Below are 72,089 nucleotides of genomic sequence, written 5' to 3'. Positions count from 1 at the left end.
AATAAAATGCATCTGCTGTCAGACCTACAGATTGGGAAGCTGCTGCAGCAAGGCATTGGAGAAAGCTGAGAGACAGAGTGTACTGAGGGCCTGGAAACTGCAGAACCCTATGAGTTATGTGTTTTATAATGAATGTACATTGTCAAGCAATTTTATTGGAAATGTTTTGAGGCACATCAGAGTGGAGTATGGCGTATAGAGGAAATAGAAGAAGCATCTGTGAAGGAAAAGCCACCAGCATTCTCAAAGATGCATCCCACCCTGACAATGCTTTCCTACAACCTCTCCCATCAGGGAGAAGCCTGAACACACGCATCAACCAGTTTCAAAACAGTTTCTACCCTACTGTTGTTAGAATACTGAATGGACTCACAAACTCTTAGCGTTCGCCTTTACCTGTGTTTTTGTTTTTGCCGCTGTTTACCTATTAGTTACTTATCTATGCTACTTATTGCCTGTATCGCTCGCAAGACAAAGCTTTCCACTGTGCCTTGGTACACATGACAATAAATTCAATTCAATTCAACCTTTTGATCACTGACGCTGCAATGCCACTAGCGATACAACACCAAGGACTGCAGACATAGTCCCCACCTTAAAATCAAATATTTTGTCTTTAGCTTGTGGTTTTGATCTTACATCTATTCTCTATACTGGAACAGCAATTTGCGAATCAAACACTTTGAGGTGAATCTTACCAAAAGTTGGTCAAGTGTCAATTTCGAGCAATTTCTAGCCAATGAATGCTATACCCAGCTGCCATGGTTAGGTCCTGCCTGTTTTATTCTGCCCAATGCAGCTGCACTCTTCCATGCTGATGGTGATGTCCTTCCTACTCAGTGGCCTCATTGTTCTCATCGGAAGACTGCTTCAGCCGTCACTCTCCCAGCTCTTCAGTGTCTATCACGTGCCTTCTTCCCAGTAGAGAGCTGTACAGAGCATAGGATGCTAGGATTCATTGGCACACTTTGTCTGGAAGATACTGCAGGAGCCTTTCAGACCAATCAAAGCATCAGAATCTCATCTCCCGGAGGCATATTATCTGTGAGGGAAGAATGGGCTACACCGTAGCCATGTCTGACTTTAGTCAGGGGATGATGCAACAGGATCATCAGCCTTTGTTGCAGTATGTAGCCCCTGTTCACCAGTAACCAACATCATAAGGCATGAAGTCTTCACCCTTTAAATGTAGCAGGAACGTGAGAGACCTCAAGGTTATAAGCAGTCTCCAGAGAACCTGATGCAGACTTCTCAGGTGTGGTACCAAGAAGAGTTAAATATTGATGGAACAGAATCATTTTCTGTTGACGCAAACTGCTCCATTGTGCTATGATGCTCTCAACACAACGTAGGTACAGTCTGTAGTGCCCTGCACCTGGGAGGGTCCAGCTACTCTAGCAATGTCTACTGACCTCACCCTGGAGAAACCAGATAAAGCAGTGTGATCTAACACAATCTGCATTGGCAGCAGCCTTTATAGATGAGTGGGCTGAAGGTTGTGAGATCCCACACAGCTTGCCAGTTGGTCTTTGGAAGCAGCCAGTCGACTGAAAGATTGATGCTGCTGTCACCTTCACAGCCTCTGGAATACGATGCTGAAAATGTGTTGCTGGAAAAGCGCAGCAGGTCAGGCAGCATCCAAAGAGCAGGCGAATCGACGTTTCGGGCATGAGCCCTTCTTCATTCCTGAAGAAAGGCTCATGCCCGAAACATCGATTCTCCTGCTCTTTGGATGCTGCCTGACCTGCTGCGCTTTTCCAGCAACACATTTTCAGCTCTGATCTCCAGCATCTGCAGTCCTCACTTTCTCCTCTGGAATACGATGGCCATACACTCCTGCAGTTCCCAAGTACCATTCCAGCAGATGGCTTAGTTCTGTGACAGTGTCTGGGGATGTCTCAGTCTACAGTGAAGCAATGCCTTGGGCCTCCTGGACCTCCTCTGCATCCTGAGGGGACCTTCAGTTGCTATCTCTCCATATGAAGGCTGTTCAGCAACTACTGAAGGTTGCTGCTGGTGCTGGGTCTGCTGGCCTCAATCTGGTCCTCATCAATTTCTCTGCACCTGCAGAGCACCAATGTTTCGCCAAGGACCTTTTTGAAATAAGGGGCCTTATTCTGATGTATGTGCCACAAACCAGTACAGTAGGAGATTGTGAGCGTTGCATGATCATTGATACCTTCTCCCCCAAGCCTCCAAATCTTACTTCACTCAAGAAAGACAGTATTGCACATAAGAACACATTGGTGAATAGTTACAGCTTGACTTCCAGCATTAAAAAAGGCAGGGAAAGAACTGTGAATGGCATTGCTCTGGTACATCAGATGGGTACCTGCCCCAGCACCAGCACTACAACACAAATGGGGCAATATTGTTCCAAAGCGTAGCATTAAAGTGGATAAGTGACTGAGTCATGATGGTGTGAGGTCAGGCATGTCTGATGCCAATGTCTGTGAATGGAGGGTGCAGGTAGTCACTTGCCCATGCAGCAGCTTGCCCGAGGCAGTGCGGACTGCTCTCTGAGCTGGAAGCCAGGAGGAGCAAGTGGCAAGTTGGAGTCACCAGGAATTACACTCCAGAAATTGTCACTGTCTATTTTCTCTCCGACGTGTGGGGATTAGGAAATTGAATGTGAATGAGACAAGATTGGCAATGAGATGGTAATACGCGTAAATAGACCTCTCGTTACTCATGGCAGGATTCTCATCTTCAAGGTTCAAACCTTGGTGGAATATGGATTGGTTTTTCTTAATGTTGAGAATCTCATTTTCCAACCTCACCATATTTTCTCAACTGGTTTGCTATAACATATGCCATTCAGGGACTGGGAACATGCAGACCTTTGAGTTGTTTGCAGCTGATGAGCTTCTCTGTTGTTACTGTTGAGAGGACCGAGTGATGCAAAGTTGAGTGTTATGGTGCCTCCTTTACGCGTTAGGAGAAAGTGAGCACTGCAGATGCTGGAGATCAGAGTCAAAACGTGTAGTGCTGGAAAAGCACAGCAAGTCAGGCAGCATCCGGGGAGCAGGAGACATTTCGGGCATAGGCCCTTCATCAGGAACGTTGGGGGGTGGGGTAGGACAGCTGAGAGATAAATAGGAGGGTGGGGATGGGGGAGTGAGGTAGCTGGGAAAGCGATAAGTAGCTGATGGTGGGGGTTGATGGTGATAGGTCAGAGCGAAGGGTGGAGGGGCTAGGTATGAAGGAAGATGGACAGGTAGGACAGGTCAAGAGGGCGATGCCGAGTAGGAGAGCTGGATCTGGGATGAGATGGAGGGAGGGGAGATGAGGAAACTGGTGAAGTCGACATTGATGCCGTGTGGTTAGAGGGTCCTAAGGCAGAAGATGAAGTGTGCTTTGGTGGTAGAGGAAGCTTAGGATTTGCATGTCCTTGGTGGAGTGGGAGGGGGAGTTGAAGTGGTCAGCCACAGGGCGGTGGGGTTCTTTGGCGCGTGTGTCTCAGAGATATTCTCTGAAACTTTCCATGAGTTGGCATCCTGTCTGCCCATTGTAGAGAAGACCACAATGACAACAACGGACACAGTCGATGAGGTGTTTTGGATGCGCAGGAAAATCTCTGTCGGATGTGGAAGAATTCTTTGAGACCTTGGACAGAGTTTGTGGGTTAGCCAAATTATAGTTTGACAAGGTTTTATTTAACCTATTCTTCTTGTCAACCAATTCAGAGATGTTTTACATGCCTCTGGAGCAGCTGGGACTTGAACCCAAGCCCTCTCTATCATGAGGTAGGGACACTACCCCTGCACCACAAGAGGGCAGTTTTAATTATAGAGAGGGACATCAACAAATCTAATGGGTAAAGATGAAGGGATATGAATAGAGCCCATCCATTATCACCATGTTTCTATGACTTGGCCTCTTTATCGTCTTTCCTGCCTTTCTATTCTAAACTCTTGTTTGACTTCTCCTCCTCTGTTTTCCTGCTTTACCCAGCTCTCCTTTAAGCTGGAGGGAGCAGAGAAGTGTTGCTCTGGTGTGCACATCACTGACAGCTCATTGCTGTCGATTGCAGAGAATATATGAATCTCAGTCGCTCTCCAATCGCTTTTGGACCCCAGTGCCCTCATTTCCATCGTGTTCCATATTCCTTTACCTTCTCACCAACCCTTCCAAACACTCACCAGACTCTTTGATTAACAGCTGCACCCCCACCCCCTCACCCCCACCCCCAATCCCACACCCCCTCCCGCACCCCAGCCCTCAACTACTCACTCTGACAAAGGAAGATGGGAAGTGGCCAGGCATCCCTTCATCTCCAGTCATTTCTCTCAGCCCTCACTTCCTCGAAAAGAGGCATTGTTAGTTCTGAAAATTGAACTTTATCAACAAATCAAACTAAAGAAAGTAAAATAACTGCTGCTTTCTCAGTATAGGTGTCTTCTCTCTGTCATTTGCTATCTTCCCAACGTTGTCACTCACAATCTGTCTGCATGCAGGTTATGTCTCTCTCATTGATGCTAGAACTTAATATCTCTGTTTTCTCGGCTTCAGCTACAGAGAATTAGCAGTGGCTTTTTTGCTGATTGTCAACTCAGGTGAGATGATTGGCAAGCATTGATATTCAGCACATTTTAGTGAAAATTAAAGGGATGCCCTTTCTTATCTGTGATCTTAATCTCTCAATCTATCAAGGAAATATGATTTCTAAAGTTCATAGAATACCAAATAAAAACCACAACATTTATACTGCAGTACTTTCTTTGATGTTTAGAAAGGCCTGGTGATGGAACTGACGGTCTGGGACATCCTGCCCCACAACCAAAAACACACTGGAGTGCATTGCATGGGTGTGTGTGACCTTTGCCCCTCAACTTCTGCAGCTGCCAGCCAAACAGTGCCAGCAGCTGCAGCACCATGGCTCAGAGATGGGCACGAGCAGGACCACAGGCTGACCCAGGAATAAGGCCCCCTTACACCTGGCAGGTTTGGAGGCATTTGGCAGGTTTTGTCCACCTTGGAGAATTAGGTAAGGAGGGAGGGACCTAGGTTTTTAAGTCCTTGACGTGTCAAAGAGAGAGGGTGTGCTATCTTCTGGGATGGCAAAGGGCACCCTTTGAAAAAAGTACTCCCTGCCTTCCTTCCATCAGGAAATGAAGGGCTTATGTCCGTAATGTCGATTCTCCTGCTCCTCGGATGCTGCCTGAAGTGCTGCCTGACCTGCCACACTTTTTGACAATGAAGAGACTCAGACTGCACAATGTCTGGCACAAAAGAGAGTGGTTGATGGTTTGGAGAGCAATTGTCTCAGTCTCTGGATATCTCTGCAGGAGTTCCCCAGGGTAGTGTCCTAGACCCAACAGTTTTCAGCAGCTTCATCAATGATCTTCCCTCCAGCATAAGGTCCAACAAAGGGATGTTTTCTGACAATTAGTACCATTGACAACTTCTCACATACTGAAACACAGTGCCCACCTGCAGCCAGATCTGGACGACTTTCAGGCTTGAGCTAATAAGTAGTAATTAATATCCATTTCATATGGTTAAGTGTTAGACAGTAACCATACCCAACTCAAGATAGTCGAACTACCTTCCAATGACATCCAATAGTGTAACCTTCATTGAATTGCCCACCATCATTGTACCAAAGATCACTAAAGATCAGCAGAAATACTGTGACTACAAGAGCAGGTTACAGACTGGGAATTCTACAGCAAGGAACTCACATCCTGATTCCAAAGCCTTTCCCTTATCTACAAAGATCAAGTCAGGAGTGTAATGGAATCCTGTCCGCTTGTCCGAATGAATGCAGCAACAATAATACTCAAGAGGCTCAACAAAATCCAGGATTAAGCAGCCAACTTGATTGGCCCCCCCATCAACCACCATAACCATTGATTTCTTCCACCACTACAGTGGCAGCAGTGTCTACCATCTACAAGATGCACTGCAGCAACTCACCAAGGCCCCTCTGAAAGAACCTTACAACTCAGGACCATTACCTTCTGGAAGGAAAATGGCAGCAGAGGCATCAGAACAAGTTCCCTCCAAGTCACAGACCATCCTGACTTGGAACTATATTGCCTTCATTGTCAGTGAGTCACATTTCCTGATATCTGTTTCCATATGGATATCCCTACAATACCACAGGAACTGCAGCTGCTCAAGAAAATCACTTACCACCACCCTCTCAAGTCCAATCAATGATGGATAATAATTGCTGGCATTGCTCATTATGCCTACACCTGAAGAGTGAATGAAAACACACAAAATAAGTTGAGCTGAGAGAGTAATGGATTTAGTCAATAACATCAAGTTCAAAGTCAGGCCTTTGACAGAGGCTTGGACCTTTGAGTAAATATTTTAATGTAAGCATTAAAGGCAATTCAATGGATCAAATCATATGGTATATCAAACTATTCTCATATTTTAATTTTTGTTGCAAGTAATATTTTGAGCATTGGGAAGTTTATTTTTAGAACCTGTTTTGGGTGATTGATGAGAATCTGCTCACCAGATGGTGCAATCAATGTGACAAGTTTATTTAGACACAACGTTTTATAAATGTAGACATAGGCATTCATCATACGGGATAAAAATACAAAACGCAACAACAGGAAGTTCATGTAGATTTAAGATTAGTGCGATATTTATCAAAAACTATAAAGTATATACATTTTCCAGTACAAAGTTTATAGTAGGGTTCAGCTTAGAGGTGGGTCAGTGATGCACTGATTTGTAAGGATTATAGAGTCACGTTCCTCAAGTAGGTCATTGTAAGAATCATTCCCTGTCCATATCTCTCCCAGTTCTGGGAAAAATCTAGTTGACACTGGCATATGATTTGTAGAAGCTGGCAATTTTCCAGGTTGCTTGATCTCGTGCTTTATCTGAGGAAGCTTGGATGTGGGATCCATTCCCCCCTGATAAAAGCTGTTCCTGCCATCCTGTGCTGTCAGTACACTCTGCTACAACCCTGGTAGCAAGGCTGGGAATTCACATTGTTTTTTCATAGTCATCAGGGGCTTTGAGACCCTCTTTCATGTCCGCCACCTGTGCCCATAAGTTGAGATCTGTCCATTCACGTCTGGAGATTATGGGCCAGGTTTTTCCTGAAGCCATTTTAACTTGGCCAAGAAAGCAGAGATCTGGCTCTAAAACCCTTTGAGTGGAGCAGGGAGATTTTTCCCAGACTGGCTAATAGAGGGTATGTGCCCAGTTCAAATCAAAATGACAAATGGACTCACCAAATGTAGAGCTAATCAGAGATCCCCCTGCTTGTGCAGCACCGGGCAGCAATGGAAAGTAAGTAAGGCGAAGAGTTCTTCAGAGGAGCTCTCTTTTCATTTCAAACAATTTTTTAAAATGGCCTTTGCAGCCAGGCCATCAGAGAGAGAGAGAGAGAGAGTATGTGTGTGTGAGTGTGTGGTTATATGCGTGTATGTGTGCACGTGTGTTTCTGTGTACAAATTGGTTCTGATATAACACAATAGATCCATTCTTGTGCAATCTCACTTTATAATAAAATCGTGCAATAGCCGTGCCATTAAATCTAATGGGCCTGGAGCTGCGTTATGGCTAATACACGTACGGAAAGTTCACGTTCTGCATATGATGGTTTAAATTCTTCAATCGCATTAAAGCCAATTCGCGTCGAAGAAGCACGCGTTATGTCAGAGCTGACTATGTGTACGTTTATGAGTGTGTATGTGTACGTGTGTGTGCATCTATATATATGTGTATATCGCTCTGTTCAGTGTATGTAGTTAAGTATGTTTTGCTCTGTTCTGTGTATGTGGCTCTGTGTATGTGGCTCGGTGTGTGTGATTCTGTGTATGCGGTTCTGTGTTTGTGGCACTGTGTGTGACTTCAATCTGTGTACGATTTCATTCTGTGTACATGGCTGTATATATGTAGCTCTGTGTGTGCAGCTCTGTGTGTGCTTAGCTGTGTGCATGTTACTCTGTGTGTGTGGCTTTGTATGTGGCTTTGTGTATGTGGTTCTATGTATGTGGCTCTGTATATTTGGCTCTGTATATCTGGTTATATGTATATGGCTCCGGGTATGTGACTCTGTACAAAGAACAAAGAACATTTACAGCCCAGGAACAGGCCCTTCAGCCCTCCAAGCCTGAGAATGTGTATGTGGTTCTATGTATGTGGCTCTGTGTAGGTGGCTCTGCATATCTGGTTCTAGGTATATGGCTCTGTGTAGGTGGCTCTGCATATCTGGTCCTATGTATGTGGCTCTGTGTAGGTGGCTCTGCATATCTGGTTCTAGATATGTGGCTCTGTATATGTGGCTCCGTGTAGATGGCTCTGCGTATCTGGTTCCATTTATGTGGATCTGTGTGTCTGGTTCTATCTTTGTGGCTCTGTGTGTGTGTGACTCTGTGTATATGACTCTGTGTGCTTCAGATGGCCTGTGGCTTTGTAAGTAGAGCCTATGGGACTGGCTGGAGCATGGGCTCCCTATTCCACCAGAGGAATTCCATTCATCTTGTGCTCACTACTTCCCCCCAGAGGCCAACAGGAAAATACCAGTCTTCTGAGGCCACTCATGATTTTAAATGAAGGAAATGCAAAGTTGAAGCTTTTAAACCTGCACTCGTCAACACGAGGGCACAAGAATCCAGACTTGAAAAAGGAATAGCAATTTATACAGTGTGAGAAGAGGGTGCTTTTCTAGGGCGGGGATGCAGTGCTGTTGGCATTAAGATATAGCAGGAATTGTTAAATATCAATCTTAATTCTCAGATCCAGCAGTTGGACTCTGACTGGTCAGGGCGTTGCCATGGGAATGCAGCAAAATTTGGCATTCTCCATGATTCCTGCTTTCCTGATGATAAAGATGTGCTTCATGTAGGAATTCCCATTACCGAAATAAAATAGGGTGCTGAGTATTCACAAATGTAGGTTCTGTCACTTGCAAACCCATCACATTGTGAATCTGACTGATAGTGTTGAATTAGTTTCCAGTGTAATTCTTATCAAATTCAAATTATTAAGCAAAGTTGTCCAATAGCAGAATCACACTGAGTGCACAGTATGGTATTTGTTGCTAGGCAAACAGTCCTAGAGTACAACAAGGACACCCAGGCCTGAAAGTATAAGCAGATCTGGAATATGCATGTCCTGGAACACCTAAGAGATTTTCATATGCAGAACAAAACGTCTGGTAACATTGTGCAATTTCAAGGTAAATCTTGATGTATATTTGTATAAACCCCACGAAGATACTAGATTGTCAGACTCAACAAACTTGACTAATCAACAGAAGGCACGCTGGGCATGATGTTGGTTCTATGTTTATGTCTCTAAATGTTGCCACTGCACATGACCCAAAGCCCACTAGAAGGCAAAGGCTCTTGTTGGACTTGGATGAGGGTGGTGACCTGAGATTTTAGATACAAATAGTCCTCATGGCTCACTGCATCAATGAGGCTAAACAAGACACACAAAACTGCTGTCCATTTATGTGCTTTTTTTATTGAGGCCTCAAGTCTGCATGGCATGAATTGGCCAAGTAGTTCTGTTGCAACCATTTCAAAAGGGTTTTCAGCCTGCACTTTAGAGATTCCCTGATTGTTGTGAATATCATACCATATCCACATATTGAGAACAATCAGGTGTCTATATGCTCTTTCGGCATTGCTCTGACTTACCAATGTACCACTGAAGGAGGCCATTTGCACTACATTGTGACAATCTAGATGCGCCACCAGTGCCGGGATCTGTCATTGAGTCACAGAGTCATAGAGTTCTACAGCACGGCAATAGACCCTTCCATCCAACTCATCCATGCCAACCAGAAATCCTATATAAACCTAGTCCCATTTGCCAGCATGTGGCCCATATCCCTCCAAACCTTTCCTATTCATATACCCATTCAGATGCCTTTTAAACGCTGCAATTGTACCAGCCACCAAACTTCCACTTGCAACTCATTCCATACATGCACCACCATCTGCGTGAAAAAGTTGCCTCTTAGGTCCCTTTTAAATCTTTCCCCTCTGAACTTAAACTTATGCCCTCTAGTTTGGACTCACACACCCCTGGGGAAAAGACCTTGAATTTTTACCCTATCCATGCCCCTCATGATTTTTATAAACCTTTATAAGGTTATCCTTCAGCCTCCAACACTCCAGGGAAAATTCCCCAGTCTCTTCAGCCTCTCCATATAGCTCAAACCCTCTAGTGCTGGCAACATCCTTGTAAATCTTTTCTGAACCCATTCAAGTTTAACAACATCCTTCCGATAGCAGGGAGGCTAGAATTGAATGCAGTATTCCAATAGTGACCTAACCAATGTCCTTTACAGCTGCAACATGACCTTCCAATGCTTATACCCAATCTGATTTGAGCAAACCTATTAACTTGGCAACTTGTGCAGTTGAGAGTTCAGATTCATTGACACCATGTGCACCTCTCTAGAACACCTCTTATTAACATTGTCATTGCTTATCATGAGAAATGTATCTTTGATAGAAAAACCACTAGCCTCCTGTACATTGCACACTTCCAATATGTCGATGACATGGTAATAATTGAATTCATGGTTGCATCAACAATGTTTTTTACACTGTTTAATAAACACTATAAATGTATCATTGAAGTGGAGCTATCACTAAAGCTCCCTTTACTGAAAGTATTTGACTGAGAAGTTTTCCAAAGGAACTGGAATGCAAACAACTCCCACCTGCCTCTGTTCTCAGGTCCAGCACAACCTAACATTCAGTCTTGAACCATTTGTGTCAAACCAGAAGATCACCAAGCTGCTCCCTACCCCTTCATTTCAATCATCCAACATTGACCCTGATGGGTTTTCAAACACGCCCCCTCTGTTGCCCATTCATCAGTGGAAAAGTACATAAGATAAAAAAGACACAACAATGATGTTACAATAATATTCTATTAATTTAGACTGACCATTCAATTCCTGTTATTATTATTTGTCTCTTTTTGAAACATTAATTTCACTTTCTCTGGCATAATTTCCTTCGCCAGATTGGGAGATGCAAAGAAATGGTTATTTTGTCTATTGGTGGGCGGCACGGTGGCACAGTGGTTAGCACTGCTGCCTCACAGCGCCTGTAGACCCGGGTTCAATTCCCGACTCAGGCGACTGACTGTGTGGAGTTTGCACGTTCTCCCCGTGTCTGCGTGGGTTTCCTCCGGGTGCTCCGGTTTCCTCCCACAGTCACAAAGATGTGCGGATCAGGTGAATTGGCCATGCTAAATTGCCCATAGTGTTAGGTAAGGGGTATATGTAGGGGTATGGGTGGGTTGCGCTTCGGCGGGTCGGTGTGGACTTGTTGGGCCGAAGGGCCTGTTTCCACACTGTAAGTAATCTAATCTAATCTGTAGTTTTACAGCAAATGCATGGATGTAACTGACTAACTGCATCTTTGACAGATTGATGCCTTCTTGGTGTGGTAGGTTAGCAGCTCTTGTGATGCTGTTCCAGTCACGGTCTCATTGTAAACTGGCAGCTCTACCATGTCTGGTTGAGCACAGGAAGCCAATCAAAATAATAATAAAACATGATTTCTTTTTCAGAAGGAATTTCCTAGGTTTTAACAAATTCAGTTTTATTAAAAACAATCTTTAAAGCAGTTGTTTTTAATCATGAAAAGACCACAACTTATTGCCTTGCAACAAGAAACAACTTGTTCTCTGCCTTATTACTATGTGAAGTGTACCAGATAAATGTAATTTGTCGTGTATAACAAATGCCAATTTGTCACACTAAAGCTTTGTCATATGGGAGTTTGTAAAATGTAGTGCTGACTATATCTTGTTTCCTGAATTTAACTGAAGTCACTGCTTGTATTTTGAATAGGGTGCAGATTGCAAACATGCAATGCAAACATGTGCCCAATGAAAAAGTAAGATTTTATTGCGATCACTAACTGTTAGGATGGTGAAGTAATCCAGAGTCTCTTACACTGGTGTTTTTCATATTTTATTGTTTCTTTGGTGTTTTTGTGGGATAAATTCTGCCTTTTGGAAATACAAAACCTACCTTGTAACTACACTATCACATTCCATTACAATCAGAATAAAGGAATCCCTGTCCGTGCAGTTTGCTCATATAACTGGCTTTAATAACAACAAATAAAACAAATGCATAGGTATTTTTAAGGCAATGCTAGAGTGAACATGAAGCTAGCCTCTGAAATGTGACAAAGAGTCGCCTGCATCTTAAAACATGCCTTTCCCTGGTTTTCATGTTCTGACGCATTCCTGTATTTTCTGTTTCCAAGTTTCAAGTGCTTGTGGCTTTTATGTTTGATCCCAGTCGTCAATCTTACACCTCGTACAGGGCATGGATCCAACTGGATTTATTTGTTTGGTGCTTGAGTAAACAGTTTCTCTGATTTCCTGTCACGGGTATCGCGGGACTGCAGGCTGACCAGTTTTGAGAAAATACTTGAGGTCTTAGTTCAAAATGAAGATTAATTGTGGGGGACTTTTTATCCCCTGCTCCACTGTCAGACTAAGTTACAGTGTGAATGAGGGCTTGGGGAATGAGCCTGCTGATGGAAGCTTCCACAGCACTGTTCATCCCAAATTTGGACTCAACTGGCGAATGTTTATGTAATAGGACTGGGCAGTCACAAGGGAGACTCTTGAACCTATTGTAGATAAAATTAGTTTCTTGCTGTGCTGCCTGTAGCCACTTCCTGTTCCTGTTGTATCACTTGAACAGTTTCTGTCGCGCTCCTGGATGATGTTACAGCAACAGACAAGACATTCCTGTCCAAGGATATTTCTGTGAAGTTTCTAGGAAACCTTCCACTAGGTTCAGCAAAATCTTTTAGCAACACCTTTTGTTGGGGTGCATCATACAGATTAGAGTTTCAATTACTAGGAAGGGGGTAGGAATGGGTGTGGGCAGATTGGAAAAGGGAGTATTCAGAGGCTGGCTAAGGATCCAAACACCTCTGGGACAATCTTCAACCTTTAAAAGGCCAGCAGACGAGAGAGAGTGGAAAATCGATGCTTTGCCAATTAATGTGCTGGTTACAGAGCCTGCATGGAATCAACAGGATTTTAAATCTCTTTTCTCTGGGCAAAGCTAAACAGCTTGGTGTACATGCGGGCGGCACGGTGGCTCAGTGGTTAGCACTGCTGCCTCACAGCTCCAGGGACCCTGCGGTCGATTCCAACCTCGGGTAACCGGTCCGTGCAGAGTTTGCACATTCTCCTCCATGTCTGTGTGGGTTTCCTCTGATTTCCTCCCACAGTCCAAAGGTGTGCAGATTGTGTGGATTGGCCATGGGAAATGCAGGGTTACGAGGTTAGAGTGAGGATGTCAGTCAGTGCAGACTCAATGGGCTGAATGGCTTCAATCTACATAGTTTCTAAGTTTGAAGCTCACTCTGAGGCAAAATAAACTTTGCTTCCAGTTGTGAAATGTGAGAGGTTGATCAACACCAGTTTGAGAACTACTCCTTGACCCTTTAGTGCCCATTGCAGATTTCTGCCAGACTGATACTGTTTTCAGCATCTGCCAGCTGTACTCAGCAAGACTGTCAACATGACTGTCACCTATACCAGTCAGGCAACTCCTCCCTCCCAGAGAAACTCAGCACCTCTCATTGGATGTTGCGCTCGCCTCATTGAAACCACCGTGTTTACATTTCAAAATAGTATTGTGTGCGTGGCACCTGAAGACCTGACCTGACCTCAAAACTTCAGCCTGAGGAGCTCCCCATGTTTGATCTGGGGTTCCTGGTATGTTAGGGGTCCTTATTTATACAGTCATAGAGTAATGAGATGCTGCCTAACCTGCTGTGCTTTGACCAGCAACACATTTGCAGCTGTGATCTCCAGCATCTGCAGACCTCATTTTTTACTTAATACAGCACGGAAACAACTTCAGTCCAACTCATCCATGCCATCTACAATCATAGAGTTATAGAGATGTACAGCATGGAAACAGACCCTTCGGTCCAGCCCGACCAGATATCCCAACCCAATCTAGTCCCACCTGCTAGCACCCGACCCATATCCCTCCAAACTCTTCCTATGCATATACCCATCCAGGTGCCTTTTCAATGTTGTAATTGTACCAGCCTCCACCAATTCCTCTGGCAGTTCATTCCATAAACATACCACCCTCTGCGTGAAAATGTTACCCTCAGGTCCCTTTTAAATCTTTCCTCTCTTACCCCATACCTATGGCCTCTAGTTCTGGACTCCCCCAGCCTGGGAGAAAGACCTTGTCTATTTATCCTATCTATGCCCCTCATGATTTTATAAACCTCTATAAGGTCACCCCTCAGCCTCTGATACTCCAGGGGAAAGAACCCAGCCCATTCAACCTCTCCCTGTAGCTCAAACCCTCCAACTCCAACGACATCCTTGTAAATCTTCTCTGAACCCTTTCAGGTTTAACAGTGTTATTTGTTGAACCAGGGTTTCCCACTACCCCTTTTTGGAACTAAGATGGGATCCGTTACGACATATCGTGCTGTGAAGGCTGAGAAAACATGACATTCCAGTTACACTCAGTTTCGAGGCTGCTATATTTGTTTGAAAATATTATTTATGTGAAATTTCTACCAGATATATATATGGGCAAGGCAATTTACCGGATGAATGCTTAGCAAGGTTGGAGCTTGGGGTAAACCCCAGGGTCAGATCTGGGTCAGTGAAGATTAGATTAGATTACTTACAGTGTGGAAACAGGCCCTTCGGCCCAACAAGTCCACACCGACCCGCCGAAGCGCAACCCACCCATACCCCTACATTTACCCCTTACCTAACACTACGGGCAATTTAGCATGGCCAATTCACCTGACCCGCACATCCTTGGACTGCGGGAGGAAACCGGAGCACCCGGAGGAAACCCACGCAGACACGGGGAGAACGTGCAAACTCCATACAGTCAGTCGCCTGAGTCGGGAACTGAACCCGGATCTCAGGCGCTGTGAGGCAGCAGTGCTAACCACTGTGCCACCGTGCCGCCCGTGAAGCTGGAGTGAAGCTTACTGAATGAGGTTGGGAATGCATTTTCAGAATCTGAGATAGCACAGATCCAAGAAAGAAGAATGTTCAACCTGAGTGGGATCAATCATTGAGGCCATCTGCGATGGAATGGCACCTGAGAGGCTAGATTAACAAAAGTGAAGAATTGTGACCCCATGTGAATTTTGAGCAGATTTGAAGACCTGCTGTGTCATTAACATTTGGAGGGAACTGCTGTGTCATTAACATTTGGAGAAATCGACAGGGTCTGTGTTGATTTCATTTGTTGTATAATGTTCACCATGGGGTGTTTAATCAAAATCTATCACCCATATTTATCACATGATAATTCTGAAATCAGAGGCCTATGCATTTTGGGTTCATTACTGGTCTAACATTGTATATTAAAGTTTATTGTTGTTTGTTCAAAACCGTGGAACCTAGTGGTGTTATTCTCTGAGTGAAGCCTTTGGATGTCCCACTTTGTTTTCTAAACAAGTTTATTGGTCTTTGGTCAGATTGCGACATGTACTTGGTGTCTGGTCCAGGATTGTAACACCACAAAATGTCTCGGCTTTTTAAAAAAATGTATTCTTTCTCGGGATGTGGCTGTCACGATCAAGGTCAGCATTTGTTACCCCTCCGTATTTGCTCTTGAGCTGAGCGTCTTGCTAGGCCATTTTAGAGGCTTTAGTCTGGAGTCACGTGTAGGCCAGTGCAATCAACTTCTATCCCTAAAGCACATAAGTCAAGCAGATGGCCTTTTACAACAATTGCCATTACTAAGAATAGCTTTTAATTCAGATTTATTAATTAAATTTAAATTGTTCCCGTACTCGGTGGGAGATCTTTCCTTGCCCTGCCTGATTTCTGTACCTTCTATAGCTCCACAACTCTACAGATATCTTTGCTGCTCCAACTCTGGCCTCTTGAACACCCCCAAATTTAATCAATTCAGACTTAGTCATCATACAGCAGCTGCTTAGGCCCTGAGCGCTGGAGTTGTATTACCAAGTCTGTCTGCCTTTTTCCCTCTCCTCCACAAAACCTACCTCTTGACCAACTTTTCGGCCAATACCTCACATGTCTCAATGTCCAATGTTGTCCAGGAACATTCCTGTGGATGCTTTTGATGCATTAATGGCATTAAATCCTAAGAGGCTGCCAGGGCACTTGCAAAGTATCCTGTTAGAAAAGCCTGCCAACTAGCAGAGTTCTAATTTATTGAAAGAGTTTATTTTTGAAAAAGTTATAGGCAAGTCAAAAGGTAAGGAGTTGGCTTTCCTCCAACTTGATATCTTGTCTTATTAATTCTGGTGTTGCAGTTCCAGATTAAAGTGCAGTAATCAAGAGTATTCGTTTCTGAATGTATTGTGCTTCATTAGCACAATAGGAGACATTTGCTGAGTCCTGACTATTTAAATGTAAGGTACCTTGCCAGAGGTCTGGGCTAAGAAGGTAGAACTCACATCTATATTGTGCTTTTCATATCTTGACGACATCCCACAACGCTTAACAACCAATGAATTCTTTTTGAGGTGTTCCCATTGTTGGGATGTCGGCCAATGTGATAGCTCTGGGCACTCAGCAAGTTCCAACAAACAGCAATAAGATGAATGACCGTCAGTGCGCTTTAATGGTGACGGGCACAGAATAAACGTTTGGAAGAACGCTGAAAGAACAGTAATTTCCAACGGCTGAGTGAGCTGTTAGGATTACCACCACCCATTTTAACTATTCCCCATGTTTCCTCCTCTGTCACCTAAATTTATGAGGCCTCGGATTGACCCTGTTCTGGTCAACCTAAGATGCCTGTGAAGATAATTTGACAGTGTGACCTTTTGTGAGGGAGCCAATTGATGTAAAATCCACCAGAAAGAAGAGTTTGGTGGACTGAATGGTGCTTCAGCTAATGGGTGATTGGGGGCAGGCGGTGGGGGGGGTGGGGAGGATAGATTTGGAATTCCTCAATGTGTGAAGCAGATGTTGAGGTAGAGAGTTCTGAATATTTATTCCTATTATATAACCCACCTGTCTCAGCAACAGAATTATAGAAAAGAAAGAGAAAAAGCAGAAATATCCATGTTTCTAATTTAGCTGTTAAGAAATATAAACAATATCTGTGCTAGTAATAGTTTAACAATTGCATGTAAATATATATATATACTTTTACTGTGCTTTTGGTATTAATTTTATAGTAGCTTTATTTTTCCACTTGCTTTTCTCAGCTGTTGGATTTTTTTACATTACCGTTTGTCTATTTGAATATTAATTCCTTGTGATACTCAATATCCTTCCTGGCACTATCTTCTAACAGTGTTGAGCTACACTCCCAAGTTAGGTTACACAAACAGAGCTGGAAGAAGAACATTTGATTAGCACAGAGAATGAACCACATTGAACTCCCAAGGGGTTGGAACCCAGTTTACTCTCTCCATATCGCTGTCAAATGGGCTGTATATAACCTGCTCTCAAATCCTCTGTTTAATCTATTTGATTTTTGTAAGGGAGCGGAATAGCCAGCAAGTACAACTGCACATCTGAAAACATCACCCATGTATAAATGGAGAATGAACAGTTCACCACATCAGTGCAGCTTTCGCTTAGCAAGTCTAACTGCTTACATTTGACACGCAATATGTGGTTGAATCTTATAATGGGCATCGTCAGTTAACTATGATTTCTGATGAAGGGCTTATGCCCGAAATGTCGATTTTCATGCTCCTCGGATGCTGCCTGACCTACAGCAGGTCAGCGCCACACTTTTCGACTCTGATCTCCAGCCCTCATTTCCTCTTTATGCAGCATGGATACCCAGTTTTTTAAAAAATATATAGAGTCCCTACAGTGTGGAAACAGGCCCTTCAGCCCAACAAGTCCACACCAACCCTCCAAAGGATATCCCACACAGACTCATTCTCCTCCCCATTACTCTATGTTTAATTGTGACTAATGCACCTAACCAACACATCCCTGAACACTACAGGCAATTTAGCTTGGCCAGTTCACCTGACCTGCACATCTTTGGATTGTGGGAGGAAACCCACACAGTCACCCAATGCTGGAATCGAACCTGGGTCCTTGGTGCTGTGAGGCAGCACTGCTAACCACTGAGCTACTGTGCTACAGTTGTTGGCCAGCTTCTCAGCTAAGTGTTTGAAACTAGTCAGCAATTATTAGGATGCTGGGTGGTGTAAGTGCTTGGATACCCAATTAGGTTGGAGGCCTATCCAGCAAAGAAAACCCTCATAGGTAGGAACCTTAGCCAAGGTTTCTCCTCTCCCTGGATTCCACTCCAACCGCAGAGATTTAACTGAGGTCAGCTCAGTTGGACCAGGGCAGAATTGAACTGGCCACCTCTGTCAGTAGAATGGTCTCCATCTCCTACTCTCAGCTGAAGACAGTTGACATAGATGTGCTGCTAGCTGGGAAACAACTGGCTGGAGATGGGTGGGAGGGGAGGAGAGAGGGTAGGATGATGGTAAGAAAGTAAGGAGAGAAGAGGGGAGGAGAAGAGAGGAGAGGGCAGTAGGGCATAAGGAGGGGAGAAGGAAAGGGCAGGAGAATATGGGACGGGAGGTGAAGTCAGGGTAGAAGGAGGAAGAGGAAGATGGGGTTGGAGAAAGATTCAAGTGGAAGGGATTTGGGAAGAGGAGTTGAGTGAGAAAGGAAGAGTAGTACCAGGCAGTTAGACAAAAGAGAGGAAGATGGGACAGCAACAGAAGACAGAATTGGGAGGAAGAAGGAAGTAAGGGGAAAAGGAGAGTGGGTAATGGAGAGGGAGAGTAGATGAGGAGGGTCTAGAGCCCAGAGCAGTGAGGGGAGTACACAGGATTTGGGAAAGAAGAGGCAAGGAAGTAAAGTGAGGGAGTGGGCAAGAGGAAAGTGGGAAGAGACAAGTTAGGAGAGAAAAGCAAGGAGAGTTGAAGAGAGACGATAGAAGAAGGTACAAGAGGGAAAGGGGAAATAGAGGGAGTAGAGAAGCAGCAAGGAGTGGGGAGAGGAAACAAGGGAAGATGAAGGGGGAGGAGAGAAAAATAAGAAGGGAACTGAAGGGCAGGCTTTCATTTTGTTATTCTGATTACCACTCACAAACTCACTTCAAGTTTGTTGCGTTTATTTTTCCTTCTGCAGCCTAGCAATATGGTGACTGTGTCTCTCCACAATACTTATCACCTCGATCTCGACTGCCAAGTTTACGGTTTGTTCTCGTACAACAGATGCTAATTATAGGGCAACATTCAACTAACCCACCAGTATCATCCCGTTGACAAGTACCTGAACAATTTTCTCTCTAGTCATGGGAACAGCAGACGATCTGGCCTGGGTGGGGAGTCAGGGTGTTGACAGAGGAGTTCCTTTTAAAGTGAACAATACGGCTCCAACCAGACAATCGTCAGCTACGACAGATTGTGATTATAGAACATCAACATTTATTCTCCCCCTGAGAAAAATCATTCATCCACTGCATGCACTTCCACCACAACCCACGACTGAGTTTGTCTCCTGCAATTTGTTCTATTCATCACCTTCCTCCATTTCGAGCTGTATTCTGATTCTTCAGTGTCTCAAATTGAAAATGCTCGTGTGTCAGGTTAAATCCCTTATTACCTTGCCTCTCTCTATTACTCGAATATCCTTGAATCCTATAATAACAGCCCCTGCACCCCAGATTCTCTGCTCCTCTGCTTTAAGTCTCTTGAACATTTGTGAGTTCCTGTTAATTTCACTGAATATAGCCAGCCAGATCTAACTGTTTGGAACTTCCTTCTTAAACCTCTCCAAACCACCCCATCCACCATGCACCCTCTCCCACCCACCCCCCTACCCCACCCCCTTTTATTGATTAAGTATCCTCTAATCTCTGTCTCAGGTCTGTTGTCCTATGCACCTCCATGATGTGCTTTAAGACATTCTCCATGTAAGGCTATATGAAAGCTAACTAGAAGTCCTGTGATGAATCGGTAGCCTCGTTGCCTCTGAGCCAGAATCTCTTGCAAGAAATCCCACTCCAGGTCTTGATGGCCAAGGGGATGCCTTCATGAGATGGCCAAACAGGTTTAGTACAAATGCTTCCAACACATTGCCAATGACAAGTGGGAAGAGTGGGCAAGGTTCCTGATCAGCCATGTGATGGAAAGAAGTTGCAAACTATACCATCACCATCCATGACTCCAGACTGCATGCAAGTAAAACTGTCATACTCCTTGGGGGAGTGGAGTTGGGGGGAGTGGGGGAGGGAACGGGTTCAGTTTGTTGGACAGTTGTTGTACTTCAGTTTGGTGCCAACCCCATGAAGTTTGGTCTCTGTTCTGGCTGAAATGGATTCAAGATCTCTACATTTCCCCACACAAGGGAAAGTGAGGACTGCAGATGTTGAAGTTCAAAGTTGAAGAGTGTGGTACTAGAAAAGCACAGCCGGTCAGGCAGCATCCGAGGAGCAGGAGAGTCGACATTTCAGCCATAAGTCCTTCATCAGGAGTAAGGCAGACAATGCCCCACATATTTGGGTAAGGAGTCAGCGCACTATTGGTGTCATGTAATACATACCTAGCTAGTCAACAGTTCTGGTAATGAGTACGGAAATAGGAACCCAGTATTCATGACATCTATACCGAAGCTGTTTCTGTGCTGGGACAAGCACATAGTGTACTGAAAGCAAGAAAAATTATTATTTTTGGATCAAACAGAATTATAATTACAGTCAAGACAGCATACATCCTCTGTAGTCTGCACATGTTCTTGGTAAGGAACAGCTGCTTTCAGTGTCCAACACTCAATCCAAACAGAAACTTAACTCTGTGGAAAAATAATTTCAGAATAATGGATACCTGGGAATGATTAGAAGACTGTAATCTAATTGAGGGGTTAAATTGATGTCATTAAGCACAAGTGCAAAGCTCATACAGTTCATGAACATCACATCAAACCCTCAATTAGATTACTGCCTTGTAATTACTCCCAGACCTCCATATATATTATATGCACACTGTAAAATTTATAGGGTGGTTTGAGTCAAATCTGACCCATTTTGAGTTTACAGTAACTATCACCGTGATTCCAATTGTCTGGATGCTTTCATATCATTGCGCTCCCATTACTAAAGGACCAACAGTTGCATCACTTCAGTTGAAAAATTAAAGTACTAATCAATTGTTTCTGCTTCTCTTCAATGAAAGCAAGTTGGAATTTTTGTTCAACAACGCTATCCAATCACAAACTTATGCTGTGCTTTACTCAGTGACTTGGAGTCCAAACTATGAGCTAACGATACAATCTCCGAGTTATTATAAGGGTGCAATCTATACTGTTCATGTAATGCTGACTAAGCTTCAGAATTGGCAGATTTAAGAATTCTGTACGAGAGACGGATGCAGTTCTAAATCTTGTCAGCGTGCATTCTGCTCAAGCCTTTCAGAATCAAGAATATTTTTCGTGTATATATAGAGCTCAATCGCCATTTTTGTCAGCCCCTCAAAACAGGAATGACATCTGCCAGATTTCATGAACTGTATGACTTCAGATGATTCAGTTGGGCCTATCCTGGAGCAACAGGTCTTTCAGTAGAGCTGACAAGAATTGCCCTGAGGAAGAGGGTTGGGTAGGATGGGGTAGTTCTTGGGCTAAGCTTCTGCTCGTTCCTTCCACTTTTGATAATTCCATGCATCAGAGTTTAAGGTTTCAGTTTCCAACTGTACTACAGCTTATTGGATAAGGCTCTACCACATGGCATGTTGCTGGAAAATCCCTCCCATTCCCTAGATACATATCTAGCCACCAAATAGTTTTGCTCATTTCTTCCCAAGTAAAATATGACCAAGTTGATGTTGACTATATAAGTCAAATGTTTGCCTGAATGAAAAGAAAGATGGAAGCAACAAATAATAAAAAAAAGACAATGTGATTTAAATCTTTTATTTCGAATAAACCTATACATAACAAAAAAATAACATCAATGTGGAGTTACAACACTAATGACGCAAACATTAATCTTATTGTGGTGACTGAGCTGTCAAAACAGTGCTTTGGAAAATATGAGTTCTTTTATCCAAAACATAAAACATCACAAATATCTTTACAATGCTTACTGCATGATAAGGACCTAACCTGATGGTAAAATGGAAATAGGCAAATCAGTAGAAGCTAGAAAGTTTTGATTACGTACCTACTTTAAGAACATACATCTCCAGGCCGAGTTTTTATGAAAACACCCCATTAAAAATCTTTAGATTTTCGAAGTTGAATACTGTAGGCTTGAGCAGATCAAAAAGAAAGAGAATTCCAGTTTTTGAAAATTTCAATGACTTCATATTTTGGAATTAAAGCCTTTATCTCATTTCAGTGAGTATTGAACTGCATAACATCTGTTGCATCTAAGTGATTGGCTGGAACTCACTCAGAATTTGCTTCTATCCTGCCCACTATTGACAAGGTGCGAGTGAGGAATGTATTGGCATCTCCTTGACTTGTCTGGATGAGTGCAGCTGTAATCACCCCTGGGAAGCTCCTTGTCACCCAGGACAAAGTAGTCCATTTGATGAGCACCCCATCCACCATGTTCAACATTCACTCCCTCCACAGCAGTGTGTACCAGTGAGGCTCCTTCAACAGCACCATCCAGACCATGACCTCCACCTGTCAGAAGGCCAAAGAGAGCTATATACCATCCTGACTTGGAACTAAATCACCACTCCTTCACTTCCCCTCAGTCAAAATCTTGGAATTCCCTCCTTAACATCACTCCAGTTGCACCTACACCAGATGGTTCAAGAAAGCTCTTTACCAGCACCTCCCAAAGGCTGCTCACAATGGTCACATTCCCATGAAAGAATGAAAAAGAAAGTCACATTAAGGTAAGATATTAAGGTCAAGTCTGTTACCACAATGAGTGAAACTTTATCTTACTTAAATCCTTTTATGTCAAATGGATAGGGTAAACAGACAAAGTCTTTTCCCATGGATGGTGGGGGGGGGTCCTAAACTAGAGGGCACAGGTTTAAGGTGAGAGGGGAAAGATTTAAAAGGGACCTAAGGAACATTTTCACATAGGGTGGTGTGTGTGGAATGAGCTGTCAGACGAAGTAGTGGAGGCTGCTACAACTACGACATTTAAAAGGCATCTGGGACAAGAATAATTTAGGATGGCTGATTGGCATGGACAAGTTGGGCCGAAGGGTCTGTTTCCATGCTGTATGCCCCAATGACTCTATGACTAAGACAGCTGAGCACCAACTATAGAATGTACGAGTGTTGACAAAATGAGAAAAGAAACAGAATAATGCTACAAAAATCCTTCAGGGGAACAAATAACCTTATTGCAAATACTTTAACATCAAATATTCTACCTTCTCCCAAGCTGAAGTTTTGCCAATTCATAATACTTTATGTTGCAACCAAGTGAGAAAGGGATCACACAGAGCATTGGAATTGGATCCTGACTGAAACAAACAATTTTTCAATGTTCAGCTTAAGAGTAGTGGCCTATGAAATTGCTCCCTAACAGTTACTTAGCATCGGAGTTGCTGTGGACAGGACAGGAAGACAGGGAAATGGCTTTGCTTGTTTTCTTCTTTGCTGAAATTCCAACAACACACAGCTGCTAGCTCCAAAGTATCGGCAAAAATACAAATTCCCACTCTTTGAAAGAGCTATCCAATTTTAGTCCCCCTCCTCTGCTATTTCCCCACTGTTTTTTTTTAAATACTTTCTAGCATCTATCCAATTACTTTTTGAAAATTGCTATTGAATCTGTTTCCACCATAATTTCAGGCAGTGTATTCCAGGTCATAACAATTCACTGTAAGGGGAAAAAAATTCTCATCTCTCCCTCTCGCCCGGTTATTTTGGCAATAATTTTAAACCTGTGCCCTCTGGTCACTGACCCTTCTGCCTGTGGAAACATCTTGCCTACATTTATTTAATCAAAAGCCCTCATAATTTTGAGTAAATGAACTTGCTTTTCATTTCAAGGAAACACATAGGGCTTTAGATTTAAGTGAGAATGTTTTACTTGATCCAGAAGATATATATTTAGTCTGAAGTTACAGGATCAGGACTGGCATCAATTATGAAACAAAATCTCTCACTAATGTCTGTGATTTGCAAAAGAAAAGTGAGCAAGGAATTTTATCCTGGCAGGAGTTTATTGCCAGAGTTCAAGAAAACACTACCCAAAGAGAGGTCAGGGTTGACATCATATGAATATGAAACACAGCAGGCTTGAACAGTCAGATTAAGAGAAACTTAAGAACATGTGGAGCATTACAGATCCTTCACAGGAATGTGCACAAACTTTCTGCTAACATACCTAATCAAACTGCTCTAGATTGACGATCTCTTGGCACACAATGATTAAATAGTCGCTTCACATTCAAATTGATACATCTGGAAATACAGGCTAAGGGACCTCTCAGGCTACGTGCAGGATTTTGGACGTGGGTCATCCTGGAGATTGATGATATTCCGGGGACATATGTTTAAAATTTCCTACAGCCACTAATAGCTAGAAGGATGATGAGTTCTGGATCGCTTCAAAGGACGGTGTCTTGATTCCACGTAACAACTGAATGATGTGAGCGACTTTAGGGAAAGGACAAGAACATAGGAAAGCTACCAAAGGGGAAGCAGTCAATGGTCTTGATTGATATTATGGCCAATAACAGAAGCAGCAATAGGAAAGGAATCCTGCAATTGGATTTTCACGAGGCTCGGTGTAATACTAAGGAAGAGGACCTTGAGGTCAGTCATCGCTGGGTTACTTCCAATGGCAGCATAGATCAGAACAAGAAACATGTTAAAACAGGGAACCATTTAGAATTTTTGTTAAATGGGATACTGAAATGCACTCAGGGATTATGATAGATTGCACAAAGGGGATGGTTTTCAGCTGAAACCTACAGGCACCAACATACTAGCTAAGAGACTAAAATGTCTAAGGATGCTGATATCCCAAACTCATATGGTCAGACGGAACATTCAATTAATGAAGTAACAATGACATTGCTTTGAATCATCCACTAAGCACATTAAAATAATGAAAGTTGGCAATCAGCTGGGGTGGGATTGCACAGGAATGGAGGTAAGGATCTTAAAAATAATATGCACAAAAGTGTTAGTAAAAAGTGCACAAACAGCATGATGTTATATATTGTGTTGTGGATAATGCAAGGATTGCAATATTAAATCACAATACATCATTTTTTAAATAAGATTGTAAGTAGGAGCCCATCATGAAGGATGTGCAGAGGTCAGGACAGCCAGTTACATTTACTGTAAAACACGTTAAACTTCAGGAAATAAAATAGGAATTAAGATAAGGGATAATAAGAAAGCTTTTGAGGTATTGGTGAGGAGGTAAAGATTATAAAAATGTACAAGCACATTGAAAGGTTATTTAGCCCAGCATGGTCTGTGCGAATGTTAATGCTCCAAATAAACATTCCAAATTCCATCCTACATCTTCTAATTGTATGTGATAATGATCAAGAGGATGTTGATGGACTGATCCTTAAGAACCAGACTATCCAGCAGCAACAGATGAAGGAAATAGTATCTTGAGTTTTATGACATGAATAGAGTAAGCATAGGATGTGATCCAGGGCAGCTCGCCCCAAAGAGAACTGCATGTGGAGTACGGTTTCTTGTAAAAGGAAGCACATCAGAAAGTCAAAGTAAAATCATAAAATTATGCAACATGGAAGGAAACACATCTATGCTACCTCCTTTATCAAGGTTTCCAATTGGTCCCATTTCCTTCCACTTTTCCTAATACCCTGTTTTTTTTTTGCATTTCAAGTATTTATTCAGTTCTCTATAAAGGTTACTATTGAGTCTGCTTGTACTGCCCTTTCAGACAGCGAATTCTAACTGATGATAACCCAGTGCTGAAAAAAAATTCCTCATCACACTCTGTTTCCTGTGCCAAGCAGCTCAAGTCTAGGTCTCCTATTATTGACACTGGTGCCAATGGAAATGGATTCCCCACACTTCATTAAAAACCTTCATGGTTTTTACACCAAAAAAATAGAAAAATAAAACATCTGAGGTGAAAGGAGAGACTGGAGAAGCTGAGTTGATAAATAATAGGGAAGTCTGAGAAGGAATTTTATTGAAGCATCTTAAGTTGAACCTTAAGAAACTGGTCCCATGGCCCTGGGAACAGCACTGTGGGGGACATGAAATGCAGTTCAGCAGAGGGAGGATCACAGAGAGGGTGGTGAATGTTTGAAGTGATGGGAGGCTGACAGCATCGACAATTTTAATGGGGGAGAAACTTAAATGATGGTAATGTACAATGAATCTCAGTCTTTTTTCCAACAGTGGGCCCTGTCAGATGGACCAAACTGTCTTTTTCTGGCACTGTACATTCTCAAGTAGCTTCACTCTATAATTTGGGTTATGATTTCTTTAGAAGAAAAACAAAGTAATGGCTTTCAAGCCTGCCACAGCAAGGCAGAGATGTGCTAAGTGTAGCAAGATGTGCACTCAGGCTTGCCCATGTATGGTACTAATGCACAAGCAGTTAATCTACTCCAGCTGAAACACCTTTACAGTTTTGATGCTGCCATAGATCATCTATTGGTAAACAGTTAAAGATGGCCACCTGGGATTGAACTTACTGAAACAGAGGCTTCGAACTTGGCTTCCAAATATAGTAGCCAAATTAGAAACAACAGCCTAGCATGGTCATCAAGAGGATTTAACTAAGCAATTAACCTCCACGTGGAATCTCTGCTCAGAGTGATCAATAGATCACTGCATTTCACTTGATTCAGCAAATCTATGTTGCTAATAAACTCAATATTACTATTTATTTCCAGCAGGGTTAAAATACCTTGAGTTAGACTAGAATAATTGCAATACTTTAGGAAAATAGTACATGTAGCAATAATGAAGTTTTTTTCCCAGTCATGCTAGTGGTCAGAGTAACATTAAATACCACACAGAGATCAATCAGGGCAAGTGGGAACTTAATAGATACTTAATCTTGGCTTTCACTTTTGAAGGTGATCACTAGACCTGATGCAGCTACAATTGGTTTAGTAGGCGTAATTGCAGACGGTCTTACCTAGGATTAAGACACTTAAAGCTGATTGTGCTGTTCAACCCGATTCCACTAATTCCAGAATGGAACAGGGGAGGTCATATGTGAATCACTGGCTCATATAGTTAATAGCTTATTGAGGTCTCGGTTGGTTCCAGTGGATTACAGCTTCATGTGGTTTCATTATTTAAAAGTAAGAAATCAGACCCATCAGCATATTCTTTGTTATTCTTTGGATGTGGGCAAAGGCAGCAATTATTGTGGCAATAAAACAGAAAATGCTTGAAAAACACTCAGCAGATTGGATACAGACAGAAAAACAGAGTTAAAGTTTCATCTTCTAATGAAACCTCATTGACTTAATGGGTTACCTTTTGCAGAAACTGATGGCCAGACTGTGTTGGGATAGAAGGGCAAGTTAGCCATTTGAGATTTTACCATAAACTCTAAAAAGACTACAAATGCTTATTAAATTCAATTTTACAAATGATTATGATGGGATTTAAATTTAAATCCTTCTATTCACATAGCATAAAGTACCATTCTACCATACCCTATAAGACATGAATAACTTAGAATGTCCTAGAACCATTATGTAGGATGTGACTTAATGTTTGTTTAAACTATGTCCCATCATTATTAAAAAGGTTTTGGAATTTGAGGTGCTGCTTCATCTACTTACCCAAATCTTTGGAGACCCAAGACTAGGCCCTACCCAAGTGAATGTTATGTGTGAAAACTCCAGGTCTGTTTAAATGATGAAAGGGTATAAACAAATACTAATTGTTCAAGCTAGCCATGAGATTATTGACAATTCCTTAATAGCGCACAAGCACTGTGGAGTAGTGATAGAGAGGTCACATAGTCACATCTGCTCCAGATATTGGTACCCATGGTCATCCCAGGCATTAGAGTCACCCAGAAGACTGGCCTTCTCTTCTTTTGGGATGGCAATGAGGTCTTCTTCAAGTTCAAGGTAGGCATTTTCCTTAATATCTTCATTAGAGTTAAAGGTTGGGACATGGGTACAGTGGTATTCTGGTTATAAAGGGATTGAGTCAAGTCCTTGCTTTACACAACTGGGGAGTTCTGGCAGTGCATCCAAGACTCAAATCCCAATGGCAAAACTAACTCTATGAATAGGAGGGTCAATGTCAGTCTTTCCTTTTCAGTAGGAGGTTTCTCTGCCTTCCCCAGGAAGTCAAACACTAAAGGTGATGATGTCAATTTGGAGTCATGATAATCACAGGATATGATTGCAATTCTTCTTTCTTGCAATTGCTCAAGTGTTCTACCTTTTCAAATCAGCATGATCTGATGTTTTCTTTCTTTGACCATAAAGGTAGTGACTTCACAGGCTGTAAGCAAGGAGGGAGGAGAAGGCTTGGCATCTTATTTTTAGGCATCTTTTCTAACCTCTCTCTAAACAGGACAATTAAGTCATAGATGCTGCTCCCAAAAGCAATTCCATCCAAACAGAAGCATCTAATAAATCTGACACGTCACATGTATGCAGAGTCTTGACCAAGGATTGCTTATAGATCTAATCCCTCCCTCATCACAGGACTTGGCAAACATAAGCTCATAGAACCCTAAACATGATTTTATTTATTGTATGCACCTCAAAGTCATCATCACCATGTTCTGCCACTTTGATGTGGTGGAGCAGCTTTTGCATTGTGAGATCCCAGAGATAACGTTGGGAAGCTCTTTACTTCTCAGCAGAGCTGCATGTAGGAACAAGGGCAGTGGGAGATGCCAGAGAAAACATGATGTAAAAGTCTGCAGCAAGGCAGTTCTATTGTGTTTTGACATCACCAAAATCTGATCACCAACTCATCAAGATTGTGGCACAGGAAGAAAAGGACAGGCAGGACAGACTTTTGATTGGAGCAAATCACTTGAACTGCTAGCACTGATACAGACTTGTCATTCCCAAACTGAGGATCCTGGTTGTAAAACATTTTATCCAATACATCACAAAAGTGATGGATTTAATCAAAGAAATAGGAAATAGAACACAAATGTTTTCAAATCCCTATCCAGTTCAGTACTTATACTCAAGGTGGTGGTACGACTGTCACAAATCTATCTTTGCTAGTTCAGCAGTGCTACCAACAGGAACTTGGCAGTACTGCAACAGATCAAAATCATTTTCTACTTCGAATCTTGGAAGAAATTTGACTTTTTTTTTCATAACAATAGAGGACCACAGCCAGATTTAGGATCCCCCCCCCCCCCGTCAGTCTACTCCAATGTATGGAAAGGAAGCCAGGTGCAGTGGAATGGGCAAAGTCCTGGCTGAGAGCAACAAACGGAGCATGGAGAAGAGATGGAGCCTGAGAACAAGTTAGGTGATAAAAAGGTCTTCAAATTCAGACACCACAGGAGTCATGAAAGCAATTTATCATTTGTCGGCATGTTACACTTCTGCTCAGCTCAAACTTAGAACACACTGATAGGCAATCTCACTTTATCTGAGTAAAGGCAGAGTTCCAGCTATGACTGGACGCTTGAGGCAGAAGACACAAAGAAGGAATGCATATGACGTCTGCTTTCACATGATGGGATTGATAGAGGCCAAGGAATGCCTATCGGCAATATTAACCAACAGTAAAATCTTACAATAGATTTAAATCACCCCTGCCTCTGGCTATTCAAACAGTAAATACATTTAACATAGATAATAGGACTGTCCATATACAAGGAGGATAGGTAACAGTCATAGCTGCATTTATGTAGAAGTTAGACATATAATGGTGAAAGGAAGTGATGGGAATGCTCTTAGGGTTAGTTAATCAGGTTGGGAGGAGGCAGCTCATACTAAGCATGCATCCTGGCGCACAGTGGCTGGGCCAAATGCCTGTTTCTGTTCTGTAAATTTTATGTTCAGTAATATGCATATATACACAATGAATTAGATTCAGAGATCTAGAAATGGAATTGAGAATGGTGGCAATATACCACAAAGTAATTTTAATGGTAAGACAAAATAGACTAGTGAAATAGTTGGCCAGAAGATACAGAACAAGAGCCAAGAGATTACACAAAAAAAAATCGGTCAGCTCACACTTGAAGAAATGCATTTAATGCCAGTCACTACATCACAAAGAACATATACAAACACCAACGACAGTCCAGAGAAGAATGAGACTGCTCACAACTGTAACTTGAAAGAATTCAAGGAAGGCTAAGGATGATCAAGAATCGTGAAGAAAAGCAACAGTTAATCTTGCAACAGGGTAACAAACAAAAAGAAAACCTAGTCTAAACTTGGTTACTCTCAGTTTGTAAAACGGAAGCAAGAAAAAAAATCAAACCAGAGGATTTAATCTCATTAAAATGGAAGCAAGCAGCAAGTAGAGGCAAACATTAGGAATGCTTGCAACACAATGAATGCTATTCTGGGAGAGTTATGGTATTAGTGGGATGAGAGTTGATAGGTTGTTACTTGTCCTTTGCTTCTCATGTTCTTATTTCCAATTATTGTGAAGACTACAGCAGGCACAACATAAAAGTTGCCACATGTAAAATCCACCATTATTGGTGTTAACCCAGATTCAAAGGAATTTTGTTGGAAAACAAGGCAACAAAAAACCTCTAATTTTCAAGTTTCAACCTTTTTTCTGGTTTCCACGAGACAGTAAACAAGTGTATTTTATTTTAAACAACAATGTCACCAACAAGCAGGGGAATTTGAAGGAAATAGTCACGCATGGGGATCATCACACTATTAGCTCTCTCTCTCTCTCTTCTTGGTAAGAATATCACCACCAGAGATGCAGAGGGTCTTCTGCAACACGACTTTTAAACAGAGTTATTTCATCCAAGTGCATCATTGGAACATCCCGGATGATGTCAGCGAGTCCTTCATGAAGAAGTGGGAATATAGCCACATTCAGTGCAGGGCGGTCAGTCTGGAAACTGGAGAACAACACAAGACAACAAGTTAGAAAGATGGCTTGTGGACGGAAAAAAAATTAACTACTTCAATGATGTCTTCAAGTTAAAGATTAATTCACAATGTTTCAAGGACAAGTCATTGTTATTTCTTTCGCATTTCATTCTGAAATATAAAGCAGCACCTTCAAAAGCCGAGAAAAGTTGTTACTCCTTGATAAAATGGAAACCTGACGTAGAGGTGGGAAAGATAGCTTTATGAAATTCCAAAACTATTGCTATTCTCCTTGTTCCTTCCAACTCATGTCAGTGGAGCTTGTCATGTGTACCAGTAAAGTGCTGAATGAACTCAGTCATCAGCGTGTATTGAATACTGTATATGTGACTGTAGTAAAGATCTTAGTATTTCCTTTCGGACTGCAGCAAGGTAGAAACTGGACATAGTAGGTGGGGTGGAGAAGGGAATGTCTGCTGCATATCTTGATGTGAAACTGGCTCTTACTTTATAGCACAGTTAGTTGTGAAGGCGACATTGATTCAATAGATTGCAAAAATGCAAATGAGGGTGAAAAGGTACTGCAGCAATGTTGGAACTGTATAATCATTACAAGTGAGAACCTTCAAGGAGAGACACAAAAGCAGAGTGAAGGGGAACAAAGACACATATTGCTTTTGGATAAAGAGATAGAAATTCTAGCAAGTAGAATCCAGGGCAGTTTTTCTCTAGTTTACCAATAATCAATTTGCAATAATCTGAAAGGGACCTGGAGAGGTGAGGTCAAACAAAGGTCGATTATGTTATGTAGCTGCAAAATTGAGAGATTGCATCAAAAACAGGAGCAAGGAATAGAAATGAGCCAGCAATAAGATAATAGAAATCTACTGGGGAGAGGGAGAGGAATTTGTTGGATAAATTGTTAAAATCTCTGAGTGACTTATAAAACCAAGAAGGTGCTGCTTAAGTTGGAAAATTGCCTCACAGAAAGCTCGCATCCAGAGTCAAATCTGTAATCTCTCCCAGCCCTACAACTCTCTGAGTCCTATACACTCCTCCAACTCTGGCCACTCAATTCTAATCATTCCACTGTAGTTGGGCTCTAAGACCTGGATAGCTTTTCTCAATCTCTAACTTTCTCTCTCGCCTTCTCTCATCCTCAAAATCCTCTGAGAGTGTAACCTCTAAGTTTTTGGTCATAAGCCCCAACATTCTCTTCCTTACAGCAATATGGATGTAGAACTGCAGTGGTTCAAGAAGGTAGCTCACCACCATTCTCTCAAGGGCAATTAGGACCAGGCAGTAAAGGTTGGTGTAGTCAGAGACAATCAAAGTCCATGAACAAATAACATGTCTCCACACACAGTAGGTATTTTAGTCTGAAATTTTCAACTGATAAATTCGCCTGGTGATTTCATATGTTATATTACACCTTCAGATGTTAGTTTTCTATTCCAGAAAGCATGCTTGGGTTCACGTGAACTGGACTTAAACTTGCACTTTGTACGTTACCTTGTCAAAACGTATGAGTTGACACAGGCATTAATTATGGAAAAAAGGAGATTTTTAAAATTTAGATCAATTACAATTTCTTTATTGTTTTGGTTTAAGTCAGAACAGCAGAGGCAAAATCAATTTGCATACTTTGCTTGGCACCAGTTCTACAATTTTTAATAAAAGGAATAATTTATTGAATTAATGCAATTGACAAAGATAATAAAAGCCTAAAACATCAAGCAGTAATGGAAATAAATTGCCTGGGGTACCAACATTCCCTGTACACCTGCTGAGGTTTCTTTTTTAAAAAACTCTACAGTCATGTTCATCAACTTATTACGTGCATGGAGGGTGTTCCTCACCTGCAAGCTATTTAGAAATACAAGTTCACATTTTTGGAAGACCTTCAAAAAATGATTTGCCAAACGAATGTTTTTTTTGTCCCAAGTTTAGGCTGCCATTTCCCTTTGGGCTCTGAGGTTAAGGTTCTTGGTGCTTAGTGGAACCATTGAACAATTATATATTGTTCGCATTTCCATGTTGAGGCAACACACTGCCTAACTTGAAATATGGTTGGGCTTAGAAACAATGCAATCTTGCCTACCATCCCATCCCCAATATATCTTCATCCCTCACCTTCCTCAAGTAAACCCTGTCCACTGTCCCCTATAGTATTTTGATTTTAAAAAAGGGTAATACAAGGAACACTGGTGACGTAGGTTGGGATAAAGAATATCACTGCTTCATAGTTGCAGCTGACTCTTGAGATTCACCTGATTTAATCCAGGCAGCAAACATTTACAACCCACTGGACTCTGTGGTAGCACATGCCAGCCCTGTTCATGTGCACTTTCCAGGTAGCGGTAATCACTAACTAGCAAATAGTGGCTCTTTCCCCACTCTGCTTCCCCCCTCCCCCCCCCCCCCCCCCCAATCCTCAAACACAGACTCAAAAGGATTTACAGATCAATTATAGGATCAGTATGCCAGCTGAGATCAGCAAATTAAATCCCTGGCCTTTCCCTGGTCTGTTATCACTGGAAGTGCATTTACCTACTAAGCTAATCAGGACATTTATTTAATGGAACTGAATGTAAATACTGCAAGATTTACACAGTTTTTCTATTCCCTTTAATGAAAGTCATGCTGTCTTCCAAATCAGCTTGACTTTCAACTACAGCTGCAGACATGTTCATCCAGGGCCATATGTCCACATCAAGTAGGGTAGGTGTCGAGCCAACAGGCATTAACATTGGCAAACTCAACAGTAAGCAACTTTCCTGTTTTACACAGCTCAATGCAAACCTTCATAAAGCTCAATGTCTTATATCTGCAGAGGTTAAGAAGTCTAACCTCAGTATGATATCTAAGAATCACAATTGTCTCCCTCCTCTATTTGGATAACACACACCTTGTAGAAATCAAAACAGTCAGAAAGTGACCCAGCCCAAGCAAACCTCTCACACGCGTACACCAAAGTATCACTCCATAAATAAACACATCCTGCTAAGTTCTCCAAATTGTCTGGAGTTTGCTGTTTTGTAATTGGTAACATAAATTCTGCTATCAATACGTATTGCTAATGTGGCACATTACAAAATCACCAAAACAAGCATACAGCAAGAAGTTACTGCAGAGTAAGAGTTCAAAATCATCAAGTTTATGACATAAAAAGCAAAATATTACACATGCTGAAAAATCTAAAATAACAGCAAAATGCTGGAAAAACCCAGTAGGTCATCTATGGAGAGAAACAAAGTTAATATTTCAGGCTGGTGACTTTTCATCAGAACAGAAGACAGAAATGTAAGCATTCTTAAGCTGCCGGAGGTGGGGGAAGATGGCTGGGAGAATAAAAGGATATGGTGGAGGCCAGCTGAGGTTAAATAACGGAAAGTTTCAGGATATAACAGTTCGTGGTCATAGAAGTGGTGAAATGGCTGTGTCTAAACGAGGTAACATGAAGGATAAGGAAAGAAAGACCAACACAGCCAAACAATAAAAGAATGTGTTTTATTCTCCTGCCAATGCACTTGAATAGGAAGTCAAATATTGTTAATGCCATCATTGAGTCCATTCCACAGTGGAACACAAACTGGAATTGGCAATGTGTCTGTTGTAGCTGTCTCGCCCTCACCTACCCCTTGTTAACTGCCCAGCTCGCCACTTCACTCAGTAGTGGGGCACTGAGTACGGTTCTTTCTGAGCACTCTACTGGGTTTTCTCACTTATTCCAGAGGCACATGAAATAAAATCCAAGTATGAAGCCATTCCCCATGTCCTGCAGCACCGCCGGCAGTAATGGCACAGGCACTAGAACTGCCTGGGAGAGCAACCACTACAGTTGAAATGTCAACATTTGCAACCAAAATAAAAAAGGGAAATAGAAACAAAAGCACAGATCAAACTGGGGACAGAGGTTATGATCTAAAAGTTGTTAAACTTGATGTTGAGTCTAGAAGACCATAGGGTGCTGTTCTTGGAATTTGTGTTGAACTGCACTGGGCCTGGGCAGTAGGCCAAAGACAGGAAAAGTCAGCATAGAGCAAAGTGAACATCACAGTGACTGGGGCAACATAAATTCAGTTACTAAATCTTGAATAAAAAGCTAGGCTCAGCGGTGGTGACCTTGAAACCTGTGTTAGCAGTTGTAAAAGCCAGTCTTGTTCACTAATGTCCTTTGGGGAAGGAAGTCTGCTATCCTTACCTAGTATGGCCTATGTATGACTCTAGACCTACAGCAATGAGGATGGACTCTTAAATGCCCTCTGAAAAAAAACCTAGCAATATCCTCAAACTGTTTCAGAAAAGTCAATCAGGAATGAACCCAGGCAGACCACCCTCCAGTGAGCTAAGCACTAGAAGTAACAACCGGTCAGCCAGCCTTGTCAATGCTATAAATCCTGCCTTACTAAGGGCTAGGGTCAAGTACTAATGTTGGCTGCAAGAGTTCCTCAGAATAGATCCAACTACCTTTAGCTGCGTAAACAAAGACCTTTCCTACAGTACACGGTCAAAAAGTTGGAAATATTTGTGGATGATCATAAATGTTCAGCCTCATTTGCAACTCCTCAGATACTGAATCAGCCAGTCTCCAAATGCAGCAAGATTTGGACAACATTCAGGTTTGGACTGCTAAGTGGCAAGTAACATTTGCATCACTCAGTCTAAGTGGTGGCAGAGTGATGTAAAGTTGAAAGGGAGTTGCCCTGGGAGCCTTTCACGTTGATTCCAGAAATCTCATGGCACCAGGTGACTTACTCCAGATTACCTTGTACCATTCCATTCCCTTGCTGGTGAATCGATACCTGCTGATGCAGTCGTAATCAGGTTTACTAAACAAGCTGGCGCAGGCAGTGAGCTGAATGGCCTCCTTCTGCACCATAACATCTGTGATATTGAGATTCAACATCTATCGTCAAGTAGATTCATTTCATGTGATATCAAAGAAATGGATAAAAGCACTGGATTCTGCAAAGGTTATGGGCCCATGCAACATTCTGACAATGTGCTTTGTCCAATACAGGAAAACAGGACAAATCCAACCTGGCCAATGACCACTGCCTGTAAGTTTGCTTCCAATCCGCACACCATGCTGACTTGGTATTTTATTATGTTCCTTCTCTGCTGCTGAATCACAACTCTTCCTTTCCTCTTAGCCTTTCATATTCCCACAAGTGTCCTTGCCACTGGGGGTGTACCCTACTACATAAACTGCAGAGACTCACCAAAGCCTTCTCAAGGAAATAAGTACTGGCATATGGTCACATCCATAAAAGAAAACTAACAGCAATGAACAATTTGCATTAATAATGTACTAAGACTCGCAAACAATAATTTGTTTAATCATTTCAAAGTTATCACTTGAAGTTCTACTTTGCTTAGTTTAAATTTTGCATTTAACAGCAGTTATTACATAAAAGTGGGACACTGAACTCTTCACTGGAAAAGTAAAAATCACTAACCACCGTCCAGACATCAAAGGGTTAAAAAGGTAATAAAAATCCAAAATAAAGGACGTCAATCTGAAGAAAACAGATTCATAAAAATTTGAGTATTCCTACAATAGGGTTAGAAGAAAGCTTTACATGCTTTAAAGCCTTTGTGACACAGAAATGCTTTGATGTTCAAAGGTTTACTGAAAGCAACACAATCTCCATGAAAGTGCCAATCTCCAACAGCTCCAAAGTCAGACATTGCTCTTCCACAATTCGAATACGATGGAATGTACATCGCCCACCTGTGCAAATTGTGAAGCTTATTACAGTGGAAGGAATGACATTTATATTAAAAGTATGGCAAGAGATGAAGGTAACAATGATTAACTAGAGAAGCCACGACTTATTTCGTACATGGACATTAAACAGTCTTTGACAACAGCAGTTTGCTTACTTTTCATTTAAAATTTGCTCAAAAGTTTCATAATGTTTCTCAGAACAAAAAAAGAGAATTGAAGTACATTACACTTTGCATTCTCTCATTCAAATTAGCAAAAGAGCTCAATCAATTTACTTCAAAAAAAAAGCTTCAATTAACAATATAAATGCAGCTGACCTCCATCTCTTAAAGCATCTCTCTTTTTCTCTCTCCATCTTTCCCTTTTCTCCACAAGCTTCAAAAAGTTATCAGCTATCCAGAAAACATTTCTCAGGTGGTGTTTTTTGGAGGGTGCAAGTACAGAGCAAGAGAGGCAGAATATTTGATACTGACTGCAGCAAGTCCTGTATCGTTCCCATGTATGTGACTGCTTTCTTACACCAACCCAACTAATTGAGTTATTTTTGCATAATCATTCTTGATCTATTCGTAAATAGTTGTCAAAAGTCTGGATTTGCACAACTGTCCTTTTTTTTGACAACTCAATCCATAATACAGCTGTGCCTTACAAATGAAATTCAGCAATACAAAGCAATAACATGAAAGTATGTTCACACGCACTGATCAGAGCAACAAAGAAAATAAATCTGTTGGGGTGATTACTGACAGAAGGATTACTGGCATTCAAATAGGTTCATACCTGAATAATACTCATTTGGGCAAGGTACCAGAGGGATATCTGGACTTGTGGACCCCACCCCAACAAGGCTCACTGATTTCATGGTGGTACAAACATTAAATAAAAAGGAAGTTCTAAAACAGGCATAGACAAATCTTAAAGAATCACAACCCTGCAGCAATCACAGCTGCAGAGAATGGTCCCACCTGTTATTGAAAGGAAAAATGCAACAGCCATAAAAGAAAAACATTCATTACTGAGGGGTCGGAGCAAAAAGAGAGGATAACAAACAGGCAGGACAGAGAAAGAAAAATAAAATATCTTGCTCAAGTGACATTTAATCTAATGTACAGTCTAAAAGCTTGAACTGAAAAGACGTAAAGATCAACAAAAAATGGCCTAGTCTGTTAATATGCCTTCATTCCAACTGTTCCCTGCTTTGTTTACACCGCATACCTGCTCCAACTGGTTTAAATTCAATCCCTCCATTTAATCGTCCATCACCTCAGGGTAGCTCAGTCTTTAATATATAAGGATTCTTTGCTCCAACTAAAATTACCTTTTGAAGAAGTCTCAAAATGGGATGCAAACAAATCAGAGAAGAAACCAGAATATCTCCTCCACCAAAGTAATTTGGAAGCTGGACAAACAACCAGTCAACATTCATTACCCATGCACACACATGGATCAAACAGCCATGACAGCAGGGGCTAGTGTGCAGACAGTAACACTGGGTGAATACTCCAACCAAGTCATGTCCACACCTTTAGAATAAGTGAAACCTGGAAGGAGGGAAAGAGAGGAATGAAAGCATAAACTAGTCAACATACAATCACTAAATGATGACAGGCACCTTCTCAGAAACTGCCTCAATTCAGTTACTGGAAATTACTAACTTTGTTAAGGGCAAACATAATTTGTTTCGTTACTGCAAATTAAGCATTCTAGCACATGATACAACACAGTGCGCACTGCAAACTGTGGCCAGAATGCTTTTGCTTGACGAGTCCCAACAGGAACACAGATGGAAATCTTCTTGGCCCACTGCACCAACCTCCTGGTGGGTAATTACAGAGAGCACTGGCAGAGACCTGGCTGCAAGCCACTTGGCTAACCTCTTGGATGAAGACTTGAAAAAGAGGAGAGAATAGAACTGAAATAAAATTCCACAAGAGATTTTAATCACTTTTCAACAACAAGCATTTTTGAGGTAGGGAAACATTAACTTTTGATCATTTTCACTTCAAAAAGTACAGGTTTTACTCTTAATACACTGACAATTCTTACTTTCATTAGCTCTGCTTCCAACAATGGAGGATGTTAATTTTTACATAGCAAGTTGTCAAGCATTTGAAACCTAGATCTAACAGCTTTCTAAATTACTGAATTATATAACTATTCATTGAGGAGTATTTTGACTAAATTGTATATGATGTATGAAACAATTATCATGTTATTGGTGAATGAGGTGATAATATTTACAAAATCAACAAGTTACAGTAAGGGTTGGGTTTCTAAAGGTACATTTTAATAAACAAAATGTTATTAGTGACTAACAATGAGGGAGTTATCTTAACAAATTACTGTAGTAAAAATATTGCATGATGTTTAAGCGGTCATACTGGAATTAATGTTCTGTTTTAAGTCTTGTTGTCTTTGCTTTTCAAAACGGACACAAACGATCCCAATTATATCTTGAGTTGCCCACTACTGTTCTTCATTCACACACCCTCCCCAACACCACTGCTGTCAGTTCCTTTGACCATCTGCCTGCATATCCAATGTACATGCACTGATGGGTGGAAGTAAGCATAACCATGACAACTGCAGACCCACCAGAGTAATTAAAACAGACATTACATAATCCTAATTGAACACTGATGAAGCATTTCAAGGAAAAAAAACAAATCAGATGAGAACTTTTTTTGCAATTTCTAGATTAGAATTTTTTGAAAAATGAAGTTCATTAACATAATCTTCATCCAGTGAGCTACACAACCTATACACCTGCCATGCTAGGTAAACACTGAAAGATTAGCTCAATTGGCTTCTTATTTCTTTATGGCTCCAAATATTTTTTTTTAAAAAAAAGAGGTTTTTTGCCCTTTTTCACACAGTCTTAGGACGTTCCAGAGCACTTTGCAGATTATTGAACATTTCTGTGGTTAATCACAGTTGTAAAGAAATGCACCTGTCAATTTGCACACAGCTGCAGAATAATAGCAACCAGATATATTACCTCAAGAATAATGCTTTAAACATTTTTGCAAAGTTCATATTTAAGACAGTTACAAAGACTTTGATTTGTCCTGTACTACAAATTCAATTCTAAGAAGTGCTGCAATGTCCCAAATGTTAGACTCCACACAAACACCAGTTATAATAGTTGACTAATGCAAGTTTACCAACAGCTATAAATGTGCACTCCTGCTGAGTTTATTCAACAAAACGAAGTGTTCAAGACTGACATATTATTTGAATATTTTGCAAATCATGATGCTTGACATAGTAATTGTCCAGCTAGATTACACACAAATGAATTTAGCATGAAACATCTTGAGCCAACAGACCATACCAGATCCTTATTCAGTACTGTCTCACCATCGGCTTGGTAATTCTGCCAAAGCCAGTCTACAATGGGATCAGTGGATAAATAAATGGAAATCTTATTGTCCTTTGGTTCCTGGTTCAGTATCTACACATTCTAATGGTCTGGCAGATGACAGTTCTTTTGAGTAGCTGCTCCTGCTACTGCCCAAATAATAACTATTGTAAACTAAATATTGATGTCCTGTTTTGCTGGGTGGCTCAATGTAACCTGATACTAATTTAGGCAGTTAAGCGCCAGTTTGACAGATTGCATATAGGTCGTTCAATTTATTTAGTCTGCATTATCTGGAAAGCTTGGTATGATTTATTTTCCAAAACATGATCAAATATCAGCAACTGCTTATTGACAATATTGAGAAATCAACTTACATGATCTAGACTAAATTTATATTCTTACAATGGTAGGCCTGAAGTGAACAATAAACCCATTTCTCCAAAGCATTTCTGTACAAAAGGTGTTTTTCTTTTAAAAAAAAGCACCATTTTAAGTTTTCAAATTTGTGATTCCAGTTGAAAAGTTACTTCTAGACATTAACAGCGATGTGGAAAAAGAAAACAACATTTTCCTCCTGTTATAGATATTTATAATCAACCTGTGTTATGAAACACTTCTGGCAGAACCTGAACTTCAGCTTCTGGTTCAGACATGCTTCAACAAAGTGCTTTTAGGATTGGCATCAGCTGTAGCTCAGTGGTAGCACTCTCACTTTGGACTCAGTCAGGCAGGTTCAGTCTCACTCCAAAGTACCAAATTTAGTTGGAGGCGCTGCTTCTTGATAAAATGTTAAATTGAGACTTTGCCTTCTCAGGTGGCTGTAAATCTTGCCATGACACTGTTCGGGAGGATAGGGGGGAGTCTACCCCTGGGACCTGGCCTATATATGTACCCCAAAGCATAAAAAGGGATCTGATGGTAACATTGAAATTAGTTGCCCCGCCTCCTACAGTAAAACACAGGTGACACTTCAAAAGTGCTTGATTGATTGTAAAGCATTCTGGCATATCTGGAAGTCAGGACATGTGACATATAACATTCAAGCCTGTGTTTCTTTTAATTAACTCGCCCATTGATGTAGTGCTCAAACAAACGGCAAGCCATGCAGACCAGCTAGTAGGTATTACAAAGTGTGTTGCCCACTCTGACTTCCTAGTATAGGTGTGTCAGAGAGATTTACAGATTGATTGATTATCAGTCAGTCTGTTTGGTTGTGTTAGGCCTTCCATGACTGTCAAATCCTGGTGTGGGACCTGGACCAAGAATTTCTGACTCAGAGACAGGGACAGTACCAGTGTGCCACAAGACATCGAGGCCAAACTGGAACAAACTACAATCATGAGGTGCTGCACTTGATAAACTGGGGAATGAAAGTGCTAACTTTTCAAATGGAAGATTTCAGATACAATTAGAATCCAGATTGCGATTTTTGACTCTCCTCCTTGAAGCCAGTCCTTCATACCATTGAACTCACAATCATGTTTACATCATTCTGCCCCAACCTTATTACAATATGCTTGCAGGCAGTAGGTTTGCAAGATTACAACATGACCCTCCTCACCAGTTTGTGGGCCCAAACTCCTATTAACTCCTTGTTATTGTTGCTGAGCGAATTAGGTGGCATTAAGAGTCCATCCTCTTCTTTTAAAAAAAAAATGGCTAAAAGTTCTTTGTGAAGATTAAGTGTACAAAACACAACCAGACTATATATGAAGAAAACCATCTCCTTCTGCAGATCTAGGCAGCAACAGAGACAAAAGCAGCAGCTCCTTAAAATATAAAAAAGACTGAATTGTCAATTCAGACATAGCTAGTTCAAAAACTTCATAAAATTACAGTCAAAAGAATCAAATACCTCAGTTTGTAGTTTACAAGATGAAGACAATTCTCCATTTGCTGAGCATAGGTGCCTATTTTGCACTGGAAAATTCATACAGCTCAGTTACTCATAAATGAGTTGCCTGCGATGTTCGCACTACAAAACAAAGGCTGCTTTATTTTCATGCCTATTCTCATCTCGCTGGTGAGAGTGCAGTTGGCAGATAGCGCTAACTGGGCTCAAACATCTAGCCTTCATTGAGGCGTAATGCATGGTTAATGACTGAAGGAGTGCGCATCTGTGCTTTTTTGTCAGGATTCACCCTATTGCATTTTGGTTCTTTCAGGCTTCACACCCACATTATATGCACAGATTTACTCCTGCTCGTGCACATGCACAATTTCTAAAACAAGTATTTATTTCTACTGATTTTTGGCATAACATTAAACTATACAAGTTGAACTAGAAGGTATCTCTGATAGTCCATTTTTTTGCTAATCATGCTTCAAGACAAACATCAAGGGTTAACCGAATTGTTAAAAAGCAAATTAAATGTACTTCGAAACTGAACTGCTTTATGATAAAAGAAAAATTGTGTTTGAATAATGTTAGGAATCAAGAGAGTTTTAAATCTGCACCGTTAGTTTCTGTTAAAAGAAAACTAAAAAATGGAACAAGCATGTCAGCAACATACCTACAATGTTGTAAACAGGTCAATACAGGCTGTAGTTAGTTCATCCTCTTTCCTTAAATTTTTCTTCCTCTTCTGGGAGCAATTTAAACAGACTTAGGATTCAATGTGTACCAGCAGTCCTTCTGTAGCCCATCTCAGCCGCCATTCTGTAGCTAGGACACAGAGCTGCTGCAAAGTTCAAAGACTCTGTCACTTGTCCACAGAGACTGCAAAAGCATCACAGAACGCGGATCAAAAATAATTCTGCCTTTGAGCCATCCCAGCAGAGATACCTGATTCCACCACTGTTACTCTCCCCTTCACCAATTGGCAAAGTCAGTACAGAGCAGGGATCCAAACCTGGGATGGAAGGGCACACTATCACTACAAAATCTGATGCTGATATTAAAGACATCTTGTCTGAAATATGAAATATTTCTCTCCACAAATGCTGCCTGACCGGATGTGTATTTACAGCTGATTTCATTTTGCCTCAATAACATATCCACCTAATGAGTAATCAGGAAGCTTTTATACTAAGGCAGTTTATGTATGAAACAATTACTCAGTTTAAAAAAAACAGAGTTAATGAAAAATAAAAATGAAACACTGAATACAATGAGCTGAGCAAGCAAAGAAAATATTAAAGAAGCTTTAAATTGTGTAACAAGCAGTAAATTTCATTTGGTTGTGATTTCTTCAGTTATTGAGTGGCAATTTTGCTTTCCTCCTTGACGTCAAATGTTACAGGCTGATTGACACCTAGAAATCCAAACGGATGGAAAAGATTTAGCCTGTTTATTCCCAGCCAAACATGTTGGTCTTCTCATAGTCTCGGCTTACACACAACGGAAAACAGTCAGTCAGTCACTTGGGCTAGAGAAAAATCAACTAATAACTAGAACCATTCCTCAACAGTCAACACACTATGTTAGTAAAGAGACAGAGAAATTAACAGAAAAAGGAGTGTGAAAAACTACAAAATACTATACCGGTGACCTATTCAACCAAAATATAGAAGCAATCAATAGCAAAAAAGTTAATATCATTGGCTATATGGTATATGGCTCCAAGACAGTGTCGGGAAATTCTCCAACCTGCCTTCATAGATGTAACTTGCTCGGAAAACAACAAATGCTGGAGATCACAGGCGGGTCAGGCAGTATCCATGGAGAGAGAGCAAGCTAACATTTCAAGTCTAGATGACTCTTGATCAGAACTGACGTAAAATACCAAAGAGACATCTAGACTCGCAATGTTAGCTTACTCTCTCGCCATGGACACTGCTTGACCTGCTGAGATCTCCAGCATTTGTTGTTTTCAGTACAGAGTCCAGCATCTGAGGTAATTTGCTCCTACATTGTGCAACTTTGCTCAGTTTTAGCTGAGCCACTAGGTGGAGTGCTTGTTCAACAACAGAATTTAAATTTGCGGAGAGGTTGTGGCCCAAATAGTCAGTGGAGTAGTGCAGACTGGAGCTGTGCGTCAGGATCATGCATAATCCCTGACACAGCTGATTCAATGGGAACTGCTTGGGAAATGGAAACCTCTGATGGGCAATTCCCTCAGTTCTGGAGTTCTCTAAGAAAGCTCCTTGAAAAGCAAAAACCTTGAAGGTTCCAACTCAATTAGTTTTATTTTTATTCATTCACGGGATGTGGATTGGCTAGGCCAGTATTTATTGTTCAGACAGCAGTTGAGAATCAACCACGTTGCTGTGGGTCTGGAGTCATATGTAGGCCCGACTGGGCACGGATAGCAGATTTCCTTCCCTAAAAGACATCAGTGAACCAGAAGGGGTTTTCCAACGATTGGCAATAGTTTAGGCGGCACAGTGGCTAGCACTGTTGCCTCTCAGCGCCGGAGACTCTGGTTCAATTCCCAACTCAGGCGACTGACTGTGTGGAGTTTGCATGTTCTCCCCGTGTCTGCGTGGGTTTCCTCCGGGTGCTCCAGTTTCCTCCCACAGTCCAAAAGATGTGCAGGTTAGGTGAATTGGCCAGGATAAATTGCCCGTAGTGTTAGGTAAAGGGGTAAATGTAGGGGTATGGGTGGGTTGCGCTTTGGCGGGTCAGTGTGGACTTGTTGGGCTGAAGGACCTGTTTCCACACTAAGTCATCTAATCTAATCTAATTAGACTTATTTTTATTTTGGTGAATTCAAATTCTACTATCTGCACTGGTGGGATTAGAATCTGGGTCCGAAGAACATTACCTGGGTCTCTGGATGAATAATCTAGTGATAATATTACTAGGCCATCAACTCTAAGAGGCTTAAAAACCTTCTTTAACATCCATGACTTAGTCACCACTGATCCCTTGGCCCTACCAACTATACCTCTTTGATCTCCGACAACCTCTGTCCCACCTGCCCAACCTAAAACATACTAGTATACCATTCCTGACTTGACCCTGACAGCATCCTGTCCCAACTCTGATTTACCCCTACCCTCAGACCCAATCACCGCACATCCATAGCCAGCTGGCATTTCCCTCAGTCTGAATCAACAACTCAACACCCATTTTCCAGACCAGTACCCTGCCTTGACCTAATCACACACCCACCCTCATCCATCTTCCAAAACTAATGCCCTGTCTCAATTCATCTAACCCCCCCTTCCTTACCCACTTTACGAACCCTGCCTTGATGTAACCACACACGCCTCCCTCACCCATCTTCCAGACTCAGTATCCTGCCTCGATCTAACCATAGACCAGATGAACTACCACCACCAGACGACTCTCATCCACCTCCATTGAAGATCCAAAGCCCATGATCTTTGAACGTGACCCCAACCCCTGCCACAGGTCCACCCAACAAGCAGGCTCCCTAGGTCCCAGTCTGACTATAAGCACTCATTCACTTACTCTGCACCCTACACAGTTGGTACCCGTAACCCCCTCACCCAACTTCCCACCTAAACCTGCACTACTATATACAGTTTATCCTTCACACTTTTACAGGAACTGTCAAAGTGGCTGTCAGTGCTGCTGGACATTTAAAACCACAGAACACAGCTCACTGGCTGAGTGCTGCAAATGGAGCTGTGGTTTCTAAAAAGATCTCCTTTGCTGCTGGATTCATAGGCAGGTTCATCATAGGAAGCTCCTGACTGAAATTTCCAGCACAGACGTCATCTAGAGGTAATTTTTAATCTGTTCAGGGTCAGAAATATGAAATGCTGATGAAACTGTTGTAATGCGATAACCGTGATTGGAACCTGTACACATCAGGGCGATAATAACCAGAGTTTCCTTTTTGGATTTGTCCCTTAGGGGACAAATATTGTCCAGAATAACAGAGGTAACTCTCCTGCTTTTCTTGATGTATTACCAAGAGATATTTCACATCCACCCAACGGAGCAAACAAGCCATTAGCATTACAGCACATTTAAAAAGCAACAATACAGACATTCCTTCAATACTCCATCAACACTGCACTGGATTGTTGCATTCCAGTCTGTGGGACAGTGACTCAGGGTGTAAGTGCTACTCACTAAGTCACAGCTGATATATAATCTACTACTTACAGGTCCTGTTAGTAATAGGGAGCTGTCTGGGATGTGGACCCTCAAGCTAAAAGTAATTCATAAGTATTTTGAAAAAACAAGTATGAGGGATTTTGGGAAGACTGCAGAGGAAATCTAGCAGGGTATAGACTGAATTAAATCATTCACTACTGATTTGGAGCAAACAAAAAAAAATTTCTTAAGCAATATTAATGGCCAACTCAAGTCTGAAGATAGGAATTAGTGGGTTTGGATAGGATCCAATCCCTTCGATTCTGGAAGGGCTACCACGATTTGTTTTTAATTACCATCGAGCTAAAATTTCTACTTTAACACTTCATGTTTTTATTCGGAATGGATCAGCAGCAGTTAAGTTAAACTTAGAGTTCCAGGCCAGGTCATCACATTGAAATTTTAAAAAATATACTGCAGATATTTGAGTCTGAAAATAAAAACAGAAAATTCTGCAGAAGCTCAAGTCTGGTAGGATCTAGGGAGAGAGACTCAGAGTTTGTGTCCAATATAACTCTTCTTCAGAATAAGGAATGGTAACAGATTGAAAACCTAATTCTGCTTCTCTCTCCACAGATGCTTCCAGACCTGCTGAGTTTCATCATAGTGAAGTGACTTGCCAGATCCACACACCATGGCTAATGGATGCACTGGTAAACATGGAAAACATGTCTGGATAGGTCCTCCACATTTTACCACTTGGTCTGAAAATAATGGAAATGGAACTTACATCTTTATGTCACTGGAGACTAAAAGAATAGTGATTGACAGAGGATTAATCAGCAGTGGAAAGATTCATCCAATATTCACTAGGAGTGAATATTATTGATAGGGCTTTTTTTATCTCAAAGAGATGTTCTACCTTTTCCAAGATGCTATTAAAAGTTGGATACGGATCCATTTTGTCTTGGCATAAGGACATCCACAAACAGCTGACTGCAAAACACTACAGCTAATAACTTGCTGTCAAAAAACGATTCTTTGCTACTTGATGTGATCTCTAATCAATTTTAAACCAGCAAAAAGTATGAACCAAGAATGATACAGGCTTCAAAAAGGCGAGGAAGGACACACTTGTTTCATTCCATATCCCTTATTAATCTCACTGGGCCTCACATGATTAACTTCACTGCACTACAAATATAGCATGGAATGGCAAAAGAGGGAGAAAGCTAAACCTCCTGCACAATGACCTACATCACGGTGACATAGGGAAAATAAATAGGTCTTCGCTTCAGGCCATATTTTCAGAAAAATGACCATAACAGAATCAGCAAATGAGCAGCAGTGGCCACATACTTTAAAATCCAAAGCATCGCCTGTAAATGGACTAGCATTATAAGAAATCTACCAGGAACTCAAAGCATGCATTATAAAAGCTAGTGACTCATAGGGGAAAAAAATCCACTCAACTCAGCCCTTTGGGCAATAGTGTAAATTAGGGAGTGCGCAAGTGACTGCATATTCCCACTGTCACTTTTCAATGCTATTAATTTTTTTTCCTGATATCTTTCCTTCCTATTGTATTTTTTACCTTTGCTTTTTATACTTCAGTACTCCTTAATTTGAAGTTGTGCTTTTCCTCTCCCATCCTATTTTATCATTCCAGAGTGCAGCTACCTTCAAACACACATACATCATACACAAGAATGGAGATTACAGATAACATTTTCAGGAAATCCAGAGGGATTAAGTACCTCTATCCATTATGAAAAGGATAATGTACACATGAATCATTTATGAGTCCACATCGACCATATAAATCAAACAATCCACTAATAACTCTGCACGACTGCTGCTCTTTTTATTCACACCAAACGTGCTCGAGTGATGCAGTGCAAGAATATGAGCAGGAAAAACATTCTAAACTATTTGTAACCTTTCTGCTGAAACACCATTTAGAGATGATGTTTTGCATGTCACAATATGGTTGTAAAACACTTAGAATACTTTAGTCCTATTCAATTCCATTATAGTGTTTAGGTTACAGAACACTCGTCATATTGCCCAAAATGGAAACTGGAGTCTGATACCTCTTACAAGATCGCCCCCTACTGAAAATGTAAAGAAAGCTCTGGAACTTTAAAATGATTTAAACTAGAGTTAAAGCCCTGTTATATAAGGAGCAGAATTACTCTTGCTCTGCTTAGATATGCAGTAAGTCAAATCAGACATTACCTGTAAAGGATGCAGCATGGAATATTATGCCAAAAAAGTCAACTACTTTAATACATCTGCCCAGTGCTATAAAATAAGCTACGCATTCCTATTGTTATATACACAAGACACTGCATTTCAAAGAAACCTGCTGTGCTGAAGTATGGAGTTTCTATTAACCCCAGAATCCACAATCAAGTGAACAGCAGTATTGACAACCCCCAATCAACTTTAGAAAGAAATGCAAATCACTTCAAAATCACAAAATATTTCTTTGCTGTGTCAATCTCCACATTTTTCCCTCACCTTGAAAGCACAAATTTATTTTGAAATGTGGTGCACTAGCCCTGGTAGCCTTCTGGTATCTTCATGGGAGAGTTCGACAATATTTATAAGTTATGTGACCAAGAGACCTTGGGCTGGGATGCCAGTTGTTATCACAATCAATGATGTGCATCCACACATGCAAATTTCCAGCAAGAGACATGCAATAGTAATCAGCAATGCAAAGGCTGGCTGCTTAGTGTACCCTTCCTCACCAGAGGAGCATTTGAGGCCAATTGTAGACTCTCTAATGCCACACAAGGCAAGCTCAGTTAAACCTTACAGATCTGCATTGTGGCGGTGGGAGCAACGATAACGGTTTCAGGAATGCAGTAAAACCCGAGCAAGATACCAGGCACTTGGCGGTAACGGTTTAAAATATGAAATCTTAATTTATTTAAATAACATTTTAAAACCCATAACACAAATGCATTGATGGGACAGAAAGACAACTGGTTGGTTATCTGATGCACTTTATTCAGTATTTTTAGATCCATTAAAGTTCATTGGTGTACTTCCAAGGCATTAGCATCTTGAGCATTGGTTCCTTTTATATATCACATCTGCAACTTGCTGCTTTTGTACTCAATCAATTTCCTTCCACTTACCCTGTAATCAGTGCTTGCTGAAGGTTCTTGCAGGCCACTAGAGTTTCTCCTGTAAACATGTGACACATGACGACATTCGAGCACTTGGTCATGAATGATATCACTGCATCATGCTGAAAAGTTCCGTGCCGAGAAACTATGCAGAATCGCTCCAGTGATGAGCAATGCCCTAGTGCTTGAAAGAATTGTGCACTTGCTGACAAGTACGGCTGTTCTAGCCTGCAGTAGGAACAAAATAACAGAGTGCAAATCTTAACAGTGTGTTCTACAACCTTGTAAAGTATCAGCTTTCAAAGTAGATCTGCACTTTTCATCACATCCTACAAGAAAGTTCAAATAAAGATGAATTGAACAAGAATAAATACATGGATATTTTACCACCTTTCCAAAACCTCTCAACTTTTATTTCTGTCTGCTTAGAATGTGCCAATTCTGGCTGGTCACTCCATCAGTACTAAGTTAATTAGAAGGAACTATATCTATAATTAAGAATGTTGTTTCTCTCCACATTGCCTATCAATTATTTTCCTATTATGAATTCTTATACCCATTTTTATAATGAAATCTGCCTGTGTGAACTTGCCACGCTGTATTGTCACTTTCTTGCATTCTCAGCTCCTACCTTGTGTGTCATTTTGTAACTATCAGGATGGCTGCCATATGAGTTCAAAATTAGAGACTGGCTGGGCTGTGTCTCCCAGTCAAATAATCTTCTCCTGGCAACAAGCATAATAACATAGTGCAACTATAACCGCTTGATCACAAAAAGGGACTTTGTTAGTATACACCAAAACCATATTTCAGCCAAAATCTTTAAGATACATCTGAAGGGTGTGTGAGGAGAGAGAGAGGAAACTCATACAATTTTGGCAACAAACATTACGACTTTCTTTTTAAAATTGTTCATGAGGTGAGAGTGCCACTGGTGAAGTCTGCAATTGTTGATTTAAAGACTGTATAGGAACTTACCCAGCAACCTTATACAGGTTGTTCTGTTTAACACACACTTCATTAACACGACTTTGTGATAACACGATTAACAAACAGGGGACACTGCTTCTAAATCATGAAGTTTTGAGGCATGTATTGGTTTAAATGGTGCTGCCATTACACAATTTTCTTGTAACAGGATTGCATGAGAACAGAACGACCGGTTACAGACTGTATTCTGAGAAGAGAATAGCCAATTTGGTCATCCTGCTGGAAAGTGTATGCTTGGATCTGGATCGAATGTGTGACTTTGTTATCGCCAAAACAGCAGCCAGCCAAGTTTTACTGTCCAGACCCAACAATAGAGAGCAGTCAGATTGTGAGTATATGTGCTGTTTCATGTTATCAAAGTATTTCTCACGTGCAGAAGATATTGAGTAGGATTTACAGTTAGCAGGTATGGGGTACTCTGAATGTGGAATAAACAGTATGAGAAAATAGAAAGGGAAGGACTGATACAGAAAGGAAAGGTTGTTTCTGGTGGAACTCTGCTGAACATCATAAGAATCCAGATCTGATAAAAGGCTGCAAGATTTTCAAAACAGATCGGATGGCTACTTAAGTATGCCTTGTTACCTCCTCCCACCTTGCTTACCCAAGCGACTCAAACCCCAGACTCTTCTTTCCCGGACACTGCCAAAACATAATTCATTCTTTCCAGATCCTCCCATAAAAGTGTAGGATACCTGCAATTACCCCAACTAGTCAAATGTACATGATCCAATCCTGCTAACGGGGCCACTCAAAGTTTTTGACATGCACCCAAACTTCAAAATCCCTTCTCTGGTTTCTCAAATTCTCTTCCGGATACAATCCAGCCCCACTACACCCTCGCCTATCAGGACAGATCAACCTCCATCTTCCTCTGTATAACATAATCCTATTTGTACTTCCTATCCCAAATGGGAATGACTTCCTTGCCCAATAATTCCAACATCACCATGTTTCCTGCAGTCCCTATTCTCTTGCTTCCTCCCTTGCAGTACATTTCTCCCATTAGCTCCCTGACAAGCTCTCCCTGTTAAAGCTCAGCACTGAAATATGTCACTTTATTTGCTGTATATGATGGGTTTCAAAATTCAAGCAGGAAATATAGAAACAGAATATGGAGGGGGGTTGGAACATGTCGGGAACCACAGTGATGAATTGAGGAACACACCAATGAGAAACTTCTACAGTGATAATAGAAAAGAGTTCGGAAACAAAATAAAAAGCATTGACATTCCAAGGGGAGAGAAATAGCCACAATTTGGGATAGATAATGACAAAATTAGAGAAATGGACAGTTCCAGGACAAAGAAAAACTTGCATTTATGTCGCTATTTTCACAATTACTGAGTGCCTCAAAGCAGTATTTCTGAAGTGTAGTCACTGCTGTAGTGTAGGAGATGCAGCAGCTAGCTTTTGTATAGCAAGCACCACCAAAAAGCAATGCAATCATGTTTTGGGTGTGATACATGGCTTAGAAACAGGTCATTTAGTGAAACAGTCCATGCCAGAGTATATGCTCCATTGAAACCCCCCAGTAGATATTTCTCTAATACTTTGCGGTGTCTGCTATAAGTTGCGCAAGTCTCTGAAATATATAACAGAATGGTGATCTTTGCTCCATTGGATTTCTTGGTAACTGTTCGATATCAATGGGCTCTAGTTTGGCTCTATAAAAACCTGTATGTGTCTGTTGAGATACACACAAAAAAAAAATCGGTAAGGACACCAGAGAAAACTCCTTTCGAATTAGAATCCCTACAATGTGGAAACAGGCCATTTGGCCAACAGGTCCACACCAACCCTCTGAGGAGTAACCTACCCAGACCCATTCCCCTAACACTCTGCATTTCCCCTGACTAAGGCACCTGACCTACACATCCCTGAACACTATGGACAATTTAGCAATTCATCTAACCTGCACATCTTTGGACTGTGGGACGAAACTCTCTTAGCCACAGGGAGAATGTGCAAACTCCACACACATTCACCCGCAGTTAGAATCGAAGCCAGGTCCCTGGCTGTGAGGCAGCAGTCCTAACTACAGCCACCATGCCGTCCCTTTTCTTAGAACCCATAGCATAATTTCATTCTCAGAGCAGACAGATGGGATGTTGCTTTAACATCTCATCTGGAAGACAGCACCTCTGACCTCTGTACTGCACAAGTGTCAGCTTTGATTGTTGTGTTCAAGCCTTGGAGTGGCTGGAACACTGAATCTTCCGACTCAATGCTATCAATGACAGCCATTCAGCAGAGAAGAGTCGGGAAGAGAAGTAGTTTTTACTTTTCAGCATGTGCCACACAACAGGCCAGGTGACATGCTACATCCCGATCACTCTAAAGCTGCACCACCTTCAACTCAATGTGAGCTGCACCACAGGACTGTGACGATCCAGCATTAATCTATTATAACAATCTTATAGACACACACGCAAAGTCTTATTCCGAGGCAGTCCCTCAGCATCAAAGATAACTCTGTTTTATGGCTTCTGAGGTGACTGGTAAGTTCAATGCGTGCTCTGTAAACTCAGCCACATGATGATGGTTGAAGAACTGGGTAGATGGGCTGTTTGGAGGTTTAGACATTCCTTCTGATGTCTTGACTTTGCCCGTGTTCCCAACAAAAACCTCGATGTGTTTCCAAATGAAATGTTCCCATTTTGGTCAGTTACAAGCCAAGTATTCCCATGAGTTGGTCACAGTATATGATTTTTTTAGGCATGCTCAGAGGATGTTCTTAAACTTGTCTACTATCATCACCAAAGTCTCCTGTCATGACCAAGGTCTGAGTAGACCGACTGATTTGGAATCGGATGCCAGCCACACAAGTGGCATGGCCCACAGAGCCGATTCTACTCGACTAACTCCACTGTGCTAGGAGTGTTGGCTTCAGGGAAGGCGCTGCTGTTGGACTGCCTTTCTTGTCAATACATTTGAAGGATTTTGTGAAGGCGGTCCTGGTGATATTTCTCTAGTACTTTGCGGTGTCTGCTATAAGTTGTGCAAGTCTCTGAAAGATATAACCGAATGGTGATCTTTGCTGTCCAGTAAACTATAGCATTCAAGGGTTTGAGACACAAAATGATCTCTGTCTCACCCACCAACAGCTTCATCCTGATCTTCATGCCATGACCAGGGCCATGTTTCCTCTGCCTGCACCATTCTGGTTTGCTTGCTATATCTTTGCACACGTCAGTGCAATGCACCATCTACATTGCCTCTGGCTCAAAAAAAACATCATGGTGAATCTAAGCATTCACCTAAAAGAATCCATCTTTCCATGATGACTGTACTTGCAGAATTTCCATCAGGAGGCTTTGATATTCCACAAACAGGTGGATATACAAAAGTAATTCAAATGTTGCACTTGGAATGATTTTCCAGATTAACACTCTCATTCTATGACACATATCCAAAATCCTTCTCAAAGAAAACTAAAATCTTTTGGCCATTTATGCTACAGTATCTCCATAAAGTATCACCATACTTCATTGCCTCTGTCTTTTCATCAAGATGTCATTTCACTTGCAAAGATTTCAAAATGTAACATCTTGCGTTTGGAGGTTTTATTGAGTCACAGCGGGAGGAAAAACAGAAAGGTGGTGGGATTGTTGAAAACAGAATGGTGGGGCTGTGGAGGGTTGGGGAAAGTGGGGGTGATCAGGCCTAGGGGTTTCAGGGAGTAGGCCAGAAGGGACAAGTAAAAAGAGGAATACCGAATCGGAATGAAAATGGGAGAAGCAACAGGAAGAAGAATACATTGAAAGGGAAGGTGGATGAGAAAGAGGAGAAACTGCAAGGGAGAGGCTAGGTTTGCAAAAGATGATCAGGAATCGAAGGAAGGCATGAGTAGATATGCAGCAAATACATTGAGGAGCCACTGGCAGCTGCCTTCTGGAATCTAATATGGAAAGAAAAAGGCCCAGACCGTATAGAAAGAGTAGAGAACTAGCAACATGGAGATGACATGTAACAGGCACAGCTGGGTGATATTTAACTAAAACAAAGCAGACAGGAGAGAAGTCAATCATCTCAGTTCCAGGACATAGCTGCAGTTGTTCCTCAGGTTAGTGTCTGACTCATAAGTAACTTTATCAAAGATCCTCTTCCCATCATAAAGTCAGCAGTGGCTCCAATCACAATCCCCCACATAATAAAGTAGCCATGCAGCAAAGACTCAGTCAGGTTTGGGCTGATAAAATGACAAGTAACACATGTGCCAGGACAGTGGCTATCTTCAATAAATGAGAACTGAACCATACAGCCGTGTTGAAGCCTTACCATCAATGTACCGGGGGGGGGGGCGGGGGGGACAGCGAGGGAATGTTAATTAGGCCATTAACTTGCAAGTTAACTGCACTATCCAAATAAATACCATTGCTACAAGAGCAAGTCAGACCCTGGGAATTCTGTGGCGGTTAACTCACCTCATGATTCTTTACAATCTGCCCCACCATCTACAAAGGATAAATCAAAAACAAGATTGAATACTCTGCACTCCTTCAACAGCATCTTCCATGAGCTTTACAGATGGAAGAGCAGGTTAAAGGAATACCATCATTATCAATGGATCCCTATTCTGGAAGTCCCCTTCATAAGAGCACTGTGGGTGGATCTACATCCAAAGATCTGCAATGGTTTAAAAGGCAGATCACCACAACGTTCCCAAGGGCAATCAGGGACAAGGCAATAAAAGATGGCCTAGCTGGTGGAACTCACATCCCACAAAAGAATAAAATAAAAACATAGCAACTGTAAGTCACATCCACCACTAAATAATTGGTGCCAGTTAAATCCTGTAGACAGCGATGCAGAATTGACTGTAGTTTCAATTTCGGTGTAATCACATGGACCTTATAATGAATAAGCCTTTGTTAGGTCAAAAATATTACCCTCAAGATTTCTACTATTTGCCTCAAAAACAGATCGAATTGTACAGATGAACAATGTTGCACTGATCAAGGACAGAGTATCTGAGTAGCTGTCCCGGAAAAGGAAACTCCTCCATTATTACAAACAGTCATAACCTTTTCTCCCCCAACTACAAATGAGTAAAATTTACAAAACAATTAACATTGTCCAAAGCACTACAGCATATAGCAGTCAAACTGAGTCTTGGACAAGGGGGTGATCACGCACAAGTAAGCTGTACAAGAAATGTGTACCATATTATGAATATAATGTCACTTGGGAGCAGTGCAACACAGTCACAACTGCTGAATGAGTGACAAAGCTACTGTGACAGGATTGTTACCCTCACTCCACACCTTCAGCTGGAAGCATGGTCCATAGCTGTTCATGATGCTGTCAGTAGAACCACAGTGGGTTTATAATCAGCTACGCTAGTGAGCTGTTCAAAATTGGTAAAGATGGCAGGTTTTCTCCAACAAATGAGTGAATCAGTTTGTAAACATTCTTCCAACAACACAGTACTTTTACTCAACTGATACCAACTTTTTATTTAAAAATAATATATTTTCATCTCATAAGAAAATGCTCCTTCTGAAATGATGGGATTTGATGTCAGGTCATCTGGATGATTTATGGAGATTCTTGAATTGCTAGTATAGAAACATAACCATTACACTATCATCACTGGTCAATCATTGCTCTTTGAGAGACTCTGCAGGACTATATTTAAACAGTTCATTGACTCTGAGCACTTTGTGACATCCTGAGAACTTAAGAAGGTGCTAGAACAATGACGCTCTCTTTATCACCTTGTGATTTACTGACAGCTTCACATGAAGATGCAAAATGTTACTGATTAATAAACGGTGAATCCTTTAGTTCCAGAGGACACGTGAAAACTTCACATTCTAAGAAAGACATGCTCTCACCTCAAGTCCTTCAACTGTTTGCAGTGCTTCAGCATTTCGCACAAGGCTGGCATGTAAGCCACTTTCCCCAGCAGACCAAGGTTTGCCAGAGATAATGTCTGTAGCCGCTGACACCTCAGTCCTATACCAATCAGCCCTGAGCCAGTCAGAATGCCAGGAAGCTGGGCCAAGGTCAGACTGCGCAGGTGCTGCAGATGCCCAATGAGCACCAGCTCTTCGTCTTGGATCCGCTGCGCTCGGTCACAGGGTGGCTGTACGTTTCTGATGGCAGGCTCATTCCGAGGTACGTTCGAGGAGAAACTGGACCCAATCAGCTCCAGCTCTTCCAAAAAGGGAACATTCTCCAGCAGAGTCCCAAACACAGTTGCTGGCAAACTCAACGACAGCTGCTCCTGAATATTCCTTGGATAGGTCGGCACTCCAATTCGAACCTTCTTTCCGAGACCCCGGCGCACGGACTGTGCCTGCAAGGCAGGCACGGCGTGATTAGGCGGCTTGTCGGCACTTTTGGTACTTTGCGTCACGCAGCACACTGGGAGCGATAACGAACGCAACTGCTTCAACCTTGCTAGAAGCAAGCACAAGTGCCGTCCGGTGCCCTCAGGGCTGTGGTGGTGAGCTGCAGATAGATTCAGGTGCCTCAGGTTGGGGCAACAGTTTACCAGTGCTTCCACCACATCGAAGTCAATGTCATCTTTGGCCTTGCGAAAGACAGAACAGTCTGAGAGCAGGCAATGGACACAACCGCTGAGGTTCAAACTAACTAGTGACTGGACGTTTCTGCCTCCATTAATGATCTGATGGCTCAGCTGACAGCCAGACAGGATACAGTGGCTGAAGTTCAAATAGACAGGGTTGCTCAACGTAATGGTGTGCAGAAGTGAGGAATGTAGAAGCGAAGATCCGTTCAACCAGGATCGAGGGAGCTGCAGCGCCTCCAAGCTAAAGTTTTTAGTCATACAATCAAGAAAGTTCCGTGTGGAGCACCCAGTGTCAACAAAAACCCCAGGGACAGAGAGAATAAAGGCACGCAGGTTCTCAGGAGTCCGAATGCTCAGGACTGACAGGTAAAACCTCCCAACTTCCTGGTTAACATAGCCTGGTGACAACCTTGCATAGAATACCTTGAGATTTTGATAGTGGGGAATGTTGCTTTGCCCAACCATCAGTTGGCCCGAGAGCATTTCCCCCTCTCGAGTCCGATCTGGGATTTCAAAATAAAGCAACAGCCGCTCCAGATTGGTACAGCACGGAACAATGCCATAAGAAGGGGTGAATAAAGTCTGCTTTAGTTCAGTTATTTTGCCAAGTGTTGCCTTACATTCACTGCTCAGTTGGCCCACGTCAAATCCTTGGCTGACATCTAAAGCAAGGGAGCGCAGGTTACGGAGTACAGACAGCATTCTGGAAAGACGCAGGGATGTCATGCGGCATCCTGTCAGGTCAAGCTTCAAGATGTTTTTACATTTTACCACCTGATCAATAGTCGAGCCAGACAACCAATAGCAGCCACTCAGCTTCAGTTGTTGAATGTCACCAGCTATTTCTTTCAGCAGAGATGTCACTTTTGTGTCACTCTCCTGGAAACAAAACAAAGTTTAAGTTCAAAGGCTATGAAGGCAAAAAGTCATTTAAGAGAAAGCTTTGTTCTATAATAAACATGAGCAGTGCATTTACACTGATGCAGGTGAAGCAGTGGAATCTTTTACTTCCTCTCAAAACAATTGCTGCTTCATAACTTTTAGGACTGAACCTCCAGTAGATAAAACTTGTCAATAGATATGAAGGCTCAGTAAATGTGATAAGAGATCCAAAATCAAGGCCAGAAATTCCTGCATCAATCAATGGACCATACCTCAGATCCCAAACAGGGTTCTGTGCTCCAGTCTAGGAACGTGGGAGCAGAGAAGAAATGGAGAATTGAAAAAGCCCCTACTCAATTATATTTTACAATGAGAGCGCGGAAATGAGTGATAATCAGAGTCCGCTGATCAAGATGTGCTACAGAATTGGAGTATGTCATCAATTACATTGCCACATCAAGAATAACAACTGGACAAGGTACTAGGGTTTGATTTGACAAGCAATATAAGACAGCCAGCCTGTTTTGGATTGATCAGCTCGTGTGAAGTTACTTCTGCAAAAGGAAAAAAAAAGCTTGAATTATACAGCAATTCATGGTTTGTATCTCACTGCTCCAGCTTCAAAGGGAGAAGCACCAAAACATGAGGTACGTGCAACCTCCAACCTCCAACCAAGAGCTTTAGAAATGTGAGGTTTAGAAGATGCTTATGCTTTCAGACAGCGTCTTTAATTTAGGGTTAAATAGGAGGAATGGAGGAATTTATGTTCTACAGACAGCAGGTTTAGGTGTTACAGCTTAAAAAGGGGCTGGCATGTTATTTCACAGGAAATACAGTGAACAGGCTACATGTTTCCAAAGTCCCAGGAAGGTGCTCGGAATATCATGTTTCATAAACTATTATAATTCAAGTTTTCTACTTAACTTCAAGACAGAATGAAATAGAAGGTCTAAAGGATGGCTAATTAGCATTTCTACCTGTATGTGAGGTCCATATGATTCCTGTTGCCATGGAGATAAGTTTAGAGAGGGAATGGATCCATAGGAAGTCATTGTGTGTTTTCTTAATCAGGCCACACAGATGACAGGCTGAGAGAGAGGGATGGAGGCAGAGGTTCTGTGTACAGTTCACCCCACAAGGACATAGGCAGGAGCTCATGGTCAAACTCAAAGGACTGACTCATGAGGAAGTAAACAAGATGGGAAGATTTGCCTAGCTTTGGCTATAAGTAATCTTCATTGCTGAAGTCAATTTGAGGATTAGAAGTTATCGAACTGGAAAACAAAGAGAAGGGAATCAAGTCCTCAGGAGTCAAGAATCACACTGGAGTGGTTTAAAAAAAAACAAAAGTAGGCCATTCACAAGCCTGTTCTACCATTCAATGGCTGACCTATGGCCTAACTCTATATACCCTGCCTTTGGCCCATATTCCTTAACACCTTTTGTTAACAAAAGTTTTAATCTGAAATGGATAAAGTTAACAACTGATTCAGCACCTATTACCATTTGTGGAAGAAGGTTCAAAGTACTTTCTAACATCTCTCCTAAATGATTTGGTCCTAATTCTCAGACTGCAGCCCCTAACTCTAGAATCCCTTGCCAGTGGAAATAATTTATCTTTATCTGCTCTCCCTTTTCCCATTAATATCATAATGTCTTTGATCCAATCACCCCTTATTCTTCCAAATTCTAGGGAAAGCAAGTCTCATTTCTCCTTACATAATTTAACTCAAGTCCAGGTATCTTGTAAACAGAAGACTAGAATGGCTGCTTACACGTAATATAAAGAAGAGTAAAAAGTGATCGTTGTTTTGTTTTCCTTTAGTTCAGAGTATAAACTACCCACTGAAATACTGTTCAGCAATAGTTGCTCTTAGTTTGTGTAACAGTAAAGGTCTCAAACCTTGAATTCTTGTTCTGTAAATCCTTTATGTTGGCCACTGGGAATTTGAATTTCCTTTTAGAAACTTGTCAGCCTTTACAGGGATCATAACAATACCCCAGGTGAAGTAAAATCTGGTGCAAAAGGAACTACTGCTGTGTTGAAAATCAAATTCAATTTCAGTGGAGAGTTCTCCAGTTAAGCACTACAGGCTTATTCTACTGCCCTCTAGTGGTTACTTTCCATCCTAAGCTCAATCTTCATCATTTTCAATTGCGAATACTGTATTGCTCTGGTACAGAAAGAAAGGACAAACTTCTAGCTTTACATGTGGATTCCCTATTGATCTTTGGGTATGTATTGTATTTAATGCACTTTTTTTAATATATAAAGCCAATTGCATTCAGGCTTGCTATGCTTGTTCCACTGATTTTATGCCGTTCATTAGTTTTAATCTTACCTTTAAAGGCTCAATGTTCAAAGAAAATATATCCTTTCACATATTCTCTTCTCCATGGCAATACCATGAAACAGTCTATCACAGGAAATAGTCTGCCCTCAGATCTGAACCAATTCTTCTGAAGAATAACAGTTAGTCCCACCGTCCCATTCCTTACCCATAGCCCTGCAATTTTTCATCATTCAAGTATTTAACCAGTTCTCATTTGCAAGCTAACACTCAATCTGCATTTACTATAGATGGCAACACATAACGCAACATTTTAAATGGTTGCTGCAAAACATTTTACAGTCATCTGCCTCTGGTTCAATTGCCAACAGCTTAAATCTGGGGCCTCTGGTCATCATTTAGAGTCAGAGAGACAGATGTATATCACAGAAACAGAACCTTCGGTCCAAATTGTCCATGCTGGCCAGATATCCTAACCTAATCCAATCTCATTTGCCAGCACTTGGCCCTTATCCCTCTATACCCTTCCTATTTATATAACAATCCAAATGCCTTATAAATGCTGTAATTGTACCAGCCTCCACCACTTCCTCTGACAGCTCATTCCATTCATGCATCATCCCCTGCTTGAAAATGTTGTCCCCTTATGTCCCTTTTACATTTTTTCCCTCTCACCCTAAACCTATGCCTTCTAGTTCTGGACTACTCCACCCGAGGAAAAAGATCTATTATTCCTATCTATGTCCATCATGATTTTATAAACCTCAGCCTCTGACGTTCCAGGGAAAACAGCCCCAGCCTATTCAGCCTCTCCCTGTAGATCAAAATCCTCCAACCCTGGCAACATCCTTGTAAAAATTCTTCAGTCACTGAAAAATGTTGCCCTTTATTATCTAATTCAAATTGTTAAGTGCTGCAGAATGATGGACACTTCCACTCTCCCCTGCCCTTTTCCTAGATTATACATTCAAGGTCTTAGAGTCAGAAAACTGAGCAATTGTGTCCAAGTTGAGTCCAACCCCATCGCACATTGATCTTCATACACCTGTACACCCTTCTCCACAGCTGGCCCCCGTACACCTGTACACCCTGTCCCAAGGCCGGTCCACATACACCCCATCTCACAGCCAGTCCCCATACACTTGTACTGTCCATCCATGGACAGGAGGAGAGCAGTAATGCCTCTTTCAGAGCTGAGTGTTGCTAGGGTCAATGGGAGCACCCTCTGCTGGAGATCAGCTAACTCAGCAGGAACCTGGCACTAGACCTGCAATCTTCCATCAATTAGATAAACTTGAACACACTTTTGCCATTTGAGAAAGATATGGACTATCTATGAAACCTGCTAGGAGTTTTTATTACAGTAAATCACCAAATACATATATCTAAGTAGCTGTTGAAATTATGGAAGACAGAATCTTCCATAGTGGGCGGCACAGTGGTTAGCACTGCTGCCTCACAGCGCTTGAGACCCGGGTTCAATTCCCGACTCAGGCGACTGACTGTGTGGAGTTTGCACGTTCTCCCCATGTCTGCGTGGGTTTCCTCCGGGTGCTCCGGTTTCCTCCCACAGTCCAAAGATGTGCGGGTCAGGTGAATTGGCCATCCTAAACTACCCGTAGTGTTAGGTAAGGGGTAAATGTAGGGGTATGGGTGGGTTTCGCTTCGGCGGGTCGGTGTGGACTTGTTGGGCCGAAGGGCCTGTTTCCACACTGTAAGTCTAATCTAAAAACCTCTGCTTCATAGTTTAGTCGTTTGTCCTGTAATAATCGAAACATACAGAACTGGAAGATCTCAGATTCAACCCAGAGATTATTCTGGGTTAGCAGCAGTGTTTTTTTTTCAGTTCTTTTAGCTTTGTGGGATGTATGCTTTGGGCTGAAGAACTGTGAATCTCTAAACTTTAGTAAGGACAAACTCAGTGTCCCCTCCGCTGAGGAGAACAGGTTCACCCTGAAGTTTCACATTGAACAAGAACATTTGCTCTGCGTATCCGAGGGCACCTTGTCTATGATCACCAGGAAGGGAGAAAAGAAGAGAAATATTTTGCAGAACCATCAATCAGGAAATAACTGCACATAATTTCTTGACAGAAGCAAAACGGGTCAAAGAATTAACAGAGTTGCCAAAGCTTTGTCCACATATGACAGACCTTCAACTCACAAAAGATGGTTTTATGAAAATAAAGAACTACACACCATCTCAACTCAGCATGACAACTCAATGAAAAGATGCAGTTGGTCAACCTCACGGATCTTAACATTTTTTTAAAAGTACTCGCTTCACTACTTACTTGGTTCAAACATGGTCACTGTCTGTACATGTGAGGTCCAGTCTGGACCAGCAACATAGTGGATTAAGAGTGAACCTTCAAAGATTTGATTATTGGTGAATTAACATTGAAAAATGCAACTATTTGCAGGAGATCACAGCCACAGGTAGGGCAATCTAAAATGTGTTTAGGCTTGTGCATTAAACAACGATGTGAGAGTACAGACAATCAAGTGGTACACCACCGAGTCATCAACTTATATTGATATAAACAGAGAAAGAGAAAAAAAAAACACAAGCATCATTCTCGGACTTTATCAACTGAGCTCGGTTGAGAGTAATGAAAGTATTTCATTAGAATGAATGAACAAATTTCGAAGGGAGATTGTTTGAAATCATTATGATACACAAAGAAGTAGGGGAAAAACACAAACTAAAATGCTCTACAGGCATCTTAGTGCCAGAATGTTGCTTGAACAAAGTGGAAATAACAATAAAGTTGATGTCCACATTTGTCCTTTACAGTAAGCTGGCAGTGGAGAGCAGGAAAGCAGAGAATTAAGGTAATTCAACCCTATCAACCTTTCCTGAAGAGCTAGCCTACCTTCCATTAAGGCTGATCAACCATCGCTCTTGTTTTGCACAAGATCAGAAATTGCACATACTGGGGTAAACTAGCTGACTTCGCAATCAATGTACTTGCTAAATGAGTTGTCAGAGTAACAAAAGTCTTTCTATTTTATTGTGGCACATTTCATAAGAATCACATTCTGCACATTCTACAATACTATTCATAGAGAAACAAAGTTGGTAGCTAAATGGGATTGTTCAGCAATACATCATTTTTACTGATTTCGAAGTTTAAAAATCAGGTCTGCACCAAATAGACTGGGCACTTTTAAAAATTAAATCTCTCCAAAGAGGAACAGTAAATATGGCGCAAGACTGGGAAGCTGGTTAGCAAAGTTGAGTAACCCTCACAACGTGGGGGTTCAATTCCTGCACTGACTGAAGTTAGGATGAATGATTCTCCTTCTCAACTTTGCCTGAAGTGTGGTCATCCTCTGATTAAACCACCAACTTCTCTCTCTCACACACACACACACACAGAGTAGCCCTATGGTCTAGTAGGACAATTGTGACTTTTTCAGTAGATATAGAACAGTAGGTATATTTGGCTGCAATATACTGGATTTTGCCTAAATCTGAATTTAGCTGAGAATTGGGGAAAGCTAATGCATTATCTCCCAGCTCCCAATTTATTTTCTTTTGCTCCTGGAGTCAGAGGAGCTGGCCAGATCAGATTGAAATTTCTTTTGTTGCATTCCAGGTCGATGTTGAAACGAAATAGATTTTCCCACCTGAATACTTCAGCACTTTCGGACTGTATTCCAGAGAGATCAGACTGCAGCTGTCTCCCATTGTCACAAACCCGTTAATACGATGCACAGAGCGGCAGTCAGTTGCTGGTTTACCTGATACTCCTTATGCAGAGTGACAGAGCTAATCAGGCTCTTGTCCATACACAGAGTCGCCAACTTTCTGTTCACTTTCCGGACATTGAGCAGGAGGTCGCAGCTGGGCACAAACCTCAGGATGGTCAGCAGGATCTCATCAGAGAAGTCAGTCAGGTTCAGGGTCAGGGGCAGGGGCAGGGGCTGGGGCTGGGGCTGGGTCAGGGGTTGGGTCAAAGTCAGGGGCTGGGGTTGGGGCTGGGTCAGGGTCAGGGGTTGGGTCAAAGTCAGGGGCTGGGGTTGGGGCTGGGTCAGGGTCAGGGGTTGGGTCAAAGTCAGGGGCTGGGGTTGGGGCAGGGGCAGGGGCTGGGGTTGGGGTTGGGGTTGGGTCTGGGTCTGGGTCTGGGGTTGGGGCTGGGGTTGGGGCAGGGGCAGGGGCTGGGGTTGGGGTTGGGGTTGGGTCTGGGTCTGGGTCTGGGGTTGGGGCTGGGGTTGGGGCAGGGTCAGGGGCTGGGGCTGGGGCTGGGCCTGCTCCTCCCCGCTCTCCATCTCCTCAGGCACCGGCTTCGGTTAACCGCTCACTCGGGGGCAAGGCAGCGCATCCAACAACCAACGCTATTAAACAAACAATCAAACACAAATGGAAATGGCTTTAAGTTTAAAGCCGAAGCGGTTAACCCAGCAGGAGAAAACCGCTACCGCTCACTCTGCCCGCACCAACAAGCTGACGGCGCTGCTCCGGAACTTCATTCCAACACACGCCACGTTACATCCGCCCCGCACGTGCCATCCACTTCCGCCCCTCCTGCTCCCCAAAGTGGGCGCTCCGCTCATACACCGATTTCCGCCCCGCACGTGCCGTCCACTTCTGCCTCTCCCGCACCCGACTTCCGCCCCTCCTGCTCCCCCACCAAGTTCCGCCCCGCTCACACACCGACTTCCGCCCCTCCTGCTCCCTCCACCAAGTTCCGCCCCGCTCACACACCGACTTCCGCCCCTCCTGCTCCTTCCACCAAGTTCCGCCCCGCTCACACACCGACTTCCGCCCCGAGCTCAGGGTCAACCGTGATTTTCAGGGGGAGGCTATTCAGCCCGCCCCTCCTTTACTCGAATCCGATTTTCTTTCCGAAACCGATGGCATGAAGCATGAAGAGTTTTTAAAAACTGCCCTACCCTCGTTTTTTTTTGGAAGCGTCCAACTCATAATAATCACACAAATCATAGAAGGAAACTTGTCATAATTAAATGATAGTGTTTGCAGGACCAGGGGCACAGTCCTGTGCTGAGGAAGACTCAGACATTGTGTGCCATGATGCCTATCCTGTAGCTTTATAAAAGTTATTCGAACAGACTCACTCCAATTCCCCAAGTCTTACAGCACAGAAGATCATTCAGTCCATCGTGCCTATGCTTGCTCTTTGAATGAGTTCTCCCATTAGTCTGACTACCACTACCTTTACCATTTACTTGTTCATTTTTCCTTTCCGAAGTATGTATCTAAATCTACATCGAAAGTTTCTGTTGCTTCCATCCAACGTATTCCATACCATGGCTTGCTATGTTTACAGCGAATGGGTTGGGGTGCTGGAACTGTTTCTTCTTGATTCTCATGACGTTTATATTATTTTTTTAAAAATACGTAACAGAGGCTTACCCTAGTGTTGGCTCGGTGTGAAACATATGTAGTATCAGAACACTAGCCTGATTCAAAAGGGTTGGTGAGACATGAATGCAGTGCTGAGGGGGTGCTGTACTGTCAGAGGTGATGTTTTTTGGATGAGACTTTGGCCTTTCATATGGGTGTAAAGACATGTATCCCATGGCACTACATGGAAGAGGTGGAGATTAGTAACTCCCCAGAGTCATGGCCAATATTTCTCTTTTGGCTGACGTAACTAAAATAGATTTTATAGTCATTATGACATTACTGTTTTGGGACCTTGCTGCATTCAAATCAAAACATTCAAAACTATATTGCAATAGTGAATGCACATCATTAGCAGTAAAGCACATTTTAGAAATGTGAAGGTTATTAGTCATACTGAGTAAATGCAAGCCTTTTATTTCTTTTCATATGGATTTCGGGTGTTTTACTCCACCATTCCAATTGGTCCCAGTTTCCTGATTTTTATGTCTCAGTGTAGTGCAATGCTGGCTGAGCTATTGGGGAATAGGTAGGTCTCACCTTTGAACATTTCTGAGTTATCTAAGTTCAAGCATAGTGAAGATAGGTATCCTTCTATACATCTCTGTATTCCACAAGAAACAAACAGGATTTGTGCTTCTGTTTAAAGGGATTCTGATGTTTGTATTGAAGCAAAAGGTGACCAATTGTACTTGAAGGTTTTCCTGATTCCTGAATCATAGAACTCCTATAGTGTGGAAACAGGCACTTTGGTCCAACAAGTCCACACAAACCCTCCAAAGAGTATCCCACCCAGACTCATTCCTCTACCCTATAAGTCTACATTTATCCCAGACTAATGCACCTAACGTCCACATCCTTGAACACCATGGGCAATTTAGCATGGCTAATTCACCTAACCCACACAAACACGGGGAGAATGTGCAAACTCCACACAGACAGTCACCCGAAGCTACCATTGAACCCAGGTCCCTGGTGCTGTGAGGCAGCAGTGCTAACCACTGTTTTGTTTAACATATTGGCAAGAACTTTATTATTTTTAAGGTATACTGGTTGCAATACACAGCCTCAACAGGTGCAATAACCAATGCACATTATTAGCAATGGGTATATGACATGAAAAACCAGTTGAATTTCAAAACCAGTTGAAAACAAAAGTAGACTCAAAATATCATGTTATTATGACAATTGTTTCTTTTTTTCTTTCAACCTGTATAACTTCAATGGCATTGCTTCATGTATTTTAGGATGGATCCTGAGCTGCAGTGAGAAAAAAAAACATTAAAAATCCCATCATCATTAACATTATTCCTCTGTTCTATTAAAGAACATTTATGTTTGGGCAAACTGAAATGCTTGGCCACTGTGTAATTCTGGTTATTTCCAGCACAAGAAAGGCAACACCCAACAAGGCAAGTTGTACATTAAAAAGCATTAAAAAAAAGTTATGCAGCTAGAATTTTTAATCACTAACATTGCTTTCTGCAGTCAAATAATGACACAGGGAACTGATACTTTCAGAGAGAAAAAATCAGGGCTCTTATAACCAGGTTCTTTACTGCAGTGCTCAGACCCAATTCTGAATTGCTACAGACACAATCCACAATTTTTCAAGTCCACCTGATATAGATGCTGGACATCTGATACATGCCTAAAGTCCACCTTACTAACAGAATACAGTAGACTTGTAGTTCACTTTGGTAACAGCAGTTGCTAAGCTGAAGTTTTGCACTATCCTCCAGTACCACATAGAAACTCTTCATTCTGAAAGGCAACATCAGCATGAAAACATTTGGACACCACTGGGCACAAGGGATTTGTTCCATGGTACACACAAATCTTTCCATGGGTGAAAGTGCATAAAGGAGTGGGATTCTGCTGAGTGCTAGAATCCTCTCACAGTTTTAAGGCCTTTTAACAGGGAATTATATCAGCCTCTGGTGTCAGCAGAGTGAGGCTTCAACATGTTGTTTAATTAGTACTGCATCTTCTCAGCACTGTCTCTCCTCCCCTTGTGGTCACTCTTACTCTTCAACTGCTTCTTCGATTACCTGGATTTCATCTGAAGTTTGAGATAAAGTCAAGGTATCTATTTAACTCTGAGTTGCATTGCTGTTCATGTTCCTCCTCTTCAATGACTTTCTTCCACAAGTTATGATTTTCTGTTAGATGATGCATAATCGGACAGAAGAATCTCCACCTTCCTTTTCTTTTCCTCCCCTGCCTTGTTGGAAGATCACGGTCCTTATCATCTATTTCATCTTCAGTTTCTACTGTCCATGATTGTCCTAAGATGTAGCAATATCATTAATGATATCGAAATATCAAAACATGAAAAAGCCTGATAACAGCACCACCTACAGGCATGTCAGCTATCAGCTGTAAATTAGGGGAAAAACAGCTATCCATGGAATCAACTCAACAATGGAGTTTTCAAAATGCTTTTTGAAATGGAATTGTTAGAAACTGATTATTTGCAATACTAGATGTGCTATCTATTCCTCAAACATCAAAAGTATTCTTGAAATAATGTGGTCATATGTTCTCCATAATGTGTATGCAATCATAATTAAACATGCACTCACAAGACAGCACTTACAACCAACAACTGGAGACTCAAAGATGTTTCAGGTCTGAGGTCTGTATTTAGAACAGAATCATAGAGTAGAGTAGCTTTATTTTGTCATTTCTACCATATACAGCTGGTACAATTAAAACGAGACAGCGTTCCTCCTGGACATAGGTGCCATATATACACACAGACTACACGAGAGTACAGTCAGGATGATCAAACATTTACAATTCAAATGTTCACTATAAGCATTTCACATTTCTCTACTCCCACTACATTACAATTCACATAATTTCTACATTACTTGAACTCAAGGAGGTGTAACTGTATAAACAGAAACTAGGTAAGCCAACACCTTTACAATAGCTGCAGATAATAAATTAGTTTCCTCAATAAAGAGTTCTTTCTCCACTGGACCAACCAATGATCAATAATAGTTTGTTATCAATAGTTTGGCTTTTGTTACACATAATTATTATTCAACCAAGTTAAACATTATCTTTAATTCTATGTCAGGCTATTCCTTCTTTCGGCAGAAAACAAAATTAAATTGATATTTAGCCAAATATTTTCTTTCTTTGCATCCCTGAATCTTAGAAACTAATATGCAATGGCACACATTTAATTGAGTCCCCCTCTTTCAGTAGGTGTTCACTTTGGAAAGAAACGGTTCCAGTCTGTAGGGTCATCTCAGCTCAAAGTTTGACCATGTTTCACCATTTAATAAAGGCTAATATTATTACAGTATAAACAATTAATAGCAATATTACATCAGCAAGTCAATGTATTCATCTTGTCCCTTAATAATATTACAGCCATTCCATATAAATGATATGCTTTTGCTATTTATTATTAACTTGAGAATAGCTAACTTAAGATGCAAGATAAATTATTTGAGATAAACTTTTGAATCCTTAAATTCCATGGAGATCTCCAGTTTTCCATAGTATCTTAGTTGCGAGAGGAGGAGAACCACTTCAAGATTTCATGGCTCTGATACTTATACAATATCAGATAAAATAAATGGGATTAATCTGCGCTTGGGAGCAGTCCTGCACTTTGACAGCATTGAGAATAACATTGAACCACAGGATATCCTAAGCATTGATGGTACTGGCTCTGGGGTCATGGACTTTAGAATGTGGTGCTGGGACAGCCAGATTTTCTTGCATGGGATGTGGCATATTTTGGACAAGGGGACTTGGGATTTGTTAGAACCATGGAGAAAGTGGGTGATCTATGTTCAGTGGATGTTTGGCATGACTCACTATTAGATCTGTAGTTTGACATTTGTGGCAAGTGAGAAAACACAGATCTGGCAGCAATACTTTATAACTTTCGAACAAATCTTTAAATATCAAATTTGATACTTGTGTTGAATTCTAATGTGTACCTTTATGTCTGACTCTTACTGAAGTCTAATTTAAAATGACTATATTTTCATTGTGACAGAAGTGAGAGTTTATACACTATATACAATTGTTAAAATATATTTATTACACATTTCAATCAGAATTATAAAAATACATTTTCATTCACTTCCTGTCTGCATTACTGCACATTTTGTTGTCACTTCTATGACATCTTTTTCCATTGTGACTTCCCATTTCCTCATTTAAATTGTAGAAGATCAGAGTCATCAGGCTCCTTCTACCATGCAAAGACCTGGCTATGATTGCTACTGTATTGTCCTTTTCCAAAAACATTATTCAAAATGCTTTTATGAAGTGTTGGCAGATAAAAAAAACTGTTGCTGCCAATCTCCAATAACCTCACTTCATTACTACCACCACTCTCACCAACACTTACACTCCAGATCTAAGCATGAAACTATTCAAAATCCAGGACCATACTCAGGTGCAACTAAACGCTAATCCCTATTCTGATATCTATCATCTATGTACCACATTAAATCACAAAATGCCATTTAAGCTCGATTGTTCTTGTGTCATTAAAACTTACAGAGCATAAAGATTTCCTTTGTTACAAAACTTCTGAACAATGTCATCGAAGATACGTAATTATGAAGGAGAAAATAAGTCCATAAAGAATCAAAGGCCTCTCCATGGATGCTGTCTGACCCGCTGTGATCGCCAGCATTTGTTATTTATAATACAGATTCCAGCATCTGCAGTAATTTACTCCTCCATTGCGTTTAATCGAATGCCATGTCTCTTTGCCTACCCTGGAGAAGTTTTGCTCTTCCCTCCAACAGGAATTCAGGTTATCTTTTTCACTGTGTACATCTTCATTGCTTTCAATTTCACTACTGGTGCTGGACAAGGTGTTTGCCAAAACCTGCTTCCACATCTATGTTTCCTTTCTCAGCAACTAGCAACAACTCAGACTTAGCCCACATGGATTTTAATTCAAAGTTTGTGAGAAGATTTGTAGCTCGGGTGCTCGTTGTTGTGGTTCTGTTCGCCGAGCTGGGAGTTTTTGTTGCAAACGTTTCGTCCGCTTTCTAGGTGACATCTTCAGTGCTTGGGAGCCTCCTGTGAAGCGCTTCTGCGCTGATTCCTCCTGCATTTATACTGGTTTGAATCTGCCGCTTCCAGTTGTCAGTTGCTGTCCGCTGCAGTGGCCGGTATTTAGGGTGTAGGTCGATGTGTCTGTTGATAGAATTTGTGGATGAGTGCCATGCCTCTAGGAATTCCCTGGCTGTTCTCTGTTTGGCCTGCCCTATAATAGTGGTGTTGTCCCAATCGAATTCGTGTTGTTTGTCATCTGAGTGTATGGCTACTAGGGATAGCTGGTCGTGTCATTTCGTGGCTAGTTGGTGTTGATGGATGCGGATTGTTAGCTGTCTTCCTGTTTGTCCTATGTAGTGTTATGTGCAGTCCTTGCATGGGATTTTGTACACTACGTTGGTTTTGCTCATGCTGGGTATCAGATCCTTTGTCCTGGTGAGTTGTTGTCTGAGGGTGGCTGTTGGTTTGTGTGCTGTTATGAGTCCTAGTGGTCGCAGCAGTCTGGCTGTCATTCGATGTAACGGCACTGTTCACTTCTATTGACAAAACCCTAGCCAGAGAAACAATATCCAACCTGCTGGGCATACACAACAGACAACAGGATGCTGAACCTATTAACAAAGACAGCATACTTAAACTAATGGACCTATGCCTCACAACACACTTCACATTCAACAACCAGATATATGAACAAAGCAACGGAACACCCATGGGCTCATCGATATCCGGACTCATAGCAGAAGCAGTAATGCAAAGGTTAGAAAAAACAGTTCTAACGCAATTACAACCCAAACTCTGGGTCAGATACATGGACGACACCTTTGTAATCATTAAAAACACAGAAATAGAGAACACACACCGGATCATCAACGCCACACTCACAGGAATCCGATTCACGAGAGAGGAAGAAAAGGACAACCAGCTCCCATTCCTAGACGTGATGGTACAAAGAGCACCGAATGGAGAATTCACAATGAAGGTATACAGGAAAGCCACACACACAGACCAAGTCCTGAACTATGAAAGCAAACACCCCAACACACACAAACGAAGTTGTATCAGGACATTATTCAAAAGGGCTACAACACACTGCAGTACACCAGAACTGCAAAAAGAGGAAGAAGAGCACCTATACAAGGTATTCACCAAGAACGGATACCTGCGCAATTTCATCAACAGATGTCTTAAGGAAATTCAACGAAATGTGGACATGCCACAACCCAAAGGACTGGTCACACTCCCATACATCAGGAGCATTTCTGAACTGACAGCCAGACTGCTGCGACCACTAGGACTCATAACAGCACACAAACAAACAGCCACCCTCAGACAACAACTCACCAGGACAAAGGACCCGATACCCAGCATGAGCAAAACCAACGTAGTGTACAAAACCCCATGCAAGGACTGCACAAAACACTACATAGGACAAACAGGAAGACAGCTAACAACCTGCATCCATCAACACCAACTAGCCACGAAACGACACGACCAGCTATCCCTAGTAGCCATACACTCAGATGACAAACAACACGAATTCGATTGGGACAACACCACTATTATAGGGCAGGCCAAACAGAGAACAGCCAGGGAATTCCTAGAGGCATGGCACTCATCCACAAATTCTATCAACAGACACATCGACCTACACCCTAAATACCGGCCACTGCAGCGGACAGCAACTGACAACCGGAAGCGGCAGATTCAAACCAGTATAAATGCAGGAGGAATCAGCGCAGAAGCGCTTCACAGAAGGCTCCCAAGCACTGAAGATGTCACCTAGAAAGCGGACGAAACGTTTGCAACAAAAACTCCCAGCTCGGCGAACAGAACCACAACATTTTAATTCAAGTTTCAACCTTTGTGTTTTGAATCTACCCAGGAGTACAAATATCTCCAGGACATTCAA

The 72,089-nt window shown here is 41.7% G+C and overlaps 1 protein-coding gene across 1 annotated transcript; it reads right to left on the bottom strand.

Moving 5' to 3' along the window:
- Window positions 1-30,074: 30,074 nt before the first annotated feature.
- fbxl18 (F-box and leucine-rich repeat protein 18) lies at window positions 30,075-64,216 on the bottom strand. Its single transcript, XM_060840348.1, has 4 exons — window positions 63,514-64,216; window positions 55,894-57,473; window positions 49,073-49,291; window positions 30,075-30,901 (listed from the first exon to the last, which is right to left on the bottom strand). The coding sequence occupies exons 1-4, from the start codon at window positions 64,039-64,041 to the stop codon at window positions 30,745-30,747; spliced, it is 2,484 nt and encodes an 827-aa protein (XP_060696331.1). The 5' UTR covers window positions 64,042-64,216; the 3' UTR covers window positions 30,075-30,744.
- Window positions 64,217-72,089: the final 7,873 nt, after the last annotated feature.

Source organism: Hemiscyllium ocellatum, chromosome 20, assembly GCF_020745735.1.
Source record: "Hemiscyllium ocellatum isolate sHemOce1 chromosome 20, sHemOce1.pat.X.cur, whole genome shotgun sequence".
Taxonomy (NCBI): Eukaryota; Metazoa; Chordata; class Chondrichthyes; order Orectolobiformes; family Hemiscylliidae; genus Hemiscyllium; species Hemiscyllium ocellatum.
The sequence above is the reverse complement of the archived record's forward strand: the minus strand, read 5'-3'. Positions and strand labels throughout refer to the sequence as shown.

Bases quoted from the DNA above. Each gene is read 5' to 3' on its own strand.
- fbxl18 (XM_060840348.1), bottom strand. From the start codon at position 64,041: ATGGAGAGCGGGGAGGAGCAGGCCCAGCCCCAGCCCCAGCCCCTGACC. The intron at 57,474-63,513 runs GTAAACCAGCAA...TTTTGTTTCCAG, and splicing joins CTCTGCATAAGGAGTATCAG to GAGAGTGACACAAAAGTGAC. The intron at 49,292-55,893 runs GTGAGAGCATGT...TTCCTACTGCAG, and splicing joins AAACAGTTGAAGGACTTGAG to GCTAGAACAGCCGTACTTGT.